Genomic DNA, 56,145 nt, shown 5'->3' on the forward strand with positions numbered 1-56,145 from the left:
ACCTTTAAGGATTAATGCATTATATTTTGCAAATATTTTATATCATCTATCAATGTCATCGTATGCTTTGACCTTTAACTTGATCTTTCATTTTTAACTTGTCATTAATATACTATTTAGTTGATAATGATTTGTCATTAAATTGGAACACTACAGAGAAGTCTAATTTTGGATTACACGATTGGTGACCCAATTTCTTATCGTTTGTAAGAATACCATTGTTTTAATAGATGACTAAGAAAAACATTAGTACAAATTTTTGATTGACATATTCATTATTCTACTGTACAATAAACCGTATAACTACAACACGTCATTTTCTCTATCCAGGGGTTACGATCACTTACGGTTCACTGCACATTCAATCGCGTTGGCAGTTATTCACGCGTGACAGCAAAATACAACAATGGAAGCAATAGATCAAACCGAGGGCTTCCTGTTTGGATGATATCCTTACAGGTCAACCGGATGTAATGTTATAACAATACCGTGTATGTGTAATATTTTTTTTGTAGTTAGCAAAGACATAATTAACCTTCATCACTAACTTGTTTTATCATGCGTTACCTTGTTAACTTATTTACATACTTTAAATCCAATTATCGGGTTAATACGTCTCCAATGATGGACGTTTCTTTATACCGGGAATAAACACATATAAGGTCACCTTCATGATCATGTCATTATTTGAGGAGAGAACAATACGCGTTCAAGGTTCAGTTCTTCTATTAAGGTGTCAAAGATACTGATAAGTATCGGTAAATAGCCAAGGAATTTCGAAAAATAGATTGCTTATTGGATACGAAATTGTAAAACCAACGAAATATTTTGTTTTATGCACACTACACCAGCAGTATAATTTTAGTATTTAGTTAAATTAGTGTAGATTAGGTATAGCTAAACTTAATGCAACTATTTGCAAAAGTTGTTGGCGAGATATGAAGATTTCATTCAAAAGCACGAACATGTAATATCATAAGATATTAAAATAATTTATCAGATACTGCACTTGCTGTGAATTGCAGTCTTACGATGAAAACAACTCCTCATTTTCAACACAAAATAAAACTGTGTGACTAAAGTTTACTGCAACTCGGGGCATTTACTTCAAAATGAAACATTCTTATTGACATCAACACGAACTAAGAACGATTTCTTGTACATTTATGTACATTATAAAGACATGTTGACTTTCCTCTTTACAGTATATGTTCACAAGAGGTAAGCACACCCTTAAACATATTTACACATGTTTTAAGCTTATCTACCATTAAGATTGTTTGTTTTCTTTATGAGTAATTTTCTAGCACGTTTGTACGAAATCAGTCAATAGGAACCTATCAAAGTTCTTTTTTTTTTCGTTATTGAACCACATTCATTTCTATTTTAAAGTATAAAATGAACTGTTTTTATTATAAAATGATATTTCTTAATACAATTATCACAGTTTGTATAGTTACCAAATGCAATTATTTTTGTTTGAAAATATCAAATTGCAGTTTTTACTTTACTTTGAGGAAATTACAACATGACGTTCGGTTTCGTTTAAAAGTATCGTTATTTATAAGTTGTCATGTCATTGCGATACGTTATTTATCTGTCTAAACATAAATATTTTTTATGCAGAGTGAATAATGTGTTTAGAAACCTGTCACAAATATTTTCTGCTCTGCATTTATTGGGAGGCTGTGGTATGTTAGCGCTTTGCTACGTAATGACATGGAATTCGCCAAGATGCATGTTGGAGCTTTGAGTATGTATTGAAATTCACACAACTGGATACTAGTATATACAAAACTGTCAGAGTATGTATTATAGGAGAAAGATTATGTTGCTATTGCGATATTGGTTTTTTAATGTTTGAAAATAAGATTTTATAAAATCATAAATTATACATCATAAATTTTATAATATATAAGATTTAAGTTTAAGATATTATAACTTTCAACCGATTGTTAGCAAAAAATTGCGAATTACAATACAAAAAATGCATTAATATAGAGGTAAAACCATGAAGCAAAATTGTGGTCTACAATTTCATTACACATTTTACAGTATAATGAATAATTGTAAGGTCATTAAATTAAGAGATGGCAATGAGTTTTGGCAATACTGCGAAATATTATTATATTTACATTTACAGTACAGTGTAATGGGTACAAACAGAAAGACTATGGAGCCAAAGTTGTGGTCTACAATTAATCTCACATTGGTACAGTGTTTTTGGTAATTCTAAAGCGATATCTTCAGGAATGTTTCAGTCGAAACAGACATAAACATAGATGATTTAACATGGTATCAATTCAAGGTTGTAACAAATGTTTGTAAGGAATAATACATGTTTGTCTGTCCATTTTTACTGTTTAATTCATCAATAATTGTGGGTTTTAATATATTTCTGGAAACAAAATAACATGTCAAGCAATTCGCCTAGTTATAGCACATATAACATTAAAATAGAACTACCATGTAAATGACCAACCAGAATCGTATATAGACTTAATGTACAAGTCTCAACTCAAACATCTGTTTCTTTTGTAATATGAACATAGGATATTGATCGAACTGATTCCGGCTAGGACATGTTACACGACGTATTCCCAGTAGTATTCATAAGATAATAAAACAGTCTTATCTAATTATCTATGAAAAACTAGTGTGCTTTTCTCTACAACGTTCTCTGTATAAAACTGATGAAAGAGTAAGCACGACTTGTGTATTCCATATGCGTATTACGTTCAATGTGTGTATTACGTTCAATCAATGCTTTTGTGGAGATTATAGAAATACGCCAGTTAAAATACGTTCACGATATGACTCGATGACCAACACGCTCTTCGGGCAGTAAAGACAAACGCCTGATCGAATGGCAATACACGAATTCGACAAGAAGAAGCCGTGTGCTATTTTTACCAACGGATTACACTGGGTTGACCACTGTCCCGACTATTTAAAGATCACCAAGAGCGTTGTTAGTACTAGTTCTGTGGTAAGTGGTTTTCTGTTAAAGGTTTCTACACTTTGAATCGAAATTGAAATGAATGAAACGTTAGGACATAATGAGGTATCGATATTGCCTGTGTGTGTGTAGCGTTGCTTAGTGTCTACAGTTGTAAATATACTCGGCAGTAATCCTGAAACACCGAGTTACGATTGGACAATAGACGATCATAATTTGGTAAGCATTTTATTTTATTCTATTTATATTATCGTGAGAGACATTGAGGGTTCAATGGCATATACATATATGTACATTGTTTACCTGTATTCTAGTATGATCACATCATTTCTCGACATCATTGTCAGCCGTATGTAATCAATAATACAAACATTATCACCTGCATGTTGATCGATAATAGGGATAAGTGAGACGTTCGCCTTGTGTACTCCATGCACATACCGGTGTCACATGGAAAAAGATACCAAAGAAATATCACCACTACCTACATATCAGCTGTTACGTTTCGTTGTCTGATTCAACATATACCATTTATCAGGTAATTTTTTTAAAAGTTTAAATTAGTTAACGAGTAGTCAGATCGATTGTTAATTTCAATGATATATATAGTGTTGTTTACTCAGTAGTGCTAAAAAGATATCGAGAATCGATCTGTGATTTTAAAGACAACTCGTACATGTTTATACCTTTGTATACTTATGCTGCCTTGTCATTTATCTGCTGAAGGTAACAAAGCGTAGTAGTTATGGTAACAGTTGATATTCATTGGTTGTGTAGCAATATCTTTATGATACATAAAGAAATTAATATATTGTAGGTTATCATCTCAATACATTCTGTGGAATGATATAATACAATTGTAGAATCAAACGTTTGGTTATCACATCCTCTTTTGTAAAACATATAATACTGATTTCTGCGAAGAATACAAAAAAAATCTAGCGATCTAAAATAGTTTTAATGGTCGTCCGGGACGAAGATTTTTGGGGGGCAAATTACATGTCACACCGGCGACATTTATTTTTGTTTCGCGTAAACGCGATATTTTTCTAGACCTTAAGACTGTTTTGCAGTAAATTAAACAGATACGTACTAGACGTCTAAGGTAAAAAATATCCGTCCTTATATTTAAAATGAAGAATAACTCTTCGCACAAATCAGTGGATAGCATTGTATCAAACCTCGAAGTGTTTATGTTAGAGATAAATAGACGGGATATGATCACGTACGTCACAGTTGTCATCTTTTTATACCGATATTAATATCAAGAATGACGCTAAGTACGTATTGATATCAATTCCAACAATTTCAAATATACGATTTATGATTAATTTGAAAAAGGAGATTATTACATATTTGCAAAATGTTGTGATTGATAGTTTGCTTACTCTAATATACCTTATACATATTACACTATATAGTAAAATTAGGAATGTATTTGAACCTTCTTATCAAGCATTTTTTTAATGTGAATAACGTTCCCCTAACGTAAATTACTACAGATAATGAAAATATATTTCAACATTGTTATCAATTATGATTTTTTTAATGTTTATATCGATCCTCTGACCTAAATTTACTCTAGATATATATTTTTATGATAAATAATACATTGAGACCGTTATTAAATGTTAGATCTCATTGATACAATAAAGTGTTTATGGCATATAAATTATATACTTAATGTATCTTGAATTCTACCGCTAACCCTACAGCTCGGAGACAAAGCGACTGCATAGTTCATTTCACATCTATTTCACTTCATTAAATTTTATTGGCAGATGTATTAGTCAACATGGCTGCAAATACAAAAAGGCGAAATTAATTCTTCCTTTACGGATATCTAGTGTTAATATAATTGTTGTAATATTTGATTATTTTAAACACATTTTGAAAGGAAAAAATAGCACCTCGTTGTGTAGATAAGGTTTCTGACATTCTAACATTACCAGCCCAATGAGTCCTGGTGACAGTGAGGTCACCAGGACATTTAGGACCTACAAAACCTTCAGCTCTGAGCTCCGATAGCTATGTGTTAAAGGTTTCTGACAAATTAAATTCTATAATCTGACATTCTACAACAAACACTTCCACCTCTATACCCCGGAAGCTGTGTGATTAAGGTATCCGACATTCCTAAACCAAACTTCTAGCTCTGAACCCAAGTAGCTGTGTGGTAAAGGTATCTGACAGATTAAATTCAAAAATCTGACATTCATTATTCAATCGACATTCTACAATCCGACATTCTACAATCTGACATTCTACAATCTGACATTCCTCTGACATTCTACAATGTGACATTCTACAATCTGACATTCTACAACAACTAAACATTCTACAATCTGACATTCTACAAATAAACATCCAACTCTGACCCGGTGGCTGTGTGAAAAAGGTATCTGACATTCTACAATCTGACATTCTACAATCACATCAACAATCTGACGTTCTATAATCTGACATTCTCCAATGTGACATTCTACAATCTGACATTCTACAATATGACATTCTATAATCCGACATTCTCCAATCTGACATTCTAAATCCGGCATTCTGCAATCCGACATTCTCCAATCTGACATTCTATAATCCGACATTTCCAATATGACATTCTGTAATCCGACATTCTCCAATCTGACATTCTAAAATCCGACATTCTACAATCCGACATTCTCCAATCTGACATTCTATAATCCGACATTCTCCAATATGACATTCTACAATCCGACATTCTATAATCAAACCTCCACCTCTTAGTCCCGGTGGCTGTTTAGTAAAGATATCTAACATTCTACAACAAAACCTCCAGCTCAAAGCTCCGATGGATGTTTAGTAAAGGTACCTGACATTTTACTATCAAACCTCCAGCGCTGAGCTTCGGTGGCTGTGTTTGTAATTTAGCCGTATCTAACAGTCTACTACAAACAATGCTATTTACAATTCCAATAAACTCAGACCCGATGAACCTTCTAATGTTAACATTAGGCATTTCCAATTAACTATATCAAGTTGGTGTGGGCATGCAGTTATCAATCATAATGAGGTCGGAACTGCCAGTTGTTTCGGATATTATATTTACACATTAGCATTGGTATGTTATTGTCATAAAATGTTTATATAATCTATATATATATATGTACATAATGTATGTAAAGATATGAATTCGCACACGCCCCAAAGTTCCATGGTAGACTTGCACAAGTCCCTATTTGTTGAGAAATTACGAAAAAAATGAAAATAATACAAAATATTTGTTTAGATATATAGACTGTCTACAATTACACACATGTTTTTATGGTTATGATCATCAATCTTAGGACAAATGTATCATAAACCGCTTCGCAGTTAATTTAGTTTGTATCGTGGACTGTTTTCGCAGTCGATTGAAATTCTGATATTTGAGTCTATACCACCATAAACCTGTTTATATTATAGTCTATTATAGTCACAAACCTTTGCCATGTGGACGGCGAGTTTGAAACACGTACGCGGTTGCTTTGTGAAAGCCGTATAGAGGAGCTAAGGGACATGATATGTATCAAATGAGTTGAATAAGTTAACGGACCTTCAGGGTCGAAGCATATCAAATTATCTAACGAGCATATAAATCTACGTTTCGGAACCTATATGTTACACTAATTATTGCAGTATCAATTGAGTTTTTAATTTGTTTGTTAACCTGAATTACGGAACTTATGTTACAAAAGCAATACGTTTTGAGATTAGCATTCTTCTTGTTATTTTGACAATTTTTGTATCATTTGTACTGATTCCATGATGATATGTTTAAATGGTGCTAACACAAGATAAATAAGTATGTACCGCCTGGAATAGAAACTGATAAACTTTGACCGAATGTATTAAATTTTCTGATGATATGCGTTCTAAATACCTTAAAATGGATTTTTTGATTGGAACATAATGTTAGAATGGATAAATTATAATTACATAGATTATTTTTGTGGTTGAGGAAACAATACACAAGCCGGTAATCGTGACAGAAGAAGAATGCAATCATTAAGAATATTATTTCTACTGATCTCTGCAGGGAAGTTCTTTGTTTATATATCTTTGTCTGGTATCTCTCTGTATAAGTGCATGTGTCCGCTTGCTTAAGTGACAGATTCTTAGCACTAATCATGTACGCGTAGTATTTGTTAATGCGCTTCTAGCCATGAAATCTATTCAGAACTCTTCTTGAAAAGTTTTAAACACCATTAGATTACGACAAAAAATATTTCGTGACATAGTGCTAATCATGTAATTATGTCAGTTTGTTGATTCGAGCTTTGTCATTATACATTATTATATTTTTTTATGATTCAGCCTTGCTTGTAACGAGAATTCTCTATATTCATACAGAATATCAATCATGGCAACCTTGTACGACAAGAATTCAACAACACATATCCAGCACACATGCTATTGAATTCCAATATGGTTATCTATATCATTAAACGATGGCATATGTTTGCGTAATAGAATTTTACAGATGGTTTTTCCTCCTTATTATAAAAAGTCTTAAATGAGAACTTTGGCGTAATGATATCATAGGAAAAATAGTCCATGAATAATTGTTGAATTTCAATATATTGTTATAAACTTCTTTCTTGTTTTACATATATATCACTCTGTCTAAAAGTCACGACTGAAATTGTAGGTGTTTTGATATACATGTATTATATGAATTGCAATAGCGAATGATAAAATTCAAGTTAATGTCAGTTTTATTGAATAACGAGTAACATTACAGACATGCCAGGCACGCTGCATAAACATGTAAACACAACATAAGGAATATTTTGATATAACCAAAAAGATTGAGTATCAAAATATACCAGAGAGTTGTATCAGTTTCATGGTACAAGAGAAACTCGATTTACTCTATCTTTCAGTGAACATTGCCTAAATCAGGATGAACTCGATTTTCATATTATTCCTTATTATAACATACATTTATCTGTATAACAAATGTTTCTATGTTAATCCTTAAATCAGAAGGCTACATAATTTTTATGTAATATTTTCCTTTAAAAAACAAACAAAAGGAAAGTGAAAAAAGGGAATTGAAACTGAAATTCTTGTTTAAACAGTACTCCTCATTAAAACTGTACCTTCAGGTATGGGTGAAATCGAAATCCGTCTGAAATTATTCATATGCTAAAATTACCTGGTTTTCATTTTGTGGATGAATATACGCATATATAACTCACGTTCCGTTATAAAACGGTATGCTAACCGTGTTTGCTATCGCTCTATTTAGCGTTAGTTTAATAAACAGTTCGAGGATGTCTATGAGCTGTCAATGTATCATTGTTTCACACAAGTGTTCCATCGGTAACAATCGGCACCCTCCGTAAACAAAAAAACGGAAAACCGAAGGTTCCCGATTAGCATGTGTTATTAAGCTGAATGCCCAAAGAGGAAAGACTTAATTCAGCATTAACTGATTGCTTTTCTGCTCTCAATATATATGTATTCCTTGTCCTCTGAAGAATAACTTGCTACATCAGGCTGTACAATACAAAACAAATGCCTGGAAAATCATGTCGCAATATATAGTTGGGAAGGTACGCATAACTCAGTCGCTGTTCAGTAAGCACGATACATATAACTAATAATTCGTTCAAAGAGATAAATTGCCTATGGGAAGTAAACTTAACATGAAAAATTTTAAATGGTTCATTTTCCACTCAGTTGCACAGTTCAATAGATATTCCCTTGTGTCTGATTTTAGGTGGAGAGAGAATACGCGAACCATCTGTATTAAAACTAACTGGAGCATTTTCCAGTTGATCAAAATCGTACTACTTATATGGTCAATTGATTATATAAGAAGCGCTAACGTGCACCATGGAATATGTCCAGTTCCAACTGCGTTCATATTCTGTATACGCAGTCAAAATGAAGATCACTCCTCAGTGAGATGATTCCTAAGCCAATGAATTATAAGTGATATAAAGTTCGGTAATAATTTCAAGTGTTAAAATTTACTCCCGCCTTCAATGGAATATAGAACTCCACATTAGCCTTAGTGGGTATCCTGCTATGACAATACAAAATCATTACCCGCACACTTGTATCTTGTATCTTACAATATTGGTTGTGCACGTTCGTTACATGTATCTGATTTGTGCACAGACGTTGTAACATTTGCGTCAGAATTTTTGCATACAATATCTTACAACATTGGGTGCGCACGAACGTTATATGCATCTGATTGTATAAATATAAAATTTGCGTTAGAATCGGCGCATAATATGCGTCTGCAGTATCAGTTGAATCGTTCTTCGTGCTTTTAATAAACAGTTGTTTATACGAGGAGTTACCTACATTACACCGATAAAACTAGATAGACATATTAGCTGTGTGTATGGTCCGATGATGCAAAAGTAACATCTGTCTAGTCTTTGATATAACAACCGTTGATTTGTTGTTTGTGTATTCAAATTCACAGATCATCTCTTCTCGTGCATCGGGCGATCCTCTTGCAGTAGTATCCTCCCTATATTAGATTCTTCATGGGTCAACCTTATTCAAATTATAATATTAAATCTTAACCTGTCATTCTCTCCTTTTATAGCTTGAACGTTTTTATGTTAAATGCATATTAATTATACTGATGATCATAACACCAGGTGGGTTCCATAGTTAACGCTAACATAGATAAATTACATGTTCACTTCCTTCGATCCCAAAACAATCTAAGGATAGCAATTACGAAATTTACATATTTCAGAGTTATCTCTAAGTATTGATTGTGACGTCATGTGTTGGCGAGAGTTACATCATACGTTTCGGAGAAAACGACATGAATTGCGCTCACAAATTAATGACGCTATAAAATAGTTTAACGTCCTACTAACAGCCAGAGTCATTTAATAACATACCTGAGATTTAGATAATGGTAGGACTTTAGGAGTACACGGAACAAACCATCGACTTACGGTCAGTACCTGTCAATTTATAGGTGAATGGTTTGTGGTGATATGTCGAGACAGCATAACCATTAGGTGGTCTCCAAGTAGGCAGTGAACCGCGAACGTAGATGGAAATTTTAGCTTGTTTTTGGGTATCATACTGGCGTAATCGTATTTATGTCTATAACGAGTAGGTAAATTTCTTGATAACATCAAAGTCTTAGACGTAGTTTTTTATGTTATAATTATTTAAAAGGTTTCATTGACGTTTGTGGGTCAGTTAAATTTCCATGCCTCGACAAGACTAGTATCGAATGTCTGTATAGGATGTTATAACTGTTGGGTATTATAGTCTGTAAAAGTATTATATTTTGACAAATCTATTTTCTTGTATTCTTAGATTACTGCAAAATGTAATACATGTACCTTAAATGCTATGTAACTTAGGTATTCATCGTGGAAAGTGTTTACATATCGGTAGATATAATTGTCCCTCAAAATTGTAGAAGTATTCATCAAATAATGATAAAAACCTTAATTACATCCTAATAAAATATAGCATTGATTCAGATACACCGAGATCAGTCTCTAAAATACTGTCCTCTACCACCCTGTAGTTGATAACAAGATTATGTCTTGAATATATCTCAATTCAGAATTAGCTTAGTCTTTTTTATAATGATTTCTTCTATGTTGCCCAATGACATACAACGCTCCTAAAAATAAAACAATATAAGAGTCGTTTCTTTAAAATCCACACGAAAGTATATCTGTATTACATCAATACTAAAAATAAAAGCAAACAACATGAACATGTATATATACAATGTACTTCGAACGCATAACTTATGCTGAACTCAACACATTTTTCTTTACTTTTACAGAGGCCAGCGACGATGTTTTAGAAAAGCTATCTTCACAATGACCGGTGAGTATATGAAAACAAGTAAGATATCATGCCATCATGCTTCAATGATTCATAATAGGGTAAAAGTTCTACTTACCATTGCCTCCCAAAACATACAGATACAAACACCGTAACTTAAATAACGCTGACTGTTACCCAAACCACGTGTATAACAACGAAAAAAATCAGCATCAATTTGCTTGTCTATGGAGTTATCTATCCACACAGTGTCTGTATGTATAACTTAAATCAATGAGGGAAGAGTAATTAAGAAACTTAGTCGTGGATTCAATAATTAAACATCATTAAACATTAACTTTAGTTGATACCAGTATAAAAAGCATCAAACACGTACTTGTTTTGGGGGACCTATTTTTAGTTTTACCGAGAGCAGTATTCAATTGTATTTTCCTCTTCCTTGGTCGCATCTAAGAGTAACTAGGGTATTGAACATGAGCAAGGTCCGAGTATCTGCAATAACAAATGATAAATAAAAACCGCAAGCATTTCGGGGATTCATTTAGCAAGATGTTGTGACAATTTTTCGCGGCAATAAACAAAAGATTATTTTATCTATTTCACTCTTGCGTTGATAGAAATACATCGCTACACATTAGATTCTAGTTATAGTCTACGTCTTCGCTGATTATTAAGGGTATATGTGAAGATGCTAATGAATACCTAAATCGACACTGTGTATAATCGGAGGGTACATTGATTAGTTTGAACGTTCTATTTATGGACGTGACAGGTATATATATTGAAAGAAAGCCGGAGTACACGGAGGAAAACACCGAACAGCAATGTTAACCATTACCTCACAAATGCCCCACATGGGATTCGAACCCGCGACACAGAGGGTTGGAGGGTTTGTGGTAATATGACGGGACATCTTAACTATTCGGCCACCGCGGCCTCTGAAACAATGTTTACAACGTAAAAATAAATTTTGTGTTGTGACGTCATGACTTTTGTCCAGGTTTTATTTTATTTGTATTACGTTGATACATTTCGTTGCCAGAGCCATGCTAATACTAATTAATTCTCAAAAATATTTAAACAAAAAACTTGAAACTATAACTTCTTGTATATTAATCTAACTTAAAGTAGGAAGACCTAATTGAGTGGGTTGTGCATGTCTGAATATTTTAAGAGTCAATGGTATGTTCGTATTTTGTATCCTTGTTACATGTATATTTGAGCTCTTACGAGGAGACACAACACTAATATACCATATTTTGACATTATTACTAGACACGTTCAGACATGGCATGATCAATTTGTCAATATGTGCCTCGCGTCATAATGGACTCAACACAAATCATTTTAACGGAAACACTCTAGGCTTTAAGTGTTGTTGATACAATTCAAATTGATATTGATCTGCTCGTTAGACAAATAACCGACCTTGCTGTCCTGTAGTTTAAAAGTCCATCGGGCTAAATTTTAAAGTTACTCCAACATAGATGTTCGTAATGCATTCGAAGTGATGAAATAAACAAACGATACAGTTATTATGCTAGAAATGACACAGAAATGTATGTTATATATTTCCGATTATTCGAGTTCATCGAGTATCGTTGGTTTGGATTTTTTTATCATTAATTAAGTAAGAAATTGTTCGACATAATGATGAACGAATGTGTATAATTTGCCAATTAGTAAAACATGCAAGAAACGCCATAGAGGACTTATCAAAATCAATCGCTTGCGTGTGATGTCGCTCATATCATTGTAAATATCAAGCATTTAAACAAATTGAAGAAACACATAAGCACTACGTAGTAATGAAAACTTTGAGAGGAGTATGATTTTATTTTTGAAAACATGAGCGACCTGAGAAGTTGAGAACATGGCAACATGTTGAAGAAAGTTTGTTCAATTTTCCCGGAAAACGTACACTGTCAATTATTTTCGATTTTAATCGATCATCAATTGATTACACAAAAGTGATGATCGATCATAAATTATCAATCGATTCCTAACACTAGAAATTATACCTCACTTGCATCCTGACCACAAGTAATAAACATCGAACCTAACCTCTGTTGTTTGATCTTCATTGCAACCTTAGGCATCATCTTCTACAAAAGGGAGCCGAAAAGAGAACTACCACACAAAGTTATATAAAACAATGTATTACAGATAAAATAAGGTTTTACAAAAACAAGAGTTATAGACGAGATACATTACACCTTCACAGGTTAAGCAATGAAATTTATCTTTGCTTATTTTTTTTCCTGTTTTTTTTACCGTCTATATTAAGGATTACGTGGAATAAGGGCATGCGCAGAGGTTTGAAAGGGAAAACTTACATTGAGTTTTTTTATTTTTTTTTTTATTTTATTTTTTTTTTATTTTAAAGTTTTTGGTGAATCTGTAAAATAAAAGTAAAGGAGGCTTGAAAGGGGGTTACTTACAGTCAGTTTTATTTTGTACTTCTTTTTGTTAGTTTGGTGTATCTGTAAGATAAAAAAAAGATGATGCAATAAAACAGAGATCAATGAGTTATTGTATATTGAGAAGATATGAAGTTTCCACGTGGACTATCCTAGGGGCGTATGCCCTGATGTGCCCAAGTATTAATTCTACCAGTAAATATAAGGATTGATGTAATGTTTGCCTGTCAGGGAAAGAGGTATCGACATATCTATTTACATAATGCCATTATTAACAACATTGTCAGTGGGAATCAACGACATGGACTGGATTTGTTTATCATTGCTAGTCACAGAGGGATTTTCATTTTCGAATATTTCTATATCATTTGATTTTATTGTAAAAACAATTGATAAAACTGAATTATATTTGTTGCTTATTAATGGTTTTTTTTTCGGTACCGTTTATCATTTATTTTAATTCTTACTTAAGCTAAAACGTACATGTGGTTTATAACAACAAACTCAATCTATAACATATCAACAACATTCAAGTAAAATGCACCCTCTATCCCCTCCGTACATGTCAGTTATCGAAATATACCTCTGAACAGAAACGTTTTGAAAATCCCAAATGAATACATACGCGTAGTATCACAGTAATCCCCATATCTAGTACTTAAATAAAACCGATATCGGCTGGGCATTTTCAAAATGTACTTATACATATATGTTATCAATGACTGCATATCTTTACGATGCGTGACACTAAAATAAAATATTAATTGATTAATTGATAAGTTATATTAATCTAGCGTCAATGTAGTAGAATATGAGCTTAAACAAGATTATTGCTAAAATAAGGTTACCGCAAAAACAAGATTACAGCTAAAGCAAGGTTACCGCTAAAACAAGATTACTGCTTAAACTAGGTTACCGCTTAAACAAGGTAACCGCTAAAACAAGGTTACATGTACCGCTAATGTAGGGTTACCGCTAATATAATGGTACCGCTAAAATAAGGTAACCGCTAATTTAAGGTTACCACTAAAACAAGGTAACCACTAAAACAAGGTTACCGCTTAAAGAAGGTTACCGCTAGAACAAGGTTACTGCTAAAGTAAGATTACCACTAGAACAAGGTTACCGCTAAAACAAAGTTACCGGTAAAAGAATGTTACTGCTAAGATAACATCACTGCTTATACAATGCTACCGCTAAAGCAAGGTTACCGCTAAAAAAGGGTTACAGGTAAAGCAAGGGTACCGCTAAAACAAGGTTACCGCTAATATATATTTACCGCTAAAACAAGGTTACCGCCAATATAGGGTTACCGCTTATGTAATGGTAACGCTAAAATAAGGTAACCGCTAATATATGGTTACCACTAAAACAAAGTTACCGCTTAAATAAGGTTACTGCTAGAACAAGGTTACTACTAAAGTAAGATTACCGCTAAAACAAGGTTACCGCTAAAACAAGGTTACCGCTTAAACAAGGTTACTGCTAAGATAACATCACCGCTAAAACAAGGTGACCGCTAAAACAAGGTTATCGCTATCAAAATGTTACCGCTAAAACAAGGGTACCGCCTAAGTAAGATAAGATCAACGATTGAGTGTATCGCAGCGTTTTTAGATTTAGTTTGATTGTTTGATCGGCGGATCACCGTGTGATTAAGCGAGCAGAAATCATGACAATTCAGAGACGTATACTATATATACACGTTAACCGAAAATAAACACAGCACTGACCATGTGTAATACACAATACAATAGGCAGGCCATTTAAAAGCAAAGCACACCGTTAGTAATGACATTGTGAAGATAGGTACCGACCTTGAAGCATTGGCAAACAGTCTTAACTGATATGAAATACAGGTATATAAAGGTAAGTTCGTACACATTCGACGGTTATTAAATTATAATTTATGATCTTCCTATGCACGAATTTGTTCATTTATTAACCTTTTTGTTTATTTATGTGTTAACAATGATAAATATTATAATTTGAAATTGAAAAAAAATCAGGTAAAAACAGGTAAGCATTAGGAAAAATGTTACGTCTGTATTTAACGTTGTTGGTCATATGTCTTAATAAGGATGCTACTATATAAATCAGTGCTATATATATATTATTGAATAAAAAAAATCGTCACTTTCGCTCTGATTAACGTAAATCACATCACACATGTACAACTTAGTTATATCAATCTTGACTACTATAGATGAATTTTACATTTAGTTCCTGGCTAGAGCTGGAGCCTAACGTTGTGATATCAGTGACCAAGTTACTCCAAATGTGTCATATGTTGTTTATTTGGATGTAAAGCTAACAGTTCTCACATGACCGAAGAAGAGGGTAAAACATCAATGTCCCAGTGACTTGTAATTTTGGCAATGTTTGATTTAATATCCATTTGTCTTGCAGGAATGACGGTATGTAAGGAGATACGCCAGCGAAGCGAAAATTGCTGTTAGTTAACGATATATAATGGCAGAGGAGATCCGATATGAAGCTATTCTTTCAGTTTATTAATCAACAATGGTGAAGGAAATCCGATGTGAAGTTTTTGTAAATGTGAAGCGATCCTTAGTGTGAAGTTATAGTTTATGTGAATCCAGGATTAAGGTGAAGTGATGCGATGTTAATTTTAATTGCCCTACGCGAAGGAGCACCAAACAAAGCCAAGAATGGGATATTAAGTCTTAGTCATGACATACATGATGCGTGAACTTCCCAGTATTTGTGTTAGCGGATTCAGTCATATAATGGATAATATCTTTCATTAACTACAGGGGAGATAATCCTTTTCTACGTGATATCACCATGAAACCTTGTCGGATATCCAAGATCAAAAACAGCTTTCTTATGTGTTGTGTGCTGTGTTTACTTTTTATCTCAATTCATGATTTTCTACAATTAAATCTGGCACCTGTAGGCTATGATGATATAGCATCATTTCCAAAATACAACTTTGGATTTTTCTTCCCGTTGGAAATCGATCTGCCAAAAATAGTGGAAGATAAAATTGTCAATGGGACAGACCCGGACTACGCTCCAATCAATAAACATCCTTTCCAATATATCCACAGACCACATAAATGTTCATTTAGTATTTCACGTTATAAGAACGATAAAGAACCTACTTTATTAATTCTAGTCAAATCTGCAGTAAGAAATGACCGCCTACGCATGACTATAAGAATGACATGGGGTAAGGTTAAAAGACCCAATGTGAAAGTAGTGTTTTTAATGGCGAATTCTCCCAACACATCACAATTCGTGGCCCTTGAGTCTGAAACATATGAGGATGTCATTCAGGAAAACTTCAAGGATAGTTATTCGAACAACACTTATAAGACTATTATGGGCTATAACTGGGGAGTAAAATACTGTTCTGAAGCAGATTACTTTTTATTTGTCGACGATGATCATTTTGTTAATGTACCAAAAGTGTTACTCTTTATTAAGTCGATTCCAGAAAAAGAACGCAAAACAGTATTCTACGGAAAGAAAGTGACCAGAGCTATTCCAAATAGATCGGATTCAAAATGGATAATTTCCAAACGTGATTTTCCATTTCATTTATTTCCGCCATATTTAGGGGGCGGGGCTTATCTAACCTCATACAGCTGTGCTCTCCGATTCGTCCATGCTTTTCCGTATGTTGATTTCTTATGGATAGACGATGTTTACTTGGGAATAGTCGCTCATAAACTCAATATCACTGCTAGGCATGTGAAGCAGTTTTTCACCAATGAAGACAATCCATCTTTAGACAAAGGATTCTTCTCCCATTTCAATAACCATAATGCTAATGATATGGTTAAAGCATGGCAGCGCTCGCAAGAGAAATATATATAGAATAATTTATGTAACTTCGTATATATTTTTACTTTCATATTCTACACATAGTGTGTTATTTTTATATATGTCCTGATTCTAGTTTTAACAAAAATACTTATTTTAATTTTGTTGAGGTTTTCAAATATTAACTAATTTTTAAAGTTAAAATTAGCTTTATTTTTACATTGTGGCGTACCAAATATACTACACAGGGCATACGTTTTACATTGTAATTATATTTTATCTATTTGTCATGTGAGAAAAAGAATGGCTGAGAATGAAGTATTTATTTCAGGTGAAGAAATTTCTATATAGAGGCGCTAGTGGTTAAACAAAGCAGCATGAGTTAGTGACAGACATTCGACAATTACGGTATGAATCACAGATTGTTAACTTGTCAGAAATGTTTAAAGGTTTTACTTCTAACATGTCAGATTTTTTTTCCCACTTCCATAGTCAATGCCTGGCATGAAATCGCAGTATGAGTTGTACACAACCTATGATTAGTTTAGGAATGTATTTCTTTTTAAGACAACAGAAACTACGGAAATTGTTAAGAATATTTTCGATATCCCAGGAATTACTATCGCTGTCGTTACATGCACCCCTGGAATATTTCATGACAAAATGAAGGAAGTTAATGAGAAGAAAACTGACCAATCACATACCTGCATTTATGATTTTAAAGGCGACGCCTACCTTCAAAGCCACACAGGTAACCTCAGTTGCCGTTATTCAGTTATTTTGATGCACATGAAAGGACCAAACTACCTGTTCATATTTGGTCACATACAGACCCTTCAGTTGTTTTTTCTATGAAATATTCTAGGAAATGGATATTAACACCTGGATTATCGAGGAGGATTAAGATAAACTATTTATATATACATTCAATCCTCTTAGAACTGTGTCGATATCCTTAGCGTCACAATTAGAAAAATAATCAAAATGAGATGAATAAAAGGAAATATATAATAATAGCTATGATACATTAGTTATGCGAAGTGTTATGTGTAATGGAATGAAAGTTATCGTCGAACTGTTAATCCGTGATTTTAGTTATAAACGATTACCATGTGATACTGAAAGTAACTTATTTTAGTGATTCTATAATTTGACGTTTTCTTGACTTAAAATTTTATTACATTTTCAGGTAAAAATTCTCGTAACTTGCATTTTACTTTAATTAATGTGTATCTTATAGGAATTGCAATCGCTCAACATTTAGTTTGGTATTTTGAAAACGTTACGAGCTATTGATGTATTTTAAATGCATGAATTGCTACACCGCCGACAGAGCATAAACGATACCCATCATTTGAAGAATAACTGATGTTATAGTGTCTGTACGTGTCAAACAAACACAAAAATATATACAAAATAAGTCAGTTTTTGGTACATGCGCAATTAGTACCTCATTCCGTATAGGGCATAATGGCATCAAAATGTGTCGGGACGTAATTAATTATCTTTAATATCCTTATCTTTAAGTAAAATAAGAAATTAAAACTTTGCAATGTTGATAATGGTGTAAAATAAGCAACTTTGCCTGCTCATTTTTATTGAGAAAAAATACCATTCGTCAGCGGTGGAGCATCGTTAATTAATAGGTATTATGTTGTTGAGCTTATACCGTCTTTGCATATTACAGAGTTAGCTCCCGTTCGGGTAGGTATCGATTGTTACGTCATTATTTTGTGAGCGCAATTCACGTCGTTTTCTTCGAAAAGTATGACGTTACACTCGTAAACACATGATGTAACAATCGATACCTACCCGCAAGGGCAGATAACTCTGTAATATGCAAATACAGAATTGATAATTCCTTAAATATATTTAACGAAAATGTATTTACAAGTTTTGTTGTGGATAAAATTGAGAGGAACTATTCCGTTTAGTATTATTTTATATGTACTTTCTCTTTTTCCCACACTGGCCTGATATCACATGTAGACATTGCAAATTATTTTCTAAGTGATAACTTAAATTTATGTTAGCAATTGGTAAGACATAATGTTAAACAATTCAAAATATGTTCCAAATATCTCTGTTCACTTTCTATTTTATGCTTTTAAGATTTTTTGTTTGCATTGCGATTCAACTTCAACAAAACTGTTATAAATAAATTCCATATACGTTTTGGTTACACGAACAAGTCTACCTCGTCGAAAATTACTGTATGCAGAATCTATCATGCATGTTCATTCACAGTCAAATAATCAAACATACCATACCTTTCTTAGACTTAATTACAATAGCTAATCACTGTTCGTGTCAACTCCCTATGTGAATGTTCTGTATAATATACACTATTAATTATCACGATTTCCTTGTGTTTTAGATTACATACTATTCCGCATTTACAGATTGACAATCAGAATATGATATCAACGTATGTAACAAAAGATGCTCTGTACCTATTTGTTTGATATTTATAATTGGTACGACCTAAGCTCCATGGAAACAATTACCGTGTGTTTCATTTGTGGATTCGTACCAAGTGTACTAAATTGATACGACACCGCCAAATGAAACGCATATTGATTTTTCCATGATGGAGGCACCCATATGGAAGAGACGCTTCGAATATAAGAGTCAAGTCGTTTCGATGTTAACAATATAATGGATAAAATGTTATATCTAAATAGTTTCGACATAAATTGAAATAAATAATCCATGTGATTTCATCGGATATAAATACTCGCTGTCTTGTTTTCAACAATGAAAACATTTCGATGACAAATGAAAAATCTCGAGTCCTCCATCTTGTATCCAAATTGTACGCTTCTGAAAAACGAACCACTTGTACCGGTACAGTTCTGGTGGTATGGCGAATACAGCATATTCGTATCGATACAACTGGTATGAATCTATAAATGGAACGCACGGGGAGTTTATTAACAGAAAGGTTTTTATGGTATTCTATAACACTGTGTGAACTTGATGTGGAATTGCAATGACGTCAATCTGAGCTGTTCCAGACACATGTTTAAAATATGTGAAAATATTCCACACATACACCTGACTAAGATTTTCCTGAAATCGCAATGACGAAATTCTGAGTGGTTTGGATAGTCAAAGTCCACTTTAGTCTCAAGTAACGCTAAAGGTATTAGCAGCATTTTATTTAATATATTATTATTTTAAGATATATATTAACGTACTTATTTCAGCATGATGAAATTATACAAAATTGGTTTTATTTACGTTTGTGCAATAATGAATTTACAGTTATTGTGTAATCGAGGCTTTAAAGATGAAAGATTAATTGACACAATTTTCATCGCAGAAAACACAATGCATGATTGCATTTTAATGCAAGATATCTAGCGCGAGAAGCTAAGATATGTACGTTATAGTATACAGATAAGCATGATAGACCAAGTTCACGTGCGTTGGGCATGCGTTTTGGATTATAACATTTATCATTGTGGCTTTGCTTGCATTGTTGCTCTGTATTTATTTTTTCATTTGTCCTCGCATGCATATTAAATGAACGTTTTCGTCCCCTAATTTTTATCACTTTAAATGTTTGCGTATACTTTAGTGCTTAAATTTGGTCTAAAAGCCTATAGGATTAACAAATATATCTAAAATGTCAGCTTGTATATCTCAACACAGACATGCGCTATGTACTTGTAACGAACGCCGATATACAAACTTATTAATAAATTTTGTAACGTTATGTATAGTGTAGCGAATAACGGTATGATACTCCATCCGTACGTTGACAATGCATGCAGCGGATTTTACACAGTGTCTATAAATCCGATGAAAAAGGACAGAAAAGTGGCATCGATGTTTATAACACTGCTTAAGAAAATATTAAGCGTTTTAATATTTATTTCATAGTTTTAGTACAATTTTTTTCTTCAAATTAATTCACAACATGTTTGTCCGTTGCTGCAATGCAAAGATATCGGCGCACGGATTTGTGTATAGAGGAATGAAAGGAATTCTAAATCAGAATGCATCAGTCTGCAGTCATACAACGAAAGACTACTTATATAAAATGATTAATTAAAAACAAGTCATCATTATTTAAAATAAGTGTTAAATTACTGAATATTGTTTTATTGTCTCCTATGCTGTGTAATTATTAGCCTTGGATTTCTTCTCTTTTTGATTTTTGTTCTTTTATAAATGTATCTTCTTTCGTAGTTTTTGCTTTGGTGTAATTGATTTGTGAAGAGAGCTTCATGTTTACAATTGTGTCCTTATCTTTTTTTGACTTCAACAGCATTTCCTTCGTCATACAGTTCTCGAGTAAAATGACACGTTAGGTACGTGTATTCTTTGATGACTCCTAAATGAGATTTTATTTGTGTGATCCTTATAATGCCGGGTCTATCAGAGTTCAGTGTAGATAATGATGAACATTATAGTAATATAACCATAGTATATTGGCATCATGTTTCTGTTTCCGCGTTTCAAATTGGTACATCCACACGGTTGCTACGAAACAACAGCTTTAATTTTATATATTAATACATTATACATTTTGAGCAATGACAAGACGTCATGTGGCGTTACCATGACGCTCAATGTTGATTATGTCGTCATCTTTGCTGTAATGTCGACCAGCATTTAATGATGTGTAAACAATTGATACGTCGTCCTTTCTTTAAAATCTGGGAGAACAACGAAATGAATGTAACAGCATTGACATAGAGGTTGTCAGTCTCCTTTTCAATTATTAATGACTTCATGTTTACCTGCAACGTTACCATGACGCTTACAGTAAGACTTCAGTAAGACCCACGATAAACAAGATTTTAGATACTGTAATCCTATAATAGAATTTTGTTTATTTTCACCCTTTTCTTACAAAATTATATAATATTTATTTGTTTTTAATCTAGTATTCCTTAATATTTTGTTTGAATTGTAACCGCTGCCATATTGTATATTGCTTATTGCTTTGATAGTCCGTCCCTTTAATTAAGCATTGTGTGATATTGATATGATATGCACGCCTTTATAATGTCTCTTGGTATTCTATATTTGCATGTTTAATAGTTACCCATCCTTTTGCGTAGGTATTGATTCTGACGCCAAATGTTTGCAAGCGTTACGTCATAGTTTTCGCTCACAAAATAATGACGCCATAACAGTAATCTACCGACTACGGTGGTAACTCCATAATATGCAAAGCCGATATTGAGAAATTTGTTTTCATTTTCTTTTTTTCATTTTATCCTATTTTACACCTCCAATTTTTTTTGTAGATATTTTTACCTTAACATTCAGGGAATGGTTATGGACAATTTATTCTAGAAGAAGGCTAACGTCTTTTAATGAATAAAACTGTCGTTATGATTTTAATATTGCTTTATTCAGATTTAGTCCATCATCTAAAAAGAATTCCTTATTTTGCCAGTGCTATTGTTGAGTTTGAGAAACATAGACAAATATTATTTTATATATATATGTGAAAATAAATTAGCTCATACATAGATATTTTACAAGTACAATATATTGTTCAATTATTCGTGTAGTTTTTTGCAGAGATTTAATTAAATTATCTATGTCTCTGGTTGGTATTTTTTTTTGTAAACAATATTTGAGTTCTGGAGGGAGAGAGATGACATGAATTGGAAGGAAAGAAACTTTTATGATGTATATGTATCGTACAATGTATGTCTCATTGATTTTTGGAGCAACTTTGAAATCCATATGGTACTGGGTGATATCTTCATTTTTCCATGTGTAGCTATTTCATTCTGTATTCACACCCTCCGCCCAAGTTCACAACTTCCAATAGGTACCACACTGGATCTAGAGGACTAATATAAACAAATATTGAGTCTATCTTTGTTAAAGATAGAATTTAGAAATCCTAATACAATGTTATCTATATTGTAAAAAAAAATCCTTATATTTTAAAAGTAACTTGACAAAGCCTAATCTTGACAAACAAATGAAAAGTATTGCAATCATTAATAATTTTATTTAATGATTACAGTTGAAAGGAACATTTAATAAATTAATACTGTTTAAATGTTCTGTTCATGATCTTCTAGGTCCATATTGGAAAAGTTTACTTTCAAGAGCACTCAAATCAACATTATTCAGTCTTCATATGATGCTAATTGTATGTATATGTGTATACATACACTTGTATACAGGTCCAAGGGATGAACTTTCTGTATTCATGTCACTATGCATGCATGGTGCCTGAAAAAAAGACCAGCAATTTTTTATATCTGTTGAATATGACAAAAAATTGAAATGATCAATTTCAAATATATATAAATGAATAAATGTAGGTTCATTCTACAGGGTTTTTTTTTTTATTTTAGAGAAAACATTTTATAAGTTGTGAATGTGTCACTGATGCATTTGATATAATCAAATATTGTTTCAAAAAAGATACAAAATTCATTATCTATTAGTTCCAACAAAAATTCAGAATAATTATAAATGATACATGGCTGCAGTACATTTCAACTCTGTAAAGTTTGTCATATACACATGAACCAGATACAGTTGTAATAAATATACAAACACTATTTATTATTATGACCAGAAATAATATTGTATGTGTCCTCCAAATATATCTAAAGAACAAGCTAAAACCTAAATGTACATATGTATATGTGTATATCAGAACATATACAATACAATTTTTACCAATTAACCTACAATGTAAATCCTATATACAATGTATGTGTATAACACTACCAGAACATGTACAGAACAAAAATTTACAAATTAAAAATCTATAAATATATACATCAGAACTGTATGAATTGACCGGTAGCATACAGGGCATTCATTACCCCTAAAGAGGCCCCACTAAAGAACCGCTATTTACCCCAGGGTTACGTTTTACGCGATTGGGGAACAGGTATGAAACATGTGACCATATGTGACCACTCATTTATGAAAAAATACTGCTAGGGACTATTTACATAATGATCAAAATACGAAGACTCACTCACAAATCAGCTGAGCAGGGAGTACCGGGTACGTAGTAGGCCTAGGTACGTACAGTAGCGGTCCGGAGCCGCGTGCTCGTTTGAACTGTTCTCTTCACTATAACAAGTTGTATTGCGTCGTAATGTTTACCGAGTCAGTTGTTGGGATTGTCGCTGCTCCATTGCCTTTCCTTTCGCATTTTAGGTGAGTCAGTTGTTGTTTTGGCGGAAACCTTTGGTTCAAAACTAGTAGCCATGTTTTGTTACTACGGAGAGTGGTGGTGTTGCGCATGCGTTAAGATTGAACTGCACTCTTAGCCGTCCGGGAGGACTTTTAGGATTCCCATAGATATTATTATTTCTTCGCATGTACAGCGATTTTGACGGAAAGTTTTTTTTTTCTAATTCATAAGAAATTATACCGATATATTAATACCATTTTTACCGATTTTACAGTCACTTGCCCGACTATTCGCTTTAAAATTGCTGCAAGGTATGTGATACTGCGCTCTCTAAAACAAATGCCATAATTTTAGTTTTCCTGTCTGTTGTTTATGATTTGCGTGTATGGTCCTACTCTGAAAGCTAGGAAGCAAGGCAATTAAATATAGTTTGACAATTTGCTAAGTGTTGTTCATTTATTCAACCATTTTACATAACCCAAATATATGCCATATCTATATATGAAATGATGGCTGTGACATATTTTGTCGTCAACAATGTTTTTTGTTTCATTTGAAAATAAATACATCTTTTTCTATGTTTACATATCGCGGAACATTTCTGTGTAGTTATTGATTATAACGTCATATGAGTGTAATGTCATATGCTTCTGAGAAGAAATAACGTCAAATAATGACGTCACAATCGATTCATACCTATCAAGTGTAATATTCAAAGACAGAATTGATTGGTTAACACGGACTTGTATATCAGTTTCAATTTATCGTCTACATATACTATTAAAATATCCTACAATGAAACGTAGATAACAATAATAAATATTGAGCTATTTGGAAATTTGAAAATTAAGTATTCACATATTAATCACCTAAAAGACTCTCTGTCAGATACTGCTCTTTCAATTTTGTCTTGCATGTAGCAATAATTTCATTGGCCAAAAATTTAAATAAAAATCAGGTCGCACTTAATATAGCAATGCATTGGTCTGTAAATGAAAAAGTTCACAAGTAAGTTTAAAGTACGTGTCAAACGATTAATGAGAAAGAATAAACTTGAATATATTTTTTTTCTGAGTGTACTCTAATCACAAACTTCTTTTTTATTTTAATTTGTAAACAAAGTTAATAGCAGAAGCTTGCAACAAGCACAATCATTGACCACAGTCTGAATGTTAAGCACACAAATGTTCTCGTGACCGTTTCCTTCATAACAAACATATCAAAATCGTCCGACTGTATAGTCCGTTTGTTCGAGATGGGTTATATTTCTCTCTATATATTAGAGGTCACGTGGATGTTGGCAGGTATTCGCATCCAATGGAAAACACCAACCAAATTTTACATCTCATGAGCTTAGACTGTGAAGTTCATCACGATAAATGAACAATGGCCTTTTGTAATTGTTATCGTTTTTACAACTGTTTGTCCGCTGAGGTAATTTGAAACAAGGAGGTGGTTAAAATATCCCAACAAATGACCTTCTTTGAGCATTACATCTATGTATATGATTTGGTTACATAACAATCACTTCAAACATCAGAACAGAAATTATCTTATTTACTAATAAATGTTTGATGTTAGCAATAATTGTACACAGATAAAACTATAAACAATTGTAAATATAGCAATATATAACCGTAAATTTTGAAACATAAGATCCATTTTAAAAACATTAAAATAAAGTATGATAGAGCGTACTTTTGTCAAACTATGCACTTTGGTGTATAACAGGGTCGATGTACGTGTCTGTTATTGTTAACCTATTTTATCAGTAAAAAAAACACTACTGCCAATGTTTGAATTACTCATTAGAATTACGGTGCCATGCCTTAAATAAGAGAAACGCCCGAAATGGGTACTAGCGATTTTAATGATCCATTTTATTATAACAGACCTCAGATCGCTTACAGAATCAAATTAGTGCAAATATACTTTTAAAGTTTATAATGATTGATTAGATCTGTCACCAATAGAGTGAATTACAATAAACTTTATTTGTAAAATAAACAAAAAATAAATTTTGACTTATCATTAGAGACAAAAGAACTTTTTGACAAGCGACAAAGAACTATTTCAATCTTTCAACTTGGAAACAGCAATCTCTTTCAAACGTTGATTATGTACCTATATAACAAAAGAAATAGTATTATACAGCCAGGGACATAGTTAAACCTGTCTTTGCGAACGATTCTGTATAAAGATCAACTACTTAATCAGACCACGTTCGAATAGAGTCGCACATTGTAATTTAAATAACACTTGGGAATAACGACCATATAGATATATATGGTAATAAAGACATGTTTTACTTTGTTTATTAGGTGGTATTTACAAAGATAATTACATGTAAATACATAATTATTCAAATTAAAAATCAAGTATAAGAAATTATCAATATTATAATTATGATATTCCATTTTCAATAGTAAATTACATATAATAAATCATAAACTGCAATTAACTTACAGAATAATTAAAGATAGGCAATATAAACAAAATGCTAAATACCTTTCCTCTGGCCCCGACTCGAGGCATCGCATCCAGAATGAAATATCTAGTAGGGCATTCCAGTACTAACAGCTAAAAATTAATATATTGCAAAAATGTTCATCGCGTTCTTGTTGGTCTATATACATGTATTACTAATAATTGCAAACGCAAATGAATAAATGTGTCAAATGTAAATAATTTCTTATCTATTAGTATTTTAATAAGAACATATATTTCTTTCTTTCTATGTATTTTAAAGATTTGTTTCGAAGGGATTGGTTAATACGAAAAAGTCGCATAAAAACTTCAGTTACATCTTGCCATTCACTCTGATATCCTCAAAAATATTAAACATTACATGTTTAATATTCATGGGCGCTATTCTATTTACCTGCCACCCAGATTACATTTATATTTCCAATAAATAGAATTTAACAATCCTTTAATTGTTAAATATAACTTGGCGTTTTATATTCCTAGTTATATCATCGGTCCACATCTATAATATTTGAGACTCATGTTTAGCTTTAAACACATAAATTATGACCTTGTATCTGACGACATTTCTGTCTCCTGTGTCTAAATACACTATCGTGTAACTGCATCCATTCTGCATTTGCATATCACAGAGTTATCTGTCCTTGCAGGTAGGTATTGATTGTGTCGTCATGTATTTGCGAGCGTAACATCACACGTTTTAGGAGACAACGAAGTGAACTGAGTTCACAAAATAATGACGTAACAATTGATACCTAACCGCAGGGGAGCTAACTCTTTAATATTCGAAGACGGAATACAGAGTATAAAATTTTTGGTGAATGGATGATAATACCTGCAGACAATAGTTGTACGAATCAATTTTAATAATCCGTCGTTCCCTTACCTCAGTGTTGAAGTAGTCTTGGAGCTGCTTCTCCGTGAGTTGCGCACCTGGGTGCAATCTAAATACAATCAATATTAAAGTTATGATTGTTATGTGTTCTCTGGTCATTACAGATTGCGTGTTATTATTAAATAACATATCCATATAAGCATTTGGATACTTCTAAATTTGATACAAAGATATAATCGCAAATAATGCATGATATATGAAAATAAAAAAGTCCCTCTACTTGTCAACATCAAACACAAAACCTACAACATTAATTTTTAGGGTAGTCGGGTGATGTAGTGTTTAATCTACTTGTCTTTCACCTAGCCGGAATTGGTTCGATCCCATGCATGGAGGTGAAAATGCCAATGATCATTGCCCGATTTTATGAGTTTTCACCGGGCACTTTTGTTCTCTATAAGACCCCTTGTGCGCTTACATCAGGGTTACCGAAAGTGATTTGTATAAGTATTTGTATATGTAAAATAACTAAAGTAAAAATTAGATATACAAGACATTGTATATCTATATCTTTCATCTTTTTTCCGTACTGTATAAATGACTTTGGGATTTATCATTATTGCTCATTTGCTATGCACTCGTGAATCAGCGATTTTCAATCAAGATACAGAGAGCTATACTATAGTCATGTATTATGCAAAGAGAAATATAGGGTTACACCATATCAACTGTATTACATTTTTATGATGGAGCGCATTGATTTTCGTGGTACGATGATCTACCACCGTGAGAAAGCAGACATTTTTCCCTTTTTACCATGATATTGTATAAAGACTGGGGGTAGAATTGGGTGGTTGTTGGGAGTGGGATGGGAGTTACGGTGTTAAAGCTAGATACCCAATGCACATATATTTCGGTCAGAAACAATACCAGAACAACCCACTACATCTTACTTATCTCAAAACAAAGTATAACAATACAACAATAACCCTGATAGTAACAAATATGTATATACAGTGGAACCCGGTTATATTGAGGTCTCTGGGGAATAAATAAAAACTTTTCAAATTAACCAGCTTTCAATATAACCAAGGAGAAAGACAATGAATTAATATGTGTGAGCAGGGATTATACTAGTATTTCATTTCATATTAAGCCATACTTCAATATAACCTATTTCAAATTGTGTCCAACTGTACATGCCATTTTTTTTTCTTTGTTATGTTATTGATTATAATTCTATAGGGAAAGAGCTTCATATAAGTTGGAAAACATATTGTATATCAAATATCACAATAAAATATGATTATAAATAAATCGGTGCGAAATAATGATATAAAGCGGTGTTTGACAAGTTTATTTCCCTTTAAGCGGATGTATTTTAGATTGGAACTGCGATGATTACTGAATGCCCTCTTTGATTGTTTACTATTACTCAGTATAACTCAGTCATATTGCATATATTATATCATAGTCCTGGTATTTGAACAGTTTTAAACAAAGTCTGTCCAGTTTTCAAAACTCACTGAAGCACGTACAATTAATGTTTTGGTATCTTGTTTATTCGTACTTAACATCATTTGCTGTTCGTTGAGCACTAGAATATTTCCCATGGCAACTCCATTTTCAATCAAAGTCTCTTCAACATCGGCTCGGTGAGTCCCTAATTGACGTTAAAACTACCTAACGGGCGACATTCAATTTATCTGTCACCCAAATTGTATTCATATTGACTATATACTACAATATTTGGTAACTGTTTATTGCTTAAATGTATGCTATGCGTGACAGACGAATTGCCAGGCATATCACCATATTACCCTTATATTATCTTATACAGAAGAATTGCCAGAGCATATCACCATATTACCACTATTGTCTCGTGAAATAGCAGACCATCTCACCAGTCTGTTACTATTGTCTCATTATAGATTGCCGTTATAGTGGCAGTTCAGCCTAATACCAACATATATAGATACAAACAATACTTACTCTACAAAGAGACACACTTCGTGACCGATCAGCGAGTCCTCGATCCCAATCACCTAAACAAAAGACAATTAGATCGTGACCTCATGAAAAATAATGTTCTCTATAACAGGGTCTCATGTGTCTAGAGTAAATATAGGGTTCGTTTTAAAGGTTTGTTCTCCCCCACCCCGCCCAAGTTGTTCTTATGTGATTTATCAGTGCTATGCCTATTTATTTTAATGATGTAAAATAAAACATGCCATAGTGACCACCTCTGTATAAAGACAACTTGTTTAATAAGACCACTACAATAAAACCTGCCTGAGACCACTACAATAAAACCTGCCTGAGTGACCACCTCTGTATAAAGACAACCTACTTAATATGGCCACTACAGTAAAACCTGCCTGAGTGACCACCTCTGTATAAAGACAACCTACTTAATATGGCCACTACAGTAAAACCTGCCTGAGTGACCACCTCTGTATAAAGACCACCCTCTTAATAATATCACTACAATAAAAACCTGCCTTAGTGACCACCTCTGTATAAAGACCACCTACTTAATAAGATCATTTTTCAAGGGTTTCATACAACCAAATTCAACATTATTCAACGTGTGTATAAAGAACACCTGATAATGAAGTTTCTACTCGCGTGGTCTGTATAGACAGGTTTGATTGTCATTAAAAGACAACAATGTCTTTTCCAAGCCTGCTTATACACAATGCCTTTATTTACTACCATACCTTCGCCTCTTTCACAGCTAGATGTTTCTTGGCTGTTTCAAGGATTAAGGAAGGATACACTTTGTCACCAGTGTGTTTGAAAACGACACAGTCTTCTTTCCTACCGACAAGCTGTATATGGCCCGTGGTATCCATTATACCGATATCGCTGTAGAACAAAATACGATATTGCAATAAACCGTACATAAGGATACCAGAGATTATTGTTATAGCATTAATATTGTACTCATAACTCAAAATCGAAAGCAAAAAAGTTGGGTATTTATTTCACTAACAAACCTAGCCTTCAGGACTCATCCCAATAAGCTGGGAGCTAATTACGAATAATCTTGTATATATATATTTTTTCTATACAATGACTTTTTTCTCCGCAAGGAGAAAATAAGAATGATGATGATGAGTATATTATGAAATCGTTAAATTTCATGAGGGATTATTTGTTTTCATTTGTACGACTAATGAAATATACAGGTAAATGCATATGATCATTATGAGCATTACTGATCATTGTCTCACTTAGGGAAGGCTTTGGATCACCAACCTGCAAAACCGATACCTCAGAGGAATGAACGAGCGATAAAGATCACTTCACTTTGACCTTCACTATCTACCTAGCAATTATATATTCAACAATATTCAGTCCCTGTTTGGTTTTTGTTACCGTGTGTATCATATTGGGATGCTGATGTTGTGCTGCCCTTTGGTAGCCACATCAGGGAATCCGACCATCTGGGCCGACAAAGTGATTTTACTTAGGACAAGTTGTTGTTCTACGTTTTGTTTTTACTTGTGATATTATATCGTACAGTACTTCATTTTTTATTTACAAACATACCGGCGAGTTTGCTTCTATGACGTATTGTCCATCTCTTGTTTATCAACAAACATACCGGTAGCATTTTATTTGGTACTCTGGGTGTTAACGTATGTAAATAATTCACATTTTTTTTTATTTAATCTGTACATAATTTATATGTGCCTTTCATTAGATAATCCACATATGTCGTCGGCTATCGAAACTTATTTAACATGTATAGCTACTATCCGAAGGGATTAGGTATCACCAACGCAATACACATTGCTACTGCTCCTTTGGTTAATCTGTGTTATCTATATGTGTTTATTGTTTATGTTTTGTGACCATTTGTGACGGACCTAAATATTTGACTCTGTTTGTTCTTTTTGTTTTATGACAAAGGGGCAGATTGCCTCGAAAGTTCGACAATATCTTGTTCACACTGATTGAATTACTTATAATTCCCACCCTATTACCATAATCACCACTTCAAGTAATTCGTACCCTGCATACATACAAATAAGGATCCAGTGATATATAGAAAACAACCGCTAATATTACTTCTTTGACCCATATGCTTATATAATTGTGACAAAGCAACGCAACATGTATTGTGGCGTCATCGTTCTGTTCTATTGAGTTTTCCGCTTTGACAGAAGCTCCAAAAATAGTTAATGAAAATCCAAACAGTGGGCGGGTATGATGAGGCTTTAAATGTTGATAGAGGTTTTTATTGAATAGTATATGTCGGATCAAACTTTACCCTAAATGGACCCATCCCGTCATTCCTTTCGTTTTTGACGTCATTTCCGGGTCCTTATAGTAGCTGCTGAACGTAAACCAACCTCGGGTACACACCTCGCCTGCTTTCCCTATAGGTAAAACTTCGTCATCATCGCCGACAATCTTAACCTGGTAGCACAAATCAAAAAGATGGAATTGCGACATACAAACTATGAATAGTAATTTCACACTTAAATGAACATTATTCTAAAGTATTAGTAACGATGCTTTAGGATGAGTAACAGAGATAATATGTTTCAATACATCGTAAATTATTATTATAAAACAACATGTCAAGTATTTAATGTCGACTTCTTTTTCAAGACTGGAAATCGCGATCTTCATAGTCTAAAACGCGAAATAAAACAATTAATCTTCTCGATTTATTCTCATTTCGGTGTTACGTTGTGCGTAAAGCGTTTCGAGAAAGTCTGTGGAGTGTGTACTGGAGACAAACTATAGTCTGAAATACTCTGTACTCAAAACAAGGATATATCCTATATCTGGTTATTTTCGCGGATCAACATTTTCTCGATTTGATCTAAAAACGAGAAATTTATATGTCAGCGATTTTCAATTTTTTGCGATATGTATTTTAAAGGTAGATATCATTCAGTTTTTTCTCGATATTTCGCTGATCAAATGACAATGATCAAACGACCTTAACATTGTGCCGCGAAATTGCGAAAATAACCGGCTATACGCGTACAGTATCGTACTTACTGTGACTCGATATCAATGTAGTGTGACCGAAGGTGATGCCTTACTCATTTCAACAATATTTTGGAATATTAATCTATAGGAAAGTCTGCACATATCCAGGTGCTAAATCTTACTAAATTCCTTAATAAAAATAATCTGTACTTTGTTAAGACGAGCCGTACCTCTGCATGCGGGAATGGGTAGCCAACACTTTCTATCTTTTGGGATTCTGAGGAATAGACAGTTGATGTCATAGATACTATAGCTTCTGAGGCACCATATGACGTCTGAAATGTTAATTCAAAACAGTTGATGTACAAAATGAGAGAATATATTATTAGTTCAAATATATATATTTTGCCTCAATTGCTATGTTTATGAGATGACATCATCATGACGGTTTTAACCATTTACAGTCAAACTGTTTTTGAAAGTTTCTTCAATTGTATTTTTGTTTTTGTACCTTGACGTTTTGATTGCTCTAACTACGTATACGTCACATAGTCCATGAGTATCATTGTTCAATATGAATGTTATATCACTTTTCAAGTAAATAAATAGTATATTCATCAGTTTGTATCAAAGGATCTTCAAATAAAGGTATTGAGCATTATATTCATGCATACAATGTACACTATTAGTAATACTGACAACGAGCGGTAAACGTATACACATACGGATACGGATATGGATTGAAAGGGGAGCGACCATTATTCTTAAAATATTTTCTTTTTTTCTATTTTTGCATTTTGAATGGTGAGTTTACAATAAACACATACTACCGTAATTTGAATGATAGATCTATAATACTCTTTATCGTGTTATTAAACATATCATCATCTCTATAGGGAACAACCAACTAAATAAAAAAAACCTTCGAAATGGCCCCTGTGTATACAAGATTCAGCCCAGGATAGAATTTTTAACCCGGCCGCTGATTGGGTGGCTAATTATCAATTTCAAAAGTGAAAATGTTTTTTGACAGGTGATTATTCCTAGATAACCATGATATGAATTTGGAAATTTATCTTGAGATTTAGGTTCAAAATATCAATTTTGATAATGAATAGGTAAAAATATTAGAATTTCAGTTTTTTTTTGTGCAAAATGCGCCTGATTTTAATTAAACTACCCTGGTTGGAGTTTGAGCAGAAGGACCCAAACTTTTATTTTCTCTCTAGTGTTATATAAGAACCTAGACTTTAATTATAGAACACAATAGCTAACTAATATTCCTTTGTTTTAAGAATACAGTACAAAACTTTAACAAAGTTGAACACTGTGGTCTATGTAAAATAATGTAATTGGTTGTTCTCTATAAGGCTCCCCGCTCAATCGATTACGCACGATCATCTCACGGCTGTACCTATATCACAATGGGAACTGTGTATTACCTAAATAAAGGATATGATTATAGGGTTAACGTTATAGTATGTTTCATGGAACGGCTGCCGATTGATATTATGAGATCAGAATAGGAGAGAATTACAATTTATTAAATAACATATGAATAAAATAGACGCAAATTAGAAAATATGGAAGGGTATTATGCATAATGGAAGCTCCTCTTTCAACACGTATCCGTATACGTGTGCGTATACATATACCGCTTATTGCATGTTATGTATTCTATTCATCATTGTTGCATTTTACAAATCAATAAGAAAATTTATCTAGATAAAATGTAATTACCCTCATGAATAAATTGACAGTATGTAATTATATGGGCATCAAAGTCTTTTTCTCCAATATGCATCCTGATACCATCTAATCGCACTCATTCATAAATTGACAGTAATGATCTGTACATAGCATCAATGTCATAAATATGAATGTTATTATCATGTCATTTTGAACATTCTTGATTTCTCGTGTTGTTTCTACAATATTTAATTTGTGAAGTCAACCTCATCACACACTTACTGTTGTTTCCGGGAAGGCTTGTTGTAGTCGGTGTTTATCCTCTGGCGATACAATGTAGGAGGTCAACATAACTACAACAGATAATTACCGAGAAAAATAAATAAAAAGAGAGCAGTTTGTTAGCTACTTCTATATAAGGTGTTACATTTAAGTTCCGGTTATTCTGTTGTAACAATCTTAACGTTTTCAATGTGTTGTTTCTGGTAACATATGTACTCTAACAACGGCTCCTTCTTTGTTTTAAAGATAAAAAAAATATTCAAATGTGGGTTTTTTTTCAAAGTATTCTGTACTTTCTCTCTTAACGCTATCAATTATATTATTGTTATACGTATGAATACAATATTTGCAATTCAGTAAGATGTCAACTATTTTAAACCTCCGAACACTAGCCGGTTGTTCTACTGATTGTGTTACCTAGTCAACGATGATCACCGCATTGTAGTCACGCTATCATTGCATTGAATAAAAGATTAATTTGAATGTTTATAAAACATGCATAAGTCTTACCTCCACGGAGTGATGATATGTCGTATTTGTGAAGATCCGGCGATCCCAACATTTTTATCAATTCGAACGGATATCCACTATACCATGTCATTCTAAAGCAAAACGATATGGGAAAACTGATAAACATTATACATTTTGAAGTAATTTTATTTTGACCCGTCCTTTGCTTGAATGATTATTTCCTTGGTTTATGTTATTTCTTTGCAAGAAAATATTATTTCGTAAAACGTTCTGAATATTGACACCCCTTCCCCGCCCACACCACCTTATCCATCATCCTCCTAATCGTCCCTTTTTATCTTTAATTATCACCAATTGTCATCCTAATCAGCACAAAAAACTTTTTGCTATATGTATGATTTGTATTATGTAAGTTTCGTACTGTATAATGTCTTGGCAATAAAATTAAGCTATATTTTTTTTAGAAATGTAAGTTACTGGTAGAATTAGAAGTAGACATAATCTTCTTCAAAATATATATTGATGAATTTGAAAATAATATAAGTATCCATATTTAACATGCCATGGAAGAATAATTGTCTTTGACCCGGATACGCAACTGTTTTAAATAAAACAATTGAAATCAGCGCCTCAAGTTTTAATTAATGTAACAAATTATAACAATAATCTCACCTATGGTTTTGAATACCTTCCAACAGACATGTGACATCATCATTGTAGAATTCTATTTTAGAAGACAGTATTATTAAAAGGCTTTCATTCCACCAATACAAGGCCTGTGTAAGGCTGATAAAAAACTGGATATCGTCCGTAGTCGGGTTTCTCACACCAACGACATCAAACTGCTCAATTAAAAATATCCAACACTAGTATACTGTCAGGAAATAATCGTATGCGGTACATACTTAACTTTATATCATTATCAAATCATTCACTATCATGTTGTCATAAAATATTATCTATTTTGATCATTCATTCTTTCATCTATCCATTCATGCAGATTTCAGAGTCAGCTCCCATGTCGGTAGTTATTATTTTTACCTCCTTATTTTGTGAGTGCAATTCAAGTGGATTCCCAAGTATGATATGGCACTCGCGAAAAAAATGACGTCACAATTAATACCTATCCGCAAGGATGGGTAATTTTGTAATATGTAGATACAGAATGGTGCAATTAGGCATTAAATTTTGCTTATTAATGTTTTGATAATTTTCATTTTCGCCCATATTTCTTCTGTCCTTCAATCAATCGATCAATACGCCGATTCCGGGATGCAACATTCAGTCAGTTTAGTCATGTGACCACGTGACTTAATTTAGGGCACATTTGAAACAAAATGGCGGCATATGTAATGATTGTACACGGATGGAAAATTACATGTCATGACAGATCATTTAACATTAATTATCAGAACAAATTATATTAAATGTGATCTAAATATGAACGAAAAATGAATTTAGACACAATAAGGACATGTAAATTACCGCATCAAATGGAGCTGTCGCCTAGCAGTTGAAAATCAACGGTAGCTGACGTCTCACTCACATTTATTGTATAACTTGCCTGGGTGTATTTTTCCAAAACTCAATAACAAATAAGAAACACAAAACATAATAGTTTATCTTAGTTCCGTTATCGAGCAAGTATAACCGACTATGACCTTTACCCGGACATTGGTATTCTCTGCCTATAAGTGTCACCGCCATGACGGAAAAATGTGCCCTAAATTTTTCGCGGTCACATGACCAAATCAACGTTTTCTACCTCCTACTGAGAAGAGTTCCTTGTATCACGGAATCGGCGTATTACTCACTCGTTTAATTAAAAATTTATTTTTACTTTTTTATTTATCCGATCCGATAAACAGCTGAAAAATTAACATAAATATTCATTATTTATAGCACATAACATATATATCTTACATTATCGTAAGGATTTCTCCTTGTGTTGGTAAACTTAGAACAGTTCACAGCATAGCAATGAGATTGACAGACGAGCTTAGCTTCTCCACTGGAACCCTAAAATTAAATATGTAAGAAGTATCATAATTGAAGATAAATGTTGTTAATTAATAGCATTACTCTCTTGACTGGCTCAAACAATCATTTGCATTTAAATCCTCTCCACCCCGAAGGCAACTTTTTAAAATGCTGTTTGCTACATTCTAAACAGTTAGATAACCGTAATATAGCATGATCATCGAGAAGAAAAACTATAATGTAGCCAAGTAGTTTTTTAGGACTTCATACACGTATACATGTATCCTTTTCTCTGGACCGTAGACAACCTAATATAAATATATACATACGTTAACATGATATCAACATTGGAACGTTAATATTCAGGACACAATTATTAAAAAATAAAATAACACAATGCGAGGAGGTCAGTGGCATATGCCTACCCTCTAGCAACCGTGCAACGTATGGTCAAATGAAACAACTCGCATACAATTCAGTCACTGTAACTCAAAACTCATTTTTAAGATTTATGTTTGTAAAACGGAAGGTATGATATTTTATGATAGTTTTGAAAATATATTGTATATTTCAGCAATTCTTTGTTTATACTTAGGTCTAGGAAAATTGTAATTTGAACATAATCGGTACGACTAATCGGTGCTCATTAAAAACACGAACTACAGTATGTAATCTTTTGAACGAGAACGGTTTAAGGGAGGTAACTCGATCTATTTTTATCAGAACCGTACAGCTGTTTGAACTTGTAAGTCTATGTTGGATGGATAAGAGAAACGGAATATTTCAACGAAGATGTATAAAGAGTGCAAAATCGTATTATTTTTCTTAAAGTCAAAGTTTTTTGATTAGTTAAAATCAATTAACACAATATTAATTAGGCCGTTTGTATTGTGACCCAGGTGTCATTTACGTGGTCTTCTGAATGTACTCACAGACGTCGTGATTATAAATGCTGTATCTTCGGTGGTGACTTTGTTTGAAGTTTGTTTCAGCGTATCATCCGTCACAGTCTCCCCTCGCTTCAGAAATTCCGAATATGTACTGAAACTGGACCAAGAGTTAAGAAAAATTGATATTTGACACACTTATAAACAGTTGGCGGCTTTTTTTTTTTATTTCGTTTCAATATTGCAATCAAATAATCAGTATTTTCAATATCGCAATGAAATATTTACTATGTTTAATATCGGACTCAGTATTTAGTATTTTCAATATCGCAATTAAATATTTAATGTGTTCAATACCGAAATAAAATAGTCAGTATTTTTAATATCGCAATTAGATATTTAGTATTTTCAATATCGCAATTAAATATTCACAATAACTATACATGTAAAACCATACTGTGAATCCTTCTAGTTTAGGGGTGAATAGACTATCAACGATTGTACTTAACCCGACATTACCCAAATTGAAACACTTTTTGAAGATTATTTAAAAAAATCGTTACTTGTGTTTGAATCCAGATTTTTTCATGACATTAAACATATGTTTGGTTTTAATTTCTATATTTGTTTTTTTGTCAACAGTGCATATATTTAGATAAAGATAGCTTTGAAGCATGCTCAGTCAAGCCCTGTGTTTAAGCAGGTTCGAGTACCCAAAATGAACACCTCCTAAATATGGTTTGATTAATTAATGTTTAGACATGATAAAAATGTTTGAATTCCATGACATCTAAATAAAGTTAAAACCTTTTTTTTCATTTATTTAAGTCACACAATTGTCAAAAAACCCATTCTTTTTAGGATTGTCCCACGACGTCGTTTATCGGATTTTTTCACAATTTATTTGTTTATGTTAAAATATGGATAATAAGCAACAGGAAAGAAAATAACATAATATTATGAAAATTACAATTACAATTTAGCGCCTTAATTAATATTGAGGACAGATATTAAAAGTATTGATTGTAACTGAAAATTCTGTATCACATGTTTGAAAACATTATCCATTTTTTGTAGCGTTCCACTTTAGGTAGAGTTACATTACCCTGTATGACTAAGATCGTACCCCTATGCTTTACTGAATAGCTGAGAAAGAATCTGTGGTACAATGCATTGTTGTAAATGTTGTTCAATTGGCTGTTAAAGACTCACCCGTCCGGAGTATTAGCAGTGTATATGATGTCTTTTAATGTGTCTGACCTATACAGAGAGAACCAAATCACACTTAAGGCAAATCAGAATTGGGTCAACAAAGCACGTAAGGTATAAAAAATTTTCGAGGATGGTGTTTAACTAAAATTACAGTTGACCGATCAACCCCTTACAACACAAGTTCCGTGAGTTGAATAATGTTTTCCTTGACCCCAGAATAGTCTTATCAACTTTGTATTTTAGCTAAGATTACAAATAAATAACACAACAAAACATCTTGAGAATGTAAAGAAAACTTTCCATTTAATTGTAGAGCCGATGTAACATGCAGATATTACTCGAAATTTTGCAAATAATAATGAAGCTATAAAGTTACCTCCCTGACACCGGAGAGCTCCACATCTTCTTGAGTTCCTCGGTAAGTCCGTCTGATGCTTCCGGTCCAACAAATAAGACTGACGGATCGGCCTGCAAAAAGCATAGGTAGTATAAATCATTTAGATAGAGTTATCATGGGCTGGATCAGCTCACAAAGAATATTTAACCAGTCGCATGATAATACAATTGTCAGAATAAAAAATATTTTGGAATAAATTGCTGTTGCTTATTTTTGTTCTTGAGAGAGCATGGGTTTGTGTTTGAACTTCGATACATTTGGATAGTTATATGGGTCTAACATGAATAGGGAATACTTTTGACATTGTCATTAAGATCACTCACATCATTCGATGCAGGGAAGATTTCTTTTCCATTTACATTAAAGGTTCGTTTTTGGTATTAAATAAAAGAGTAGTAATGGTATTCTGTAACAATTGCAGAGTGGTTCCTTGCAGTAGGCTATGTAGCCGGTATATGTGGAATATAGATTAACTACATTCCAAACGGAAAGTAGCAGATGCAAGGCTTAGACTAATTTCAGAGATTTTTGTGTAGAATGTTGTTTTTGTATTCTTACCTTAAGTGTCTTTGGAAGATATCTATCCACGGGGTTCCGCATGCACGGCTAGGTAAGATATTGACAAATAAGCATTAATACTCAAATAGACACACAAAAAAGATATTCACTGAATACGCGCATTGAAATTTATTTATTTAAAGCATGAACACAATTCATCAAAATACATTTTATCCTTGATTAACATCGTCCTAGTAAGTGACGATCAAAATCTTGTTTAAAAATCTAGTTAAATCTAGTTCTTTTACTACATAGTATGAAGTGTCCATAAACAAAGCCCAGATCGAATCAAAATGCCGCATCACTTTCAAGGAAGTTTGTGTAAACATGACCCCAAAGACAATCTTTTCATTTTATTACATACCAGTTATAAGGATTAATTTGAAGATATGTTTGAAGTAATTTCGATAACATAAAAACATATTCAAAGTTATCCTTATAATTCAGAATTCCAAATCGTTTTCGGGGTATGTTTTTTCAACAAATTTTCGCCGTCATCTCAGCCAATCAGAAGCGACATTATAAACGACGACAGCAATTATTTCTTATGGACTGAGGAAGCAATTTTTTACGCCAAAATTGAATAACCATATCAAGACATCATCGTAACAATATTAATCATTGGGTCGAGAGTTTAATAAAATATCATGGGATATATTTTCTAAAGCAACACTACTAAAGAATAAAATGATGACTTTTACCTGATGCATAATGAGTCCTATGGATACAGTTCCGTAGAACAGCACCACGCTCTCCATATCGGCCATTCCAGTCGTCATGATAACATCCCCCTTCCGGAGCCCCATCGCAATGAGACCTTTCGCTACAGCACGTGACTGTATATATATCAAATAAAACAACTGTTATACAGGTAATATGATTTGTAAATATCAACAGGGACCGTGGATATGAAATCATATTTTAATTAGATATTTAACGCAATTTCAATATATTTTTACAGGTGTTCTAATTAATATCCAATAGTAGAAACGACTCAGTTATATAGCAAGAGATTCTAAATCAATTTTCATATAGTAATCTTAACGCTTTTACTAACTGTGACTAGTTGATGTTACTTATAAACGTTTGCAAACACCGAATTTTTAAAAATAGTGACATCAATGCATGTAAAAAAAATCAGTCAAAATAAAATGAATTATATATACCATGGAAAATACAAATCAAAACAATAATGCATGGTACATATCAGGATTCTTTTTAAAAGACATATCTTTATAAATGTTCTGCGCTGCTCTCTTAATATTCAAATTGTCCAAACAAGTCAAAAACAGAGATATCGTAGACGAAATCCACCTTCAGGTTTGAAATGTTCCAAAAGCCAACATATGGAATTCTAGGGTACTAAATATTAGGGTTTATATAAGTAAAACAGACAAATAGAAACTTGCGGGTTTGCTTGAATTAGGAAGCTTAGTATGTTAAAGGTCTGCTATCTTACCCTTTGGTATAGTTCCCCGAGTGTGATTTCCTGATTATAGTCCGGAACTTTACAAATGACATGATTAGGATCATGTATCGCAGCCATTTCTAGGACCTGTCCTAACGTCCTACCGCTCAGTGGAGTAGGACACACACCGTGGTAGTAACTCTGTGTCAGGGGAGTGTCAGCCGGTCGGCTCTCTCTGCAGATTTAGAGTAGAACCGGTTATAACCCGGATCAAATTGTTCGCGATTTTACGTAAAAACGAGAAAATCAAATTTTAGCAGTATTATTATTTCGCGATCTGGGTATATATAAGTGAATCATTCCAAACTTTTTCGAGGATCAAATTTTCGTGATGATAACAACGTGCCGCGAAATAGCGAATATGTGATACTTGCGAAAATAACCGGATACACGGTACCACATAGCCGGTTATTTTCGCGGGGATGAAAATTTCGCGTTTCCATTGGATATTGACATGATCGCGGAAACTCGATCCGCGAAATGTTAAGAAATGGCTACATCAAATATACCCTTAAAGACAGATAACAAAAATGTCAAAGCCGCTAAAATGTTATTTTCTTAGTTTTATTTTATTTTATTTTATTTTTGACCCACGAAAATATAGGTTATTACAAAAATCTTTTTTCCCACCTTAATGAATAATTATATTAAATATAATAAAAACAATACAATTTACGTGTTCAAAAGAGATAAACACAATGTGACTGTACAGTGAAACACTATACATATAGTGATACATAATCGGTACAAGTGTTTCGTTTAACTATAATGAATAAAAATAGAAAAGATTTTTCTTCTTCTTAAAGTTGCTACACCGCTGACGAATGAGTTCGAATAAAGACGAATTAGTATTTTTCTTTGGTTACAAAAGTTACTTTACACCATTAACAACAAAGTTTAAGCTTCTAATATTTTCTCAGGAGAAAAAATATTAAAAATAACTAATTGCGTCCCGCAAAAAAAATCCAAGGCCCTATGCCCAATATCCAATGCTGTACTGAACAAACAAATTGTATTGTATGTATTTTTGCGTTAATTAGATACATATAGTATACAATAAACATAATTTATTGTTCAAATGATGAGTATCGTTTACGATCTCTCGGAAGTTGGACATCTTTAACATCCTATCAGTTTGTGGAGTCATTGACATGAAATAGTTTACATGCAATGACATAGCGACAAAAATATCCAGATATACATTTTAATGGCATTAAAAGTCTGTTTCTAATTCCTTTTTTATTGGGAATTGGAGAACCCATCTGAGAGCTAAAAATAAACGTGTGAGGCAACAGTATAATTGTACTGAATTTTACAGACTATATACAATACCAGGTATGTACGCTAAACTTATAGATTAATCAGATAGAATATATGATAAAATTTTACTGTTATAAGTGGATTGTGATATCTTTACTGATAGTGGATTGCTTTTGAAATAGTGATATAGCTACACAGTAACCATGGAAATACTGACCTTGAGGAGTCCTTCATCTTCTTTTGTGTACTATCTCCATTCTCCATTTTACAATTTGATGCGCTTCCTGAAAAAAATTCTATGAATGTAAGTAGGATATGTCCATGATACTGTCCAAAATATATTTACTCTTTATTTTTATAATAGGCCATATTAACAAACCTTGTAAGTAATTTGCAATAAACATCAAATATCGCTCACGTCTAATGTCCGTACGACATTTGTAATCGATGCTAAAACATATTTCATATTAAAAATAGGTCATGTCCGTACTCACTAATTATGAAGTCTTCATGACACAGCTGTGAAATTCTTTCTTCATTGGACGTGTCCTCAGTGCAAGGTAGGATTGTTGATTAGATAGCATCTGATAGCATTACAAAAAATGTACATCCCACAATCGACAATGTTTACACAATATGTGTTACTATAAAATACAGCTGATAACATGTTCACATGTCACGTAAATGTGTTTAGTTTGATTTATTAAGAAGGCAAATAAAGTTGGTCGTTTAATTCAGCTGGACGGGACACACTTTAGTTTATAAAAGTGTTGCAGGGAATGGAACGACTGGTTTGTCCGTTTCCCGTGTTAAGTGACCGGTGAAAAAATATAATACAGCACTATCCAAAATTCAAACTATGATGAATATGTTAGATAAATGAATAAGTAATTTCAGATAACTAATGATTAAAGATAATTATGTTTTTAAAACATTATAATTAATTTGTTTTGTCTCTAGCTTTCTGATTGGCCTATTCATTTTTTTTCATTCCACGATGAAAAAAAAAGAGAATGGCGCGGAAACCCGACGTTATCATGACGTCACTATAGAAACATTGACGTTGCGTATTGATTTGCAAAAAACATTCCATTAAAAAATCAATGGAATCGTACGTGTTAACGTATTTCATTTTATAAGGTAGCCTGGAAAATTTATTATAAGCATTGAAGTTACTATTTTTTAAATTTCATCGGGATATGGAATAAATTTTGTTTGCAAACTTTTGTGATAATCCGCCACGCGGATTCACACAGTTTGCAAACAAAATTTCATTCATACCCCGATTAAATTAAGAACTGGTGACTTCAATGCTTAAATGTAAGACTAATACAAGGATCCTTTGAGACACCATTTCAAAATCTCCAACTTGTTTATATATACATAAATGTATATGTAGGCGGTTTAAAATTCTGTATATACTTGTTAAATTTCGCGGGATTTCAATTCCGCAGTCTACTCTTTTCACCAGGGCCTATTTTTGTTAATCCTATCTAAAGCATTTAAAGGAATAAACGAAAATCTACACAAGGCTTTGGTGTCAATTTTTTTTTTAAATTTCATCAGGTTTGAAAGAAATCTTGTTTAAAAGCAAAATATATTTAACAATCTGGTGCAATTCAAAGTAGTGAAATCAATGCTTATATTGAATTTTCTAAACTAATTGATAAGATATTTACACGTAAAATTCCATTAACTTTACAAGTAATTATGTTTTCCAAATCAATACGCAACGTCAATGTGTCTATTGTGACGTCACGATAGAGTCAGGTTTCCGTATATTATGTTTTGGAACGATTTTGACGTCAAATGACTTTTGCAATCAAATATTTACCTTTGTTTTATTTTTTTCTCTGACCATATGAAAAAACCCACTTACCGATATTTGTGCTGATAAATATGATGTGATATATCTTTGTCAATATCTCTTTTTCCATTTCATATTACATAATATTCACTAGCACAAAAGTTCATAATTGTATGATGGTTACTCAAGGAAGTGGTTAATACACCCTGGACGGCAATAACCATTATTCCGCCTCATAGAACAATCTTACATTTCTGCTTGTGTTAACAACGTCACAGGTGTCCAATGTATATTCAAGACTAGATGAATCAAGAAACGTCTCATCATTTTGAGGTATCATTCTTTGCCCCTGGCATAATCAACAACAAAATGGTTGTCAAGATACAACTGGCGCAAACGACACTCAGATATATGAAATCTCACCATGTGAGAAGCATACGACCCTCAGAACATATTATGTGAAATTTCACCATATGAGAAGTATACGACACTCAAATATATGGAATATCACCTTGTGAAAAGCATACGATACTCGGATATATGAAATGTCACCATTTGAGAAGCATACGACACTCAAATATATCGAATCTCACCGTATGAGACGCAGACGACTCTCAGATGGAAACTAAACATGGGATAGTTCTATTCTATAACATTGTTACAGTGACGAAATTTCGGTAATATCTTAATTGAATATTTTCAAACCAACTAAATATGACCACAAAACAGTCGCTTTCAAGATATTTAATACATGAACCAAGAGGTAAACAATGTAGCATAACAAGATGGACAGTTACAAGTTATAAGAAATGAAAAATATATGGAAGACAACGTTATCTATCACAAGATACACTTATGTTTACCCACCGATTATAACTAAGTTTTTAATAGCTTTGCTAATATGTACACACTTATATCTTTACATATATCATGTAAATGCTAACTACAGCAATAAGAATGTTTTGCGCTGATTATAGTCTATAACATACACGTACACAATGATCATATGTATTATATCTTGTTCTCTACATGTAAACATAGATTATAACTACATATATACAAACATATCATACATACTTCATTATTCTTATACACTAATATCATATAGCTTGACACTTTAAAACATCAAAAACTAACTTTATCTACATTGATTTTGTCTATAGAGAAAAGTTTCATATACTTATCTGTTGAAATGCGTATCACTTCTATCATGTACCTATTGAAGTAGCATTCTTACACTCCCGTCTGGTGTTAGAGTTGTCTCCCTTTGTTACTGGCAACTCTCGAGTATGAATGAGGTTATTTATAGAAATGTCACACTCACTCTCAGTCGAATGCTTCACTCCAAGTAAGGCCCTTTTTGTTTATACGGTTTGACTGATTGGACCTCTAGTTGTTCGTTTGTGATCTGGTGAATTTATATTATTTCAAACGAGCCTTGGCAAAGCCCTCATAAGCTTGTATCAAAAACTGCAGGTCAGTGATGATTTATACTTGAAATAATAACTTTAACAAACGGCCGAACTGGTTGTTCCGAATAAATCAAAACATCAAGCCTCGTTCCGACATTTTAACTCTGATCAAACTTTCCAAATACGAGGGTTCTGAAAACGACCTTCACCTCTCACCCCCTTCACACCCTCTCTTACACATCCACACACACCCTCACACACATACACCCACACACACTCACACATCTGATAACACACCCTCACACACATACACCCACACACACTCACACATCTGATAAGTGTTTCATGATCTTGAAAGATTATGTCATAAACAATCGCTGGTCCAAATAGCAATAATTTTAATTACTAATCTGCATATCGTAGAGAGTGACTCGGAATCAAATATCGGAGAAACTTCTGAAACCGTAATTTTTTTAACGATACCTTTCTGAAATTGATTGTGTTCATTGAACAGTGCAAAGCTAATGCAATACGCTATATTACATTTTGCTTAAAGGTGTAGTTTAATTCAACCTATTGGAATGACAGACAAGTTCTAACATAAATACGGAAAGTGTTATAGTACCTGTTAGCCTATAATAAAATGTTACAAAACGCACCTCAGTCTTTATTTGCTATCAAATAAGTCTTTCCATTCACAAATGTACGGTAGTAAAAAAACTCAGATTTTTTTGTATAACCTCCGTTAGTGCAATTGGTTGAATTCTTTCTTTTTTATAAAACAATACGTAAATCCAGTTAAATTTCTCTGCTCTTATGATGTTTAATGACGTATGACATTATCACTCTTTCATGCTGGCTATCGCGATTTCCCTTAAACGTTGAATGTTTACCTGAAATAAAAACAAGAAATCAACACAATACCTATAGCAAGTTATATTTGTACGATGTGCGATTAGAACGCCATTGTTCAATTCCATCAATTACATCGGCTGTGTGATATTTATATCCATTATATAAAATACGCAAAAATACGGATATCTATAAAAGATCAATGATAACATTATATTATCGTCAAATTGTATACAATGCTCTATAATATCAGTATAATATTGTAAATAACGAAGAAAGCTTTTCCTTATCACTCAAAGTTGCAACACGTCTTTATATTTATATTTTAAAGCTAAAATCAACATAATTGAAAGCCAATTTGACTTACAGTACTAGAGGTAAGACTTAAACTGACTTGAATGAACCACTTAACAAACTATAATGTGTAGATTTTAACACAACAGAGCACCAACAATAGTAAAATGAATAACAAACTTAAATTACCTTTCCTCTTGCTCCAACTCGAGGCATAACATCGATGAGAAAATATTTGGTCGGACATTCCAGAAACAAAAGCTATAATAATAAAATCATATATATTGATTGTATTGTTCATGACCATATTTATTTATGGAAATGCAACGTTTTATTCAAAAGATATTTCGTATTTTCTCAAACAGTTCTAAACACGTCTTAAAACGGCAATGACATTCAATAAAACATAGAAGTTGATATTTAACATGTGCTTTATTAATACGCAATTAAAAAATCATTGAACACTTCTGACCGTACTATATAATTGAATAACTTTGCAAAAGTAACTGATTTCTATTATATGCTTATAAGGATATATTTGATGATAATCATAAATACTTCTTATACTTATTTCACATAAATTATTGTGTTATTACAGTCACCAAGAAAGCATCAATTTTTTTAGCAGCGTTAATAAATTATTTTCATACCTCTTCGTTAAAGTATTCCTCGAGCTCGCTCTTTGTTAGTTCAGCACCCGTATGTAACCTACAAAATACACTCGTTATAACAATAGTGCAATTTCTCTAATGCCTTCAAGTGCACTCATGTCGTCTGAGGCTGTGTTGCATGTTTACAATTGTAATATTTAGTGAAAGTGGTGTTTTTTTTTGTGATAAATGTCTGTAGTATGGGATGAATGTGATGAGTCATATCATATATATGCAAGTGATGTTGTGAGTGAGAACCCTCCTGTGTGGGGACATTTGTTTATATATTTGAAGGCTGATCCCAAGACCCCGACCTTGACAGGCTACAGATGTGTATAACATGTCTGGGATATTAAAACTAAAAAGTTTCAATAACTGATCAGCATAAGAAATACCTACTCTACGAAGAGACACACTTCATGGCCAATAAGGGAGTCCTCGATCCCAATTACCTATAATAGATATTGAATAGTTTTTCGTCAAAATACACCTCCCGTTAAAACAATATTGTCTAATTCTTCAATTATGATAGATTGTCTTTATTCCTCAAATTTTGTTTCTACTTTCATGTATATGAACTGTTATACAGTAGTGCATTGAATGGGACTGATTCACATACCACGTGATACCAGATAATGTTTGACCGGGACTCTTGTTTCTATTGGTGATTTAATGACGTTAAAAGAGGAGACCCCCATGCTAACGTCGTTTCAGCGTGGAAATTGCCAAGAGTTACGTTTCATCACCCCTGGAGATACCAATGCTTCACAAACATTATCGGGTATCACGTTGTACCTGAATTATATTCCCATTAAATCGAGAAAAGTTAAGGCGAACGCTCTGACAGAATCGTCATCGGTTCTAGATGCAAATTGTAGTGTTGTTTATCTACCAATAGGGACATATGTCACATTTGCTGCGGTATCATTAATAATTCATCACTCAAATCGTTGTCATTTTATTGGTTCTTCTATGAGTTGAGGCATAAATCTTAACCAATTAAAATTAGACGCCCATCTTTTATTGAAACTTTATCACAAACAGGATATTTTCTACGGATAGAGTATCATTATCTGATATATTGATAGTTTCTCTCTCTAACCTACATGCATTCACTTTGTACGGACATGCGAATTTATAAATATATATATATATAAACTAGAATATGTGGACCTGTTTCTATGTTTCAAGGGGTAGATAAACGATAATGAGATTTGCACTTGGAGCCAAGATGTTATAAACTTAGGACTAGGTCCTTACCATAGCTTTATTTAATAACTGGAATCTTCAATGATAAATTTGATGCTATAACGAGTCTGGCATTAACTTCCATACCTTCGCTTCCTTTATAGCTTGATGTTTGTTGGCCGTATCTATAATCAAAGAAGGATACACTTTATCACCTATATGTTTAAACACCACACATTCGTCTTTTCTGCCGATAAGTTCTATGTGCCCTGTGTTGTCCATTATACCAATATCGCTGAAATACAGATAGAACAAATGATAGAAGGTTAAAACATTGCAAGAATTTCATAACATACATGAATATGGGACCTTATATGTGTGTACATTTCATTGACTTCATGAAATCAACTTAAGAGAGTTCGGAGCTTATGTTCCCAAACAAAAACATGGATTTAATCGTAACGTCATTATTTTTTCTGATGCCACGTCAGTGTTTCCTGATGTCAAATCATAGTTTTGTGATGTCAGGTTAGTGTTTTGTGATGTCACGTTAGTATTCCTGATGGCACGCCAGTGTTTCCTGGCGCCACGTTAGTCTTTTTATGATGCCAAGCCATTGTTTCCTAATGTAATGTCAGTGTTCTTTATGTCAGATAAGTGTTTCCTGATGTCAATGCATTGTTTTGTATTGTTACGTCATTGTTTTGTGTTGTTACGTAAGTGATTCCTGATGTCACGTCAGTGTTTCCTAATGTCAATTCATTGTTTTGTGTTGTTACGCCATTGCTTTGTGTTGTCATGTCAGTGTTTCCTGATGTCAAGTCAGTGTTTCCTGATGTCACGTCAGTGTTTCTTTATGTCACATCACGTCAATCTGTGGAAACAAAAACAAACAATTTTGATGAAAAAACATTTATACAATCAATTATGTTTGTTTGTTTGTTTGTTTGTTTAATCAATTAACGTCCTGTTAACAGCAATGGTCATGCAATCAATTAATTAATGTAATCTCGGAAATATGATAGCTATTATTATTTTTTCTAGGTTTTTTCCGCTAATCTCATCGGACGTCGGTACCTCACGTGACCCCATATAAAACAATGATCGATTGATAAAAGTTTGATTGAAAACAGTTGATTGAATGATCTTTCTATAAATAGATAGGGATTTCCCGATTCAGTGAATGAAAGCGTCGAAGTCATTTCAGCGTTTGAATGTGACATGCATTATAACGTTGATAAATTGAGCGCTTCTAAGATGCCAATTTTGTTGTTAACACATTTTCGTCGAACACAGCGAATGATAGACAGACGGGTTTACTTCTCTACCGGTAGTCTTGATGAGAAACATTTTAAACAACGTCGTTGCCACAAATACAACGATGTAATTATGATACACGTAAGGGCAGTGCTTTTATTTAGAGAGTGATATAAGCTATACACGTCTTTTATCTGACATTGAGAACTACGAAAACTACAGTATGATGATGCATTCGCCATATTCTATTGTACATTTATTTGGAAATCAGGATTAATAGGAAAACTGTATCTTAATCCTCATATCATTGGTATGATCATTTTCAGATTTACTCGTTCAATTTCAGGTAATATATCCTGAAATACAAATGCAGATGTATATACTAGATTGTTGTATGTCTTCTTAATTTTGCTTGTAAAGAAAAACCAATTCAAATAATAAAACAATTGTAGCATTTGAAATTAGTCGATGCATGTTTTATTGATCAAAGAAAAATGATCAACCTTGGACTACGTCCTCGGTCGATATTTTTTCTTTGGTCAATAAAAACATGCATCGACCTCATCAAAATGCTATAATTGTATAATAAACACGTTACCCTGAATGTACCCATCCCGTCATCCCTTTCGTTTTTAACGTCATTTCCGGGTCTTTGTAGTAGCTGCTGAAACAGAACCAGCCTCGGCTACACACCTCCCCTGCTTTTCCTATAGGTAACACTTCGTCTTGATCACCTACAACCTTTACCTGATAACATAAATTAAACATCGTATAAACGTGTGCTAAAATACTGTAGTTACTGTAAACAAACTTGCATCTGATTAAATTTTGCGTATTTTGCGGGCGGTAACATTTGCTTCAATAAATCTCTGCGAAGACGTTTCAAACGCATGTAAAGTAGAAACAAATAGTCTGGAAAGCGAAATAAAAACTACATGAAAAAGTACTTCGGCATGAAAATGCAAAATTAAGTGGCCGCAGTACGAATGTATTTGGCTTGCATTCATAACATACGTCACCAACATAATTACATCATAATGGATGAAGTACCCGAAAGGGAGGTCACTCTGTAATATGCAAAGACAGAATATATTATATCTAACCTCCATGTGTGGAAAAGGATACCCCACGCTACCCGTCTTCTGTGCCTCCGTGGAATGGATGGCTGATGTCATGGATACCATAGATTCAGATGACCCGTACACATTCTGAGTGAAAAATCAATACGATAATGAAACTTTTTGAATTTCTTAGCAGGAGTTTAAGGTTTACAGTAATTTGAAACATTCGTTTAACATTATTCCTAATTTAGGAGTAATTTCATTTTAGAGGTCATTGTTTTATAATTAATTTTTCTTTGTTTTCATACCAAATCTGGCTTTCTGATTGGCCAATAATTTTTTTGCATACCACTATGAACAAAAAATCGAGAATGGCGCGAAACCCCGACGTTATCGTGACGTCACAATAGAGACATTGACGTTGCGTATTGAATCGGAAAAAAAGAATCCCTTGAAAAACCACTATAATGTTACATTTAAACATACTTCGTTTTATCAAATAGAGTATCAAATTAGTTATAAGTATTGATGTCACTATTTTTTAATTTTATCGGGTTATGAAAAACAAATTGTTTGCAAACTTTTGTGAGAATCCGCTACGCGGATTCACACAGTTTGCAAACAATTTTTTTTTCATACCCCGATAAAATTAAAAAATAGTGACATCAATGCTTAAGTAATAATCGTATTTGAATGTCATGCTATCTGAGCAAGAACGAGATTGTCGAACTCTTACCTCCGAGGTGAAAGTTTAGCAGTTGGACGTTTTATCGAACTCGTCACCGTAAGTAAGAATTCCTTCAACACATAACATTTACCTAACGTAAAACACCTTTCTTTCGCGTGTGATTTATTTTCGCGACCCAATGAAATCGCGAAAGTTTATCTCCGCGAACTTATATCTACATCATTGATACTGATAGGACTGTCCCGTCAATTTTTTATAATCCACGAATGTTAATCTTCGCGAACTTGTTTTGAGATGGTAATCGCGAAATTAAGTAACCATGAAAGAAAGTTGGTTTACAGTTTTATGCATTTAACAAACTACTGTAAATGTACTTATTTTAGTGGTAGTTTTATTTTAGCGTATTTAGCGTTGCCTTTGGTTGATTCGCTTATTCATTTACAGCGCTACATTGTGTGAAATAGTAATTCCGGTATTGAACCATCGAATTGTACTAATTTTAATCCACGCTAATGAATAGTAATTCACAGTTTTCCGCATTTGCACTCAAATTTGATTGCGCTAAAACAAGAACGTTTACAGTTTGTATAACTAAAAATGGCCAGTGATGCTTCATCTGAGAGAGTATATACCTACAGACGTATCAGGAAAGATCTGCTGGAGCCGACGTTTGTGTTCTGGTGATATCATATAGGAACTAACCACAACTACAATATACAAATAATACAGTTGTTTTAAAGGTGCATTACTTTGCTTGAACCTGTTAAAGAGTACAAAGTATAATTTTCCATAAATTAATTGTGACTTTGAATCGACATTTACTTAGGTATAAGTTCATCAATTTAATTAATTCTAACTCTATTAGCCATCATTTCTAAAGAAGTCGGTTGCCATTTTTCGTTTAGGACACCTAGTTACCACTATTTGAATATGTGTATATAGAATAAAAGCAGTCCTGTAAAATCGGTATTTATTTCAACAAGGAACCAGCACATGTACATAGTAAAGCTACATCCAAAATGCGAAGCCTTTTTTATCTCAATATTAAAGATGTAACTTCCATTGCCGAGCTTAAAACAGTTAGATAACTATTGATGTTTGGTAACATATTGTAAATTCTCAGTGGCTCATCAGTGGCAACGTTCAAGTATCGGATCCGGAAACGCTAAGTAAGATAGAGGTATTAAAAAGGGGGGGGGGGGACAAAACGGCTTCAGACATCGATATGAACACGTCGTCAGTTTATGTGCACAATTGCGTCAAAATGATAACATCATCAGTTCAGGTATATTGGTCATAGAATAAATAAGATGATAAGATGGATTTGCCATAGATTTGTCAGAAAGTATCTTCCATAATATGCGATATTACCTTTCTATAGAAGGCATGAACTGATTTTTTTACGAGTGCATAATTTCGCGATTTGCATGCATTAACCTTTCGGAGTGTTGTTATTTTCGCGATGAATACACCTTTAGACTTTTAACACAAACTTTATACATATACACATATTATGTGCGGTTGAAAATTTCGCGATCAAGCGACCTTCGCGTAATTAGCATAGATTTCCACCTCGTGTAAATTTCCTCATTTACAGTATTTGAAATATATTTCCATTCACAAACTCACGGAAAATTATGACCATAACATTCACGTATCGCTTACATATTCGTGGCTCTGGAGAATACATTAAGATGTATCTAAATTACCTCCACGTAATGATGATATGTCGTATTTTTGAAGATCCGGCGATTCCAACATCTTCACCAATTCAAATGGATACCCACTATACCACGTCATTCTATAACAAAACGAAAATCGATTACTATAAAGGTATATTCATAGTTCATTCATAGTTTACATAATTTCAAAATACAACTCGTTAAGGAGAGAATTTGGGAGTCTTCGTTTGAGAACTGTGTTTGTATTTTGGATATAGTGATAACAGACACGGCCCAAAAATCAGGACCACGTGACGAGTAAAAACGGTTACAATTATATAGACATTTATAAATAACTCGGAAACAGCACATTCCTCTGTCCGTTTGCAATCACTTAGCATTGTGATTCCGTTTTGGGTCCAATTTTGAATAAAATTGATAAATTATTGACTTGTGTTTAATATTCCCATTGTCAGTTCTCACTAGTATTGAAACTTCATTTTTAGAATACAGGAATCTCAAAGCTAAAGCGGCAGTCGATATGGCGTATCATACATGACATACTTTCAAACAATAAAGCATGCATTAATGTAATATGGCATATTCTAATACAATGTAGTACCGATTAATCTAAAAACGCACTACAAAAACTAATAACTAACTACTTTCATTGAATGTCCAAATGACTCAAGCTGTTCTCTGGCTGACTGCTCAACTTAACTGCCAATGCTCTGGCAGCCTTCAAAGAACTCCAAAGAAACTTACAAGCTAGACTTCGGCTAACTCCCAAACTAATGCCCCCACACCAAGTGCCCCCTACCCTTTTATGCTTAGTAACTTATTATAGCTAGATACTCTATTCTAAGGATACTATTTATATAAAAGCTTATTCTTAACATATATATACAATGCATCACCTAAAATAGCCATACTTTAGACATAGCACCTAGATACCCAATACTAAAGATAGAACAGTACTTGAATATGCAAATTATTAAGACTGTCCCATGCACCACATCTCTATCTGCTGCTAAAGATAGGCAGTCGGATTCACCAGATGAGCAGAAGTATATAAATAACTCCAAAACTAAGATAAGGAAATCCCCTATCCATTCTTAGCCTAATGACCCGGCCCTTACTACAGATAGCTCGTTAGTTAGGATCTATAGATACACAATCACTGACCCCTTTATTTACATATCATCTCCACTACAGTGCCCTAATGTTCTCACCACCATTACTACATCATTAGCGCTCTTAGACTGACCACAGCCCTTTCTAGTCTCACAAATGGCTCGGTGTACAGCTGGGTGTTGAACACAACCGCCATCTCTATTTAACCCATGCTGGTCGGCTGACCCATTAACTACAAAACTAATTGGACATGCTAATTGTTACACACCAAACCAAATTATCTGATCTATCTACCTATCCATAGAGGGACTAAAACAATTTTAAACTACTTAAACACCTACAATTAATACTCAAAACTTTAGACACTAAAAAACGCCACACTTTCATACAATGTAGCATACTGCCATACAATGTAGCATACTTTCATAAAATATACCATAGTTTAAATACAAATATAGTATAGTGGGTTTTCATACCATGTAACTTTCAGTAATAAGGTATAATTCAAGAACCACATTTTGATTTTTGCTATATAACTTTTGATCTCTTGTTTAGGCTGATAGCTCATAACCTAAGTTGGGTATGTAACATATGGATTTTTCAGAAACAATAATTATAAACAAATATATGACAGCTTTGAAGTGAAATATGAACTAACGCTATAACGCAAAATACAAAATTAATATAAAAAGGATTTCAGGTTTTTATATTTTTTTCTCAGAAATAGATATTTAATTCTATTAAGTATAACAACGAAATATAACATTCGTCCCCTCTCACAGAAGGAGATTTTTTTTTCATTGTTCGCACTTTCATTCATACACACATACCTCACTTACTGGTAATATATGCCATATCGGTTTCATAAATGGTAATCGTGTAACCTAAAATGTATGGGAGATAATTGGATAATTTCTAACCGGAAATTTTGTCGTTTCATGTGGGCTTTTCTACATCCATACCTGGCCGACAGTACACATGGATATTAACACTATATCAACAATTATACGATCAGCTTAGAATGAAAAATGAGGGTGAGGAAACACACAATAACGATATACAAAATTTAATATAAAATAATTTTGTAGGTTAACTAGCATTAAAGAAATGATAAGATATTAATTATCGTACTTGTAGTTCTTGGATACTTTCCCAAAAAGGCAAACTGTCAACGGTTCATTGTAAAATTACTTCTTTTTGATGATAATATCGGACCAACAGGATTTTCTTATTCCACCAATTAACGGCCTGTGTGATGCTGAGGAAAAACTGAAGTGTCGTCTGTAGTCGGATCTTCTCACACCTACTACATCCATCTATATACAAAAAAAAAAACTATTTGTTAATGTATTTATCTTTTTTATTAATAAGAAAACTTAGTTATTAAGAAAAAATCACAACGACTCAATCGTTAAAATCATAGTCTATGTTTCTCATTATTTTTTCAAGGTTTCTGAAAAGATGTTTACGATGTTTATATTTGATAATGACTTATACCGGATGATTAATCGAAGAGTCCGCAGCTATTTAATAACATCCATATG

The 56,145-nt window shown here is 33.1% G+C and overlaps 3 protein-coding genes across 6 annotated transcripts; 1 reads left to right on the forward strand and 2 right to left on the reverse strand.

Moving 5' to 3' along the window:
• Positions 1-2,679: 2,679 nt before the first annotated feature.
• On the forward strand, positions 2,680-21,316 carry LOC138306953 (beta-1,3-galactosyltransferase brn-like). 4 transcript variants are annotated; one of them, XM_069247545.1, is made up of 3 exons: positions 2,680-2,989; positions 10,767-10,810; positions 15,598-21,316. In XM_069247545.1, exon 3 carries the CDS (start codon positions 15,997-15,999, stop codon positions 17,032-17,034), a length of 1,038 nt encoding a protein of 345 aa, XP_069103646.1. In that variant the 5' UTR covers positions 2,680-2,989; positions 10,767-10,810; positions 15,598-15,996; the 3' UTR covers positions 17,035-21,316. The 4 variants fall into 4 exon arrangements, with proteins under 4 accessions (XP_069103646.1, XP_069103648.1, XP_069103649.1 ...); XM_069247547.1 differs by lacking the exon at positions 2,680-2,989 and adding an exon at positions 2,999-3,178; XM_069247548.1 differs by lacking the exon at positions 2,680-2,989 and adding an exon at positions 3,214-3,497.
• A 4,779-nt stretch (positions 21,317-26,095) lies between these two features.
• Positions 26,096-43,426, reverse strand: LOC138307649 (uncharacterized). The gene is made up of 19 exons (XM_069248466.1): positions 43,092-43,426; positions 42,815-42,881; positions 41,329-41,512; positions 40,571-40,705; positions 39,870-39,917; positions 39,291-39,382; positions 38,915-38,962; positions 37,748-37,862; positions 36,759-36,854; positions 35,508-35,677; positions 34,875-34,966; positions 34,365-34,435; positions 32,624-32,728; positions 31,720-31,868; positions 30,161-30,308; positions 29,433-29,485; positions 27,492-27,549; positions 26,627-26,698; positions 26,096-26,242 (listed from the first exon to the last, which is right to left on the reverse strand). The coding sequence occupies exons 2-19, from the start codon at positions 42,859-42,861 to the stop codon at positions 26,192-26,194; spliced, it is 1,734 nt and encodes a 577-aa protein (XP_069104567.1). The 5' UTR covers positions 42,862-42,881; positions 43,092-43,426; the 3' UTR covers positions 26,096-26,191.
• Positions 43,427-46,347: 2,921 nt separating this feature from the next.
• Positions 46,348-53,601, reverse strand: LOC138307916 (medium-chain acyl-CoA ligase ACSF2, mitochondrial-like). Its single transcript, XM_069248844.1, has 9 exons — positions 53,516-53,601; positions 52,443-52,513; positions 51,161-51,265; positions 50,656-50,804; positions 48,948-49,095; positions 48,012-48,064; positions 47,613-47,670; positions 47,152-47,223; positions 46,348-46,709 (listed from the first exon to the last, which is right to left on the reverse strand). The coding sequence occupies exons 1-9, from the start codon at positions 53,565-53,567 to the stop codon at positions 46,659-46,661; spliced, it is 759 nt and encodes a 252-aa protein (XP_069104945.1). The 5' UTR covers positions 53,568-53,601; the 3' UTR covers positions 46,348-46,658.
• Between the last annotated feature and the right edge of the window lie 2,544 nt (positions 53,602-56,145).

Source organism: Argopecten irradians, chromosome 14 (assembly GCF_041381155.1).
Source record: "Argopecten irradians isolate NY chromosome 14, Ai_NY, whole genome shotgun sequence".
In the NCBI taxonomy this organism is placed as follows: Eukaryota; Metazoa; Mollusca; class Bivalvia; order Pectinida; family Pectinidae; genus Argopecten; species Argopecten irradians.

Bases quoted from the DNA above. Each gene is read 5' to 3' on its own strand.
- LOC138307916 (XM_069248844.1), bottom strand. From the start codon at position 53,567: ATGTTGGAATCGCCGGATCTTCAAAAATACGACATATCATCATTACGT. The intron at 51,266-52,442 runs GTAGGTATATAC...TTTTTCACTCAG, and splicing joins AGATCTTTCCTGATACGTCT to AATGTGTACGGGTCATCTGA. The intron at 48,065-48,947 runs GTATGGAAGTTA...TATCTATTATAG, and splicing joins AAGCTATAAAGGAAGCGAAG to GTAATTGGGATCGAGGACTC.
- LOC138306953 (XM_069247545.1), top strand. From the start codon at position 15,997: ATGAAACCTTGTCGGATATCCAAGATCAAAAACAGCTTTCTTATGTGT.
- LOC138307649 (XM_069248466.1), bottom strand. From the start codon at position 42,861: ATGGAGAATGGAGATAGTACACAAAAGAAGATGAAGGACTCCTCAAG. The intron at 36,855-37,747 runs GTGAGTACATTC...ATTTAATTTTAG, and splicing joins CATTTATAATCACGACGTCT to GGTTCCAGTGGAGAAGCTAA. The intron at 30,309-31,719 runs GTAAAGTTTGAT...TTTGTTCTACAG, and splicing joins ACGGGATGGGTCCATTTAGG to CGATATCGGTATAATGGATA.